General features: G+C 42.5%; 1 protein-coding gene across 3 annotated transcripts; it reads right to left on the bottom strand.

The window, feature by feature from the left end:
* Window positions 1-45447: 45447 nt before the first annotated feature.
* Window positions 45448-71883, bottom strand: stxbp6l (syntaxin binding protein 6 (amisyn), like). Of its 3 annotated transcripts, none has more exons than XM_079290939.1 (7): window positions 71730-71883; window positions 70778-70945; window positions 67264-67394; window positions 66877-67186; window positions 66697-66795; window positions 47234-47391; window positions 45448-47093 (listed from the first exon to the last, which is right to left on the bottom strand). In XM_079290939.1, the coding sequence occupies exons 2-7, from the start codon at window positions 70929-70931 to the stop codon at window positions 47070-47072; spliced, it is 876 nt and encodes a 291-aa protein (XP_079147065.1). In that variant the 5' UTR covers window positions 70932-70945; window positions 71730-71883; the 3' UTR covers window positions 45448-47069. The 3 variants fall into 3 exon arrangements, with proteins under 3 accessions (XP_079147065.1, XP_079147067.1, XP_079147066.1); XM_079290941.1 differs by having other exon boundaries at window positions 67006-67186; XM_079290940.1 differs by having other exon boundaries at window positions 66877-67099.
* Between the last annotated feature and the right edge of the window lie 206 nt (window positions 71884-72089).

Raw genomic sequence — 72089 nt, 5'->3', positions numbered from 1 at the left:
ACACAGACCCATACACTGCCACTTCTGAAATACTCGGACATCAGACCACGTATGGATCTTCGTTACAGTGTCCGCTTTTCACGAAGCTGGTCCCTTAAGGAAATGACGTTGTGCAGACTCCTCTCACACTCCTCTCACATCAGCGTATTTCAACAACAATTTCTATATACTTGATCCAAACATCTGCTTGCAACTTCGCATAAATCAACAGTGTGGCCCGGAATTCAGTCTTTCAGACCGTCATTGGTCAGCGAACCGAAGCTTTCGCCACGGCTGTGTAACCTCTGAGCAGTCAATCAAAACTTACGCGGTGAACACAATGTCAGCCTATACAATGTTCACAATCATCAATTTCTGTTAGATCCAAACATACACATGTACATTCTATTCGAAAATCCCACTGCTGACACAACAATCCTGTCACAATGCTAGGTAATTTATCTTTAGCAATTTAGTCAAGGCAATTCATACTCACAACTTCAGTACTCCTGGCCAATTCAATTTAGTATCTAATGACAATATGCAGATTTTAGTGAAATTGGCTCTGCCTACTGTTTGTTTAGTTCAGCGCTGTTGACCAGTTTCCCCAAGTTGGGCAGAATGGCTCCGGTCGGCCACCGGCCTTCCCAGCCTCTCGGGAAACGCCCTTTTTTCTTTCTGTCTACAGAAGAAAGTCTGTTACTCGATGAAAAATCCTCTTGGATCGTTAGAACCCAAACTCTGCTACCATGTTGTGAATGAAGATCGAGTGAACAGACTGAGATCGAGGCGTTTAGCTCAATTCAAGCAATAACATTTATTCGTGACAGAAGTATTATGTCCAGCAGTTAAATGTGCACGGACCCTAGCAAAAAGGAAAAGGTGCAAAAGTGAAACCTAAGGGCGCTTATACAGAGTGCGCAAATATGTAATAAACATGTAATACGTGTGGTTTATTAGTGAGGACTCGAGCAGCAGCGTTCTGAATCAGCTGCAGCTGTCTAATTGTTATTTTAGGGAGACCTGGGAAGACACTGTTACAGTAGTCGAGTCTGCATAAATGCATAGACAAGTTTTTCTAAGTCCTGCAGAGTCCTTTAATCCTTGATATATTGTTAAGGTAGTCTGACTTTATAATTGTCTTAATGTAGCTATTGAAATTCAGGTCTGAGTTCATGTCTACACCTAGATTTCTGGCTTGATCATGGTTTCGCCAACTGAAGTTGAGCGCTGATTTTTAAATGTTCCTCCTTGGCTCCAAAAACAAATACCTCAGTTTTGTTTAATTTAAGGAAATTCTGTCACATCCAATTATTTATTTGTTCAATGCATTTACTCAGCGATTGTATGGCACCATAGTCACTTGGGTTCTAAGTGTCCTTGCTGGTTCTCCTTGTGGAGCCATTGGTCAAATTCAAAGTAGGAGGCGGATTTGTTTCTAGCATTCAAATGGCCTGATGGAGCACTGGGCAACGTCACCCACAATGGCTCACGTCCGGAACCCGCCTTCTCTGGAACGTCAGTGTGTGTGAAATGTTGATGTACAGCATATTGTTAACACTTAAGGTGCTGAAAAAGGGTGCAGTTCTAAACTATTTCGAAGTCTCTGTGTGAATAGATAAAAAGAGCTCTTCTCCTACTCTAAGATGGCAGTTTCCGCCCTAATCTGGTGGTTTAAGCAAGTGTTTCTTTCAGGGCCACTGTATCTGTTTCTATCGTGCGAACGGGCGACGGAATGCCCCATTCGGAGTTTTTGACCTACTTACAGTGACCTCACAACTCCGCAATATAAGCTTTATAAGTATAGCGCATATTATTTAACAGTGAATGAATATATTTTATTTACATGTTCCCACACAGGGGAAATCCTCCTCTTCCTAGCTGGCTCCATCTTATCACCTATCCTTCTCTCCTAACTCTCCAAACTATCTCGCTCTCTCTAAACTCTCCAAACTATATAAACGCTATCCAAACTATCCAAACTCTCAACTGACCGCAACTCTCCACCAACAACCCACATTTTGAATGGAGCCTGAGGGGTTTATATTGCTGTCAAACCTCCCAGCAAAATCTGAACCACTTCCCGAAGCAGTCACGTGGTACAGCCGGGCAGCGAGGCTTCGGACGTCATCATTTTTGGCTCCTCCCCTAAATGAAGCAAGCCTTGATACGCGCTTCGAGGAAACACCCCCTCCATTACTCGACACACGCTTTGAAGCGTCGGCACATCTCGTAACATCACTACTTTTGATACTGTTTGCCACTATATATACCGAACTTTTCGGACTATAAGCCGCTACTTTTTACCTATACCTTTTTACGCTACTTTTTGCTTATAGTCCGGTGCGCTTTATATACGGATTTTTCCGTAGCTTTTCTCCGGCACAACAACAACCGCAACTTCCGGTTCCGGTCTACCACAACATTTACTAGCTCCCGACACAGAACAGTTGCTACCAGCAACCCCTCTGCTACCAGCTGTTACTGACAGGGTCGCTACAATATGGATGAAGTACCTTTGACCTACCTCTCACTAGGACTGTTAACAAAAAAGGTTGAACGGCAAGATGCTTTTAACAGTACATGTCCGACTCGCTAGCTTCTAAGCTAATTTTAACATTACGGCCAATGGGGAAATGCAAACCGCGATTAGCATTAGCGAATATATAATATATCTTTGTACATCTTTTCATGCAGACATACTTGCATTACAGACGAAGGTCTCTCACGGCTACCAAACGAAAAGCAATGAGGCAATAACTGTTGTTGCTCATAGCTCTGAATAGCTGTTGTGCTAGCAGCAACTGGCCAAGCCAGTTAGCCGTCAATGCTATTCAGAGCTATGAGCAGATAAGATCAGCTTTTTCTCAAGTCTGCCAGTGGATCCTAACAGCGCGGAACAGTGTAAAATAATCCACCTTCACCAACAGGTTCTGAAAGGCTGGGATACTATGAGATTAAGGGGACAGCGCAATGAGGAGGACAACGCAAGCTCAAGGGCGGATTTGCCCCGGTTCATGATGTGGTGTGTTCAAGGACCCAAATGCAGACTTGTTTTTTCCAGTTTTTTTTCCAGTTTTTTTTCTACAAAACTTGTTCTACAAAACTTGTTCAAGAGTTTTTTTGTGTGCGTGTTTTTGAGTGAGAGAAACATGTTTTGTAGAACAAGTTTTGTAGAACTGGAAAAAAAAACTTTTTTTTTGCAAACGTTAGCCATCGTACTTTAGCTTAGCAGTTAGCGATGGCTTCCCTCTCTCCCTTTCTTCACTTTTTCTCAGCCTCCTTTGGTTATGTAACAAGTGTAGGTAAAAATATGTAATAAACATGTAATACGTGTGGTTTATTAGTGAGGACTCGAGCAGCAGCGTTCTGAATCAGCTGCAGCTGTCTAATTGTTATTTTAGGGAGACCTGGGAAGACACTGTTACAGTAGTCGAGTCTGCATAAATGCATAGACAAGTTTTTCTAAGTCCTGCAGAGTCCTTTAATCCTTGATATATTGTTAAGGTAGTCTGACTTTATAATTGTCTTAATGTAGCTATTGAAATTCAGGTCTGAGTTCATGTCTACACCTAGATTTCTGGCTTGATCATGGTTTCGCCAACTGAAGTTGAGCGCTGATTTTTAAATGTTCCTCCTTGGCTCCAAAAACAAATACCTCAGTTTTGTTTAATTTAAGGAAATTCTGTCACATCCAATTATTTATTTGTTCAATGCATTTACTCAGCGATTGTATGGCACCATAGTCCCTTGGTGATATTGTTGCATAAATCTGTGTCATAATTATGGTAACTTCTTTTGTTGTTTTCCATAATCTGAGCCAGTGGAAGCATGTAGGTGTTAATGAGTTCTTGCTGGTGGACCAGCTTCATTAATGAGTTCTTGCTGGTGGACCAGCTTCATCATGCTGGTGGACCAGCATCATTAATGAGTTCTTGCTGGTGGACCAGCTTCATTAATGAGTTCTTGCTGGTGGACCAGCTTCATCATGCTGGTGGACCAGCATCATTAATGAGTTCTTGCTGGTGGACCAGCTTCATTAATGAGTTCTTGCTGGTGGACCAGCTTCATTAATGAGTTGTTGCTGGTGGACCAGCTTCATCATGCTGGTGGACCAGCATCATTAATGAATTCTTGCTGGTGGACCAGCTTCATCATACTGGTTGACCAGCTAAACCAGCACCGAACCAGCATAAACCAGCATAGAAAGTATGCTGTCTATGCTTTTTTTTTTTTTAGCAGGTAGCACAACCTGGTGATTACTTTCACTTTACTGAAGCCTGTTTCTGGTGAACTCAGTTTACATTATGAGGGACGGTAACATTAACCCCTTGCTGTTCATTAAGTGCATCTTCAACACCATTTACTAACGTGATTTCACAGTTCCCAGTGAGCACTAACCCGGATTTCAACGTTGATTTCTGGTTGAAAAAGCGTTGATATGGGGTCTGAACGTCTTAGATGTATTTTAACCGTCTTTTGAACCGGCTAAATTACGGTTACAATATCAACGTGTCACAAAATACCAAATTGTTTTAAAATATTGATGGTTTGTTCAGTTGTAGGTTGAAAGAGATGCGATTTTGGTTACTTTAAACGTATTTCTCCAAAATCATATTACGCTGGCCGTTCATATGTGGTCTATACGAAGATGTGATTTCAACGCATTCAATGTCTCATATAAAACGTCGTAAATATGGAACTATAGACTGTGTGCTGTCAACAAGAAGCTCCCAGGACATCATAATGAGAGCAGAGCACATTATTTCTGTACGTTTACTAAAATACAACTCAGTGTTTACTGCTGGAATATGCATGCGCACGGACTCTGTGCAATTTTCTGCTAAGGTAGAGACGGATGGCTGGAAACGGCACTATTTGAGCTAGCTAGCTAGAGCTTACTGAGTTCATGAGCGAAGTGAACGAGCTGACGGAATAAACGAGGCTTCACGCTAACGACACACTCTGTAAGTACTTTAACTACTTTATTCCAATATTGCAAACCGAAATATCATTAATATCATGTTATGCTCATGCGGGCGAGGCTGCTAGCTAGTGTTAGCATGTTAGCTTGGAGCGATAACATGTTATGAACGGTAAACATAGACATGTTAGTTAGTGGAGACACTTTCTTTGTGGACTCCCTGTAGCCCAACCTTATAAAATAGAGTATATACTGTGTCAGCATCGTTCCGTTCAAAACACGTTTAAAAGACGTCTATTGTCTCCGGTGAAGAGACGTTCAAAACTGGTCTAAAAGTCAATCTGTTTTTTAATACTTGTTTTATTTACAGATATCCAGCTTGAAAATATGGCAGATCTCCAGAAACCGGCTCCTGTGTGGCTTTGAAAACGACATTTAAAGAAGGAAAAGGAGATAATGTTTTCATATGAAGAACATTGTTATGTTTATATTGTGCTTTAATAAATACAAATTAACTGTTGCTGTGTCACTTGGTCTTTTGTCCTGGAAGTGGAAACTGTTGATGTGTTATATACCCAGAAGCACTAAGCATTTCGGCGTTGAATACACAGTTAACACAGTGAGGTTGAATACACGGTTAAATCACGTTGAAAAGTGAATTTTTTGCAGACTATTTGTAGACGTTGATTCAGCGCTCATGTTTAGACCAGATATCAACGTGATGTCCAATACTGGCTTTCAACTGATAAATGTAGTTTCTTAGTAAGCCTCTAAATCATGATACATTAGTATTAGCACAATGTAGAGGACGAAAAATTATAGTATTGCAAATCACATTTAAATCTGGTCTAAGCTTCAACGTTGAATCAACATCTACAAGTAGTGGGCGAAAAAACTTTCACTTTTCAACGTCGGGCGTAGACGTCTTTTAGACGTTATCACGGCCGCCGCCATCGGAGACGGCCGGAGGAACAGGCAACAGGAAGCCCTGGCACTTCCCCAGTGTTCAGTCATAGGGCTCCGGAGACGGCACGGGGGCTTCCTGGACCGACAGAGCGAGGACTGGAGGGATTAGTGCGGGTGCTGAAACTGGTGGAGACTTGACTGTCCGAGCTAGTTCCTGCACGAAACAGCCAATACGGGAAACTTCAGATGTGAAGCTTCTCATCTCCTCCAGCAGAGTGTTATGTCTGTACAGCGTAGCTGCTCCTGAGGTTGCTGGGTCCATTATGGTCAGGTCGTTCTGTCACGGGAGTTCACAGGTAGGACCCAATAGCAATACCAGAGTAGGCAGATCGACGGTGTGAGTCCCGTGGCTCGACACCGGAGGACTGGCGGCGTGTGTAGTCCGTTTAACACGAAGGAGGGCAGAGCGACGGTGTGTCGCCCGTAACCACCAAGGAGGGCAGAGCGGCAGTGTGTAATCCATTTAACACAAGGAGGGCAGACGCTGCCACGGGGTTGAAGCGGATGAAAGACGGTACGACCTGACAACCCCAGACTGCAGGACCAGAGTTTATATAGTGTCAGGGGAATCGTTAGTGGGACCTGAGTCTGGTGTGTCAGGCTGCAGGAGGTGATTAGCTGAAGTAGCTGCAGCTGTGTGGCCATGGGAGGCGTATGGTCTGACAGGGATCCTAACAGACGTCTATTCAACGGAAAAATGCTCACTGGGTTAGCTTTGTCTAATTCTACCATGCTGAAAATATTTGAAAACACTTGAACGAGGACAGAATTAAATTCTGTTTCAGTCAAACCCGATTCCTGTTTTTTCTGCTGCAATATACAGTTGGCACTCAGCATGGCCAGTCTACAACTCATTAAATAGTTCATTAACATTTGCATGTTTGTGAAGTCCACACGCTACTAAAACAGTCCAAAAGCTACTAAAATTGAATTCACCTAGCATTCCACTTGAGAGCAATATCATGTTAGCTTAATGTAAACATACATATCACCTTCACATTATGTTACTACACAACTAAGCTAGCTGTTGTGGCGTTGATTATTGCTGTGTACATCGATAAATGAATATTAAACAGCATGTAGTCAACTACTGATGCTAACGCACGCCCATCGGCCCAGATTAAGTAATTAATATATTAATTTCTTGCATACGGTCATTATATATTGCCTTCACTTTTATTTTGAAATATTCTTGTTCCGGGTTACCTGTTGTGCTCTGCGTCTCGTTTTAAAGGAAAAAACAAAAAAGGGATTTGCAAAAAACGAAATACGGCTCGTTATTTGTCAACATTGGACATTGGACATTCTGTGATTTTTCTGTTTTTAAATTCAGAACCAAAAACGGAAATACGACCGCCCATTTCCGTTTTTGAAACGAAAAACGAGAATACCATGGTATTTCCGTATTTTCGACTGAACGGTAAAATATATGACTAAAATGTACACGGACCTGGGTCGACTTTGGTTCTTGGTTTTTCCGTTTTTGAATTCAGAACAAAAAACAGAAATACGACCGCCCATTTCCGTTTTCCCGTTCTTGGTTTGAAACGAAAAACGAGAATACCATGGTATTTCCGTATTTTGTTTTTTTCGAATTAATGGGAAAACAGATGACTAAAACGCACACGGACCCTGCAGGCAGCATGACAGGGAGCGGAACAGTGAGTGCACTCTGATCGCTACTATTAGTATCGATACAAAAAATATGCAAAATAGTATCGTTTTGTACCGCGGTACCTTTTTAGTATCGATACACCGTGCAACATTAGTTGTTATACCAACAGTCGCTGGTGTAATGATGTGACAGTGGTTCTGCAGCACTGTTCTCCTGATCTGTATTCTTTCTATCATAAACTGTAAACCCTTTTACTCTCCCCGTGAGTTTGCTTCATTCATACTGGTCGGTGTTCACATTCCGCCGCAGGGCAACGTGCAGGAGCCCCAGCACGCGCTTGCCGACCAGATACGGTGTGTGGAGCATACCAACCTGGACTCTTTAGTGATTGTACTTGGTGACTTTAACAAAGGTAACCTCAGCCATGAACTCCCCAAATACAGACAGTCTATTAAATGCCCAACCAGAGAGGAGAACATTCTGGACCACTGTTACACCACAATCAGCGGGGCCTATCACGCCGTCCCTCGTGCTGCACTGGGTCACTCTGACCATCTGGTCCATCTGAATCCTGCATACAGGCAGAAATTAAAGCTCTGTAAACCTGTGGTGAGGAAATTCAAGCAGTGGACCAGTGAAGCTATGGAGGATCTTCGGGCGTGCTTGGACTGTACAGACTGGGATGTGTTCAGGACTGCTACCAACAGTCTCGATAAGTACACAGAGGCTGTCACTTCATACATCAGCTTGTTCCATCAAGCACCAGGGTGAGTTGACAAACCCTGGTTTACAGCGGAACTCAGACAACTAAGGCTGCACAAGGATCAGGCATTTAGGAGTGGAGACAAGGACTTGTATAAAGAGTCAAAGTACAGGTTTAGTAAGGTGGTGAAAGACGCTAAACGACTGTACTCTGATGCTACATCCACATTACTCCGTTTCTATTTGGAAGCAGATTTTTCAAATAGAAACAATCTCCGTCCACATGAGCATAATTTTCGAATTGATCTGCATCCACACGGTAACCTTAGAAGACGGACAGCACGTGACCATTAACGTACACTGGGCATGCGCGTGACGGTGTAAACAGCAAGTGGATTGGTTGCTTAGTTAAAAAAAATACAGTAATGAAGTAGTCGAATTAAAGGTTGTATTTGATACTTAAGATCTTCCTCTAAAATATTCCTCTATAAACTCAAACAGACACAGTTCGTGGAAACTTTTAGAAGTTTTATTTTTCAGACTTCGTTACAGCGCTGTGGGTCTTTCTCTATCTCTCTCACATCTTTACTTTAAAATCAACACTTACACCTAAACATTTACTAGATTATGGTCCATAAATGTGGTTAACACACGTCTCACTGCTTTGCTCCGTGTTCTTGTTGTCTGTTCTCACTCGTAGCTCTGAATAGCATTTACTGCCAACTGTGGCTTCAGACGGCCGCTCCATAATGCCGTGTTCACACCAAACGCGGCGCAAATTCATCTCGCTGCAAATTCATCGCGCTGCAAATTCCTGTCAATCGCGCCGCAGGTCTCGCCGGGGACGATTTGTGTACATTCGTGCGAATCGCGCCGGAGAAGGGGCGGCGCTTATCGGCCTGAAAGCCATTCAACTGTCCATTAACCATGGAAAAAATAACCTATATTTCTGCTTAGTACGTGTTGCTGTAAATAAAATATATTCATTCACTGTTAAATAATATGCGCTATACTTGTAAAGCTTATATTGCGGAGTTGTGAGGTCACTGTAAGTAGGTCAAAAACGCCGAATGGGGCATTCCATCACCCGTTCGTACGATAGGAACAGATACAGTGGCCCTGAAAGTAACGCTTGCTTAAACCATCAGATTAGGGCAGAAACTGCCATCTTAGAGTAGGAGAAGAGCTCTTTTTATCTATTCACACAGAGACATCGAAATAGTTTAGAACTGCACCCTTTTCTTTTCTGCACCTTAAGTGTTAACAATATGCTGTACATCAACATTTCACACACACTGACGTTCCAGAGAAGGCGGGTTCCGGACGTGAGCCATTGTGGGTGACGTTGCCCAGTGCTCCATCAGGCCATTTGAATGCTAAAAAACAAATCCGCCTCTGCTTTGATTTTGACCAATGGCTCCACAAGGGGAACCAGATGGACACGCCTGCTTACTCTGTATAAGTGCTTTTAGGTTTCACTTTTGCACTCTTTGCCTTTGCTAGGGTCCGTGCACGTTTAACTGCTGGACATAATACTTCTGTCACAAATAAATGTTATTGCTTGAATTGAGCTAAATGCCTCGATTTCAGTCTGTTCACTCAATCTTCATTCATAACATGGTAGCAGAGGATGGTTTATAACGATCCAAGTGTTTTTTTCATCGAGTAACAGACTTTCTTCTGTCGACAGAAAGAAAAAAGAGCGTTTTCCCGAGAGGCTGGGAAGGCCGGAGGCCTGCGGAGCCATTCTGCCCAACTTGGGGAAACTGGTCATCAGCGCTGAATTAAACATACGGTAGGCAGAGCCAATTTCACTAAAATCTGCATATTCGCAATAGATTCTAAATTGAATTGGCCAGGAGTACTGAAGTTGTGAGTATGAATTGCCTTGACTAAATTGTTAAAGATAACTTACCGAGCATTGTGACAGAGTTGTTATGACAGCAGTGGGGGTTTTTACTATATCATGTACATGTGTGTGAGTGGATCTAACAGAAATTAAGGATTGTAAGTTGTATAAGCTGGCATTGTGTTCACCGTGTAAGCTTTGATTGACTGTTCAGAGGTTACACAGCCGTGGCGAAAGCTTTGGTTCGCTGACCAATGACGGTCTGAAAGACTGAATTCCGGGCCACACTGTTGATTTATGCGAAGTTGCAAACTGAGGTTTGGATCAAGTATATAGAAATTGTTGTTGAAATACGCTGATGTGAAAGTAGTGTGTCTGGAGACTGCAAAATGCCATTTCCTAAAGGGACCACGTTCATGCATGTTGTACACTGTAAAACGAAGATCCATCCAGAGAATTTTAATTGAGAAAAATAAATTGATGAGGTTAAATTGATGAGGTTGAATTGATGGTTTGTGTACCAGTATTGCAGAAGTGGCAGCGTATGGTTTTTGAATGCAGCATAGATGTACTCTGGGAAGACATCGATTCAATTGTAGCACAAGATATCGCCATTTCCTTAGGGACCGTGCTCGCACAAGGCGTACACTGTAAACAATAAGATCAATAGATCTTCCCTGACGAGGTCTGTGTGCGATTATTTGTGGAATCACGGCAGTGTATGGTCGATTGAGTGTTGAGTAATGCCTATTAGGTATCCATTTCCTTCGGGACCGTGCTCGTGAAAACGCTATAAGAACAGATCCATATGTGATTTGTGCGTATTTCAGTGACGGCAGTGTATGGTTTCAATTTGGTATGGATGAGAGTGATTGCGTGAAGCGTACATGTGTGAGAGACAGCTGAGATTTGGAGTTGAAGTTTGCAGAGGCTCGTGTGTGTTTGCCAGTGATTGACGGTCAGTGGAGCAGAACACACGCATGAGACACAAGCTTTGCATTCACCACAGAAAACACAAAACACGAGGATAGAAGAGGAAAGCTGAGGGTTAATATACGTGTCAGTTTTACTGGTGTAGTTACAAAGATTACAGATTTATTGGAAATTGTGTTCCATAGGGACCGTCAACAAATTTAGGAGCGAAGACAGAGCAGGCATTCAGACAGGCAGAGAGACACTGAAAAAGGGAGTGAAAATTGCAGATAAGAAACACAGCTGCAGCTCTAGGGAGTGTAGTAACTAGGCCAAGGTCAGAGGGCTGAAGAAAATTTGGGAGAAGCTTTGGCTCCCTCTGGTAGCACTACAGCAGGGGTCTCAGACTCGCGGCCCGCGGGCCAATTGCGGCCCACGAGCCGATATTGTGCGGCCCCCTGCCTAACATAAAAGTGTAATGTGAATGCGGCCCCCGCGTTTTTCTCACGGGCACCTTTTTCTCACGCGCACCTTTTTGCCGAGTTGTTGCGCGAGTCGTTGTGGGCGTTTTATATTAGCGAAACTGTCACTTGGGTGAAACGTGATTCAGGAGTGACACCAAGTGGAAGGAAAATATAAAATATCTCACCCAGTCCCAGTCATGTCTTTCTCAAAACCTGCCGTGAAGAGAAAGTGGGAGACGGAATCTTTTTTTGTTGAGCACCGGGGCACTCCGACGTGTCTTCTATGCACAGAGAAAGTCGCGGTACATAAGGAGTACAACCTCAAACGGCATTACTCAAAGAGACATGCCGAGGAGTCTACAAAATACCGGGAGATGAGAGAGAGGCCCGGGTCGGCGATCTTAAAACATGTTTACTGAGGAGACACGATTTGTTTAAGAAAGCGAGCAAAGCGAGTGACGCGGCAGTCGAAGCGAGCTACGTGGTGAGTGAGATGATCGCCAAGGCGGGAAAGCCATTCAAAGAAGGCGAGTTCATAAAAATGTGCATGTTACAGGCTGCAAGTACTCCTTTGATGTGCAAGATGCCCCACCTGTGCTTCAAATGGAGCTCATTGACCTGCAGTGCAATTCTGAACTCAAAGCAAAGTTCAGGGAGGTGAGTGGAATAGCAGACAAGCTTGGACAATTTTTGAGAGAATTGCCCCCCACCTTCCCTGAGCTTTCCAGGATGTTCAAGCGGACCATGTGCCTTTTTGGGAGCACATATCTGTGTGAAAAGCTCTTCTCAACCATGAACTTTCATAAGTCAAAGTACAGGTCCAAACTTACTGATGAGCATCTTCAAGCCATACTGAGGGTCTCAACTGCTTCCTCCCTCAAGCCAAATGTGGCTGAGCTGTGTGAGAGGAAGCGCTGCCAGGTCTCTGGTAGCAAGGAGTAGGCAAGAGAAGCCTATGTTCTGAAGAACCATTCATGTTCTGAAGAACCCTTCATGTTCTGAAGAACCCGTTCATGCTCTGAAGAACACGTTCACGCTCTGAAGAACCGTTCATGTTCTGAAGAACCGTTCACGCTCTGAAGAACACGTTCACGCTCTGAAGAACCCGTTCACGCTCTGAAGAACCGTTCATGTTCTGAACTGTTGTTAATGAGGATTGGATCAGTTGTACTTCTTTTTGGAATACTTGATGCGGCCCAGCCTCACCCAGACTCTACCTCCAGCGGCCCCCAGGTAAGTTGAGTTTGAGACCCCTGCACTACAGGAACTGCAGAAGAAAATTTGGGAGAAGCTTTGGCTCCCTCTGGTGGCACTACAGGAACTGCACAAGAAAATTTGGGAGAAGCTTTGGCTCCCTCTGTTGGTACTTCAGGAACTGCAAGAAGAACATTTGACAGGAGTTTTGGCTCCCTCTGTGGGTACTTCAGGAACTGCAAGAAGAACATTCGACAGGAGCTTTGGCTCCATCTGGTGGACATTCGGGAGTACTGCATCCAAACATTTTATATTGAAAAATTGAAATTTGAAATTTGAAAAAAAAAAAAAAAAAAAAATTTGAAAAAAAAGAAGATTGGAATTGATTTTAAAAAAAAAAAAAGAAGAAGAAGAACAAAAGAAGACATGGCTGGAGCTGTGGCTCCATCTGGTGGCTACTCAGAAGTACTGCGTGCAAAACTGGAAAAAGCAGTAACAGAGACTGGAGGCAGGACTGCATGGAAAAGAGACAAGACACATTGGGATAAATGCATGAAACGATGGCAAGAGGAGGGATGGTGGAAGGCGGCCAGTCCACTACCTCCATCAGTCAACAACCTTCGGCTCTTCACCAACGATTTGACAAAACGAGTGGCTCAAGCACAGACTGCAGAGAGAAATCACGGTTCCAACAGGTCATCCGGTTCCAGATCATCATCTCTCTCTCAGCAATTTGAGCCCTGCACACACCCACTTCACAGTAGTTGATTTGGCCAACGCTTTCTTCAGTGTTCCACTGCACAAAGACTCTCAGCCCATCTTCGCCTTCACCTTTAATTATCAGCAGTATACGTATGCCTCCCTACCCCAGGGCTACAGGTGCTCCCCAGGTCTATTCAACCACCACTTACGCCTTCATCTTGCTGACCTCGCCCTCCCAGTAGGCGTAGTTCTGATTCAATAGGTCGATGATCTGCTTTTGGCAGCAACGTCAGCTGCTCTCTGTCTTGATACCTCTGTCCGACTCCTCACTCTATTGGCCGAAAAGGGCTACAAGGTCAAACGTTCAAAGGTACAGTTCACCAGACGCCAAGTGTTGTTTTTGGGTCGCAATGTTTCATCAGACGGTCAAGGCCTGTCGCACACGCACAGGGCCACCATCCTGCAACATCCCCAACCGCTCACTGTTGCCGCTCTCCTCTCATTTCTGGGTTTAACAGGCTACTCACGAGCCCATATCCCAGACTACACCAACAACACCACCATTCTCAGAGAGATGTTGAAGGAAGTGGGCACAAGAAATCTTACTGCCACCCTCACATGGACAAAAGAGGCTGAAGCAGCCTTCTCCCACTTGAAGCAAGCACTTGCACATGCCGCCACACTCATGTCCCCAGACTACTCCCTACCGTTCCACCTTGATGTTTCTGAAAGAGACAGCCTACTCAATGCTGTACTCTTCCAGAAAAAGGAGGGTGAAAGACAGGTACTGATGTATCATTCATCAAAACTGGACGCTGTGGAAAATGGTCAATCCACGTGCGCACAATATGTTGCAGCAGTGGCAAAAGCAATTGAAAAAACTTCTCATATTGTCATGGGCCATCCACTGGAAGTACACACGCACCATGGCGTGGCAGCGTTTCTGATGAGTAAAGAATTCACGTTCAGTGCTGCAAGAAAAACAAAGATTCAACACACTTGCACCATGCCACACATCACCTTTGTGCCAGCCACAAGAAATATGTCGGCTAACTTTACGGATGGACAACCACATGTGTGCGAGGAAGTTGCAGTACAAGAAAACAAATTGAGACCGGATCTCCAAAACACTCCCCACCTCACAGCTGAGGCCTGGCTCTACACGGATGGTTGCTGCTACAAAGGAGAAGAAGGGAACATTGCATCCTATGCAGTGGTCGAACAGAAGAGTGATGGCTATCACCAAACAGTGGAGTCAGGGATTCTGCCACAACCCGCTTCAGCACAACTAGCGGAAGTGGAAGCACTGATTCAGGCTCTGAAGTGGAGCACGGACAAAATTGTAAATATCTTCACAGATTCGGCTTACGCCCATGGAGCGGCCCACATCGATGGCCCTGTATGGCGAAGACGCAACTTCACCACTTCAAATGACCACCCCATAAAACACGAAGCAGCTATGAGAAGGCTGGTAGAAGCAATCCAACTACCAAAGGGGGTGGCCATCATGAAATGCAAAGGACATGACACAATCAGATCACGATCAGCGCCGGCAGACAGAGCAGGCAAGAAAACTGGAGGCTACACACCTCGCCAAATGGTTATGAAGCCAACATCCGGCCCACCTGAGCTTACCATCGAACACATCAAAGATCATCAAAAGAAAGCAGGACCTTATGAATGGTCCGAATGGACACGGAAAGGAGCCTCAAAAGACAAAGAAGGTCTGTGGAGAGCCCACGACGGCAGAGTGGTTGCCTCAGCAGAACTGTGTGCAGCACTCCTACCAGGGGCCCACGGACCTACACACGAGGGAAAGAAACGGACATTGGACAATTTAAAACAACTATGGTGGCATCCGCACATGGAAGCGATATCTTTCCTCTTCTGCGATGAATGTCAAATTTGTGGAAAATACAACCCAAGAAAACCATTCAAGACACCGATGGGATCTTATCCCGTGCCCTCTGCCTGTTTCCAAGACATCAGCATAGATTATACAGATATGGGACCAGAGAACAGAGTGCAGGGAAAGAGGTACATCTTGGTAATGGTAGACAGATTTTCAAGATGGGTGGAAGCAATTCCAACCAAGAGAGAAGACGCGCAGACAGTTGTAAAGTGGCTGCAGACAGAACTGATTCCCCGTTACGGAGTGCCGAGATGCATCCGCTCTGATAACGGATCACACTTTAGCAACACCATGCTCGCACAGGTAGAGCAATTTCTGGGAATCACACACCGATTCGGGTCAGTCTATCACCCGCAATCTCAGGGCCTGGTGGAACGAGCGAATCAGACCCTTAAGGCCAAAATTGCCAAAGTTTGCGCGGGCTCCAAATTAACATGGGTTGAGGCCCTGCCCCTGGCCCTTATGGCCATGAGGTCCGGAAAAGGGGGAGAAACACATCTCTCCCCACACGAGATCATGACTGGCCGGCCGATGCCAGGTCCACCCAGAGATGGAGGTCATATGCCACCTCTGGATGTACAGCAGATTGAAATGTCTGACTATATGAGTGCCCTAACTTCTCTTACTGAAGCTCTCTTCAAACAGATCGAGAGGACTCGAGCAGTACCTGAAGCAGCGGCAGCTGGAAAGCAGATACAAGTAGGTGATTGGGTCAGGGTCAAGGTTCACAAGCGCAAGTGGACTGGGCCGTACGAGGTGAAGGAGGTTACTTCACACTCGGTCCAGGTCAAGGGCAAATCAGGCGCCCCTTGGCACCACCTGACACATTGTGTCCCAGCACCGGTACCAACCAGAACACTGGGAGAAATTCGCACTAATTTGGAAAAATGCACCGAGAGTCTAGACCAGGGGTGTCAAACTCATTTTCACTCTGGGGCCACATCAGCATCACGGTCGCCCTCAAAGGGCCGGTTGTAAATGTAAGACGGTGTAAATGTAACTACGGTACTCCTAACATAGTTAGTTTAGTTTCCCGGGATATCTGTGACTTCCACAACACGTACTTCCAGTTGTGTGATTTCTCCTCCGCCATTGTTTCCTGTTGCTGGTGCAAAATGCATTCTGGGATATTTGGCTGTCCCAAGTACAGACAAGTCACCTCCGATGCATCCCGGGTAAAATGGGCAGAGCGAGCCACATCCGGGCATTAGGGCCGTGCTTGGCTCGATGTGAACTTTGAATTGGAACAGTACTTGGGCTGAGACTGATGACGTTTCAGTACAGAGAAGTACGCATGTTGAGAAACTTGTTGGAAATCCTCTTTATGGGCTGTTGCATCTCCTGTCCACCTGTTGTGATAGTTTTAATGTCGGCACACAGACAACATGCCATCTCATCACTTCGACTTTCTATCTCATAATTTCGACCATGGGGATATTTTTATTTTCACATCTAACTTTAAATTTTTGTAAAAAAAAACAAAAAAAAAATTATTATTTTTTTTTTTTTGCTGGCGGATTCGCGGGCCACATAAAATGACGTGGCGGGCCGGGTCCGGCCCGCGGGCCGTATGTTTGACACCCCTGGTCTAGACGCTCTCTAGGGGCCCCTCATGTAGACCCCGCCAAGGTGAAGAAAACTATGATGGGGGTAGGGGTGGGTATGGGGATACTTGCTGCCCTCATGTTGTGGGGACTACAAACCATGTATCAGACACACCAGCACCCATCTAATTCTACCGCCCCTTTCCCAAATCAGACTTCTAATTCACCTGCCCCTTTTTCCTGTCCATCCCCGATGACTCACAGCCGAACAAGACGTAACACCCCAACATTGGTCCATACAACAGCATGTAGATCCAAACTCGTTCTGAACTACACAGCCAGTTCCACCAGTGCATACACATTTGATCTGTGCGACGTTGTAACCTGTAAGGGCAATATAAGGGGTTGGCGGGGCTATAATGTTTATCTTTGTGGCACACCCCCAATAGTGAAAAGCTGCGAGACTAGCGGCACGCCCCGACCAACTACGGGCGGGTGGTGCAGTCATTGGGGTATTGTAACTAAGTACACCGGAAGATGGGTCCCCAATGGTTTGACAACCACCAGCCCAGCGTATAGGTGGTGGAGCAAAATTAGCCTACAGAGAGATTTTAGCGCCACAACTAACCCTCTTACCCTCTCGATAAACAACATCACAGCAAGTCTTTACGGTAACACCAGGGCATGGATCATCTTAGGCGTCGACATCGCACACAAAGATCCCTTGGTCGGTATCCAGATCAACATATTCCCCCAGGTAGAGAACGAACACACCCAGCCCAAGTCTGCCCTAGCATTGGCATCTCCAGCTGCCAACACTCCCGTAGTGTTTTCTCAAGATTATACTGGAATGACTCCCCTGCAGGTCTTGCGAAGGTTCCCAGGTTATGGCAATGATAATGTTTGGTTAAATTGGATCACTGATAATGCTAACAGACAAAATATGACAGGGTGCGTGGCCTGCGCCTCCGCCCGACCTGCCATGTTCACCGAACCAGCCCCTCTCTACCCGCAAACTGATCCTCAGGGCTATGCCTGTATGATAGGTCTCACACGACAAGCTACGCCCACAAATTGTACCACACTTGCCGCGATATTTCCACCTATTGTAAATGAAACAAAATTGGGCCAATTTTCCGCCATGAGAGGTCAGGCTAACAGGTACATGTGTTTTAATTTCACAGCAGTCAGACCACAGCTGAATGTGGGCAAAATTTCCCCTGATTGGTGTAATGAGACCCGCGATGGCTCAGACATTGGGCCCTGGGCCAGAGCAGGTTTATTCTACTACTGCGGAGACCTGCGCTTGGTACCTAGAATAGAAGCTAGCAAAACCGTCGGAACTTGTGCAATGGTCAGACTCGGAATGCCCCTTACCCTAATAGGTCATAGATTAGCACGAGCGGACGGTCTAGCCGTTTCTCTCACCAAACGCAGAAGGCGACACATCATCAAGCGAGAAGTTGCCTCAGGCTCCTTCGAGCTTACTGGAGGCGTTCCTGACGAATACAAACTAGCTGACCAAGTCGCCGCAGGTTTTGAAAACATTCCCATAATCGCAGCCTTCTTTCCGATCACTCCCAACAAAAACGTGGACCGCATAAACTATGTCCATTACAATGTCTTGCGTCTTGTTAACCTCACTAGGGACGCCGTTGAAGGCTTAGCCGCACAACTCGCGCCGACCTCTCTTATGGCTATGCAGAATAGAATGGCTTTGGACATGTTGTTAGCTGAAAAAGGGGGTGTCTGCTCAATGTTTGGAGAAATGTGTTGTACCATCATTCCGAACAACACTGCCCCAGACGGTTCGGTCACTCAGGCTTTAAATAGTCTGCGCACCCTCTCGGAAGAAATGCATGCGGCATCAGGCATAGACAATCCCTTCTCTGATTGGATGGAATCCATGTTTGGCAAATGGAAGGCCCTCATCATGTCCATAGCGGCTTCCATTGCGGTTTTCTTAGCTATTCTCATCACCTGTGGCTGTTGTTGCATCCCCTGCCTCCGAACTTTGTTAGGCCGTCTTATTACCACAGCTCTCTCCAAGGAAAGACAGCCGCCTCCACATGGTGCTTATCCACTGTTGAATGGAGACCTGCCGGCCCCTGACCCAGAGGGGTCATGGGACCAGGAAGAAGAACCAGAGTTGCGTTCATTGACTAACTCCCAGTTAGACGACAACACACCAGTCTAGCAGGTGTGAAAAGGGGGGATTTGTAAATAAAATATATTCATTCACTGTTAAATAATATGCGCTATACTTGTAAAGCTTATATTGCGGAGTTGTGAGGTCACTGTAAGTAGGTCAAAAACCACAAGGGGAACCAGATGGACACGCCTGCTTACTCTGTATAAGCGCTTTTAGGTTTCACTTTTGCACTCTTTGCCTTTGCTAGGGTCCGTGCACGTTTAACTGCTGGACATAATACTTCTGTCACAAATAAATGTTATTGCTTGAATTGAGCTAAACGCCTCGATCTCAGTCTGTTCACTCGATCTTCATTCATAACATTGCAGAACTAAATGCCGTCATGTGTTCAAAACATTGTTCAGAGAAGCTCCGTGGATTTTATCGAGCTGTATTCACTGTGTCTAGCAAGCCATGGGTCACTGTTTACTACAGCTGTATGAACACAAAATAAAGTGATTTAGCTGTGATTTAACGGCAATAAACCGACAAAAAGGGACTCCGAAACAACTACGTAATGATGCAGATTTGTAGGCGACTTGTGTTCTCAATGGAGCGGATGGAGCGGTGCTAGGCTATGCTAACATTGTAGAAGCTCCACCAACACTCAGACTAACGTAATCTAGACGTAAATACGGCAGCGTCTATTCATTGTTTGTACCATATGGTTTACACACATAGTTTGGTCCGGTCTCTATTGATATGAGGTATCGTAGAGCTCTGGGTGAAAACAGGCGGATACAGTATTGATTCAACAACGGCAGGAAGTCAGTGATGACGGGGGGGAGGAACTCAACGCTGATAGGCTATCACGCCAGGGCGTCACGCGAATATTTCGGCAAAGTTGAAAAATTTCAACTCACGCGTTGGGGCGATGGACACAAATTCGCGTTTCAAAAGATGAGGCCGTGTCATTTGAAACATTTTTGAAAAAGCCTGTTAGTAGAATATCAAGGCAGCAGGAGGAGGGTTTTAGATGATGCATAATGATTTTTATGGTTGATCGGATAAAATTGTGTCATGGTACTTGAAATTATTTTAGATGGGCACAGGGGAAATGTTGTGTCCGGACTTTCTCCCAAGAGAGTGAGTCCCCTCCGGCTCAAGGTCCGTCAACGAAATAAGGCCGAATAGCTGGTTCAAGTTAAAATCAAAAGGTATTTATTCTCCAACAAAAGCAAATGCAGTTACAAATTGAATCACACTATGAAATACAAAAAATATATTCTATGGAATAGAGGTCTAATGCGTTCTACCCGACAGACTGGCGTATTCCAGTTAGCTGCCTGACAGTCCACTAAAGATCTCTCGATTTCCGGAAAGTCCTAGTTCTTGTATTTTCAGAAAGGTCCACCTATTTTCCATACGTCACCACAATGCTCAGCCCAGGGATTGGTTGAGATCGCCGATACCTCGTATCAATAGAGACCGGACCAAACTATGTGTATACATGCGTGTGTGTGTAAACCATACGGTACAAACAATGAATAGACGCTGCCGTATTTACGTCTACGTGACGTTATTGAGTGCTGGTGGAGCTGCTACGATGTTAGCATAGCCTAGCACCGATCCATCAGAGCTCCATTGAGAAGACCAGTAGCCTACAAATCGGCATCATTACGTAGTTATTTCGGAGTACCTTTTTGTCGGAGAAGACAAGTACAAATCGGCATCATTATGTAGTTATTTCTGAGTCCCTTTTTGTCGGTTTATTGCCGTTGAATCACAGCCAAATCAGTTATATTATGAACCAGACATGACGGCGTTTGGCAGTCCGATGTTTGAGGGACTTCCACAACACGTACAAAGCAGCAATTGTCCTTATTCCTTTGATGGTTGATAGCGGAAAGAAATGACGACCAGGTGAACGGCTTCCAGGCTTCCAGGACGATAAACCACGCCCCCTCTCCGGCACGGAGCGATTTTGCAGCGTTTGGTGTGAACACGACCGGCGGTGCATTGGACGCGTTCTTGCTGTGCGTTGGACGCGATTTTGCAGTGCGTCAAAAAATCAACGCGACCGGTGTGAACGCAGCATAATGCGACCTCCTACACTGCATCATGGTCTAATGCAGGGGTGCCCACACTTTTTCGGCTTGCGAGCTACTTTTAAAATGACCAAGTCAAAAATGACCTACATTAAAAATGCTGAACATCTATTTATTTATATATACATATATATACTGAGTATTAGGGGTGTAACGGTTCACAAAATTCACGGTTCGGTTCGGTACGATACAGTGGAGCCATGGTTCGGTACGTACGGTACGTACAGTAGAAAACTATAAATGCCAGAGAAATGTACTTGATTTTAAAATATATTTATTCATTACAACTAACATCTTAAAGTTATTCTTTGACTTTGAACAATGATGGAACTATACCTGAGTGACCCATCTTCCGGGGTGTCTTCTTAGCAACACATAAGCATAAAAAACAAAAACTGCTCCTTAATGTTATGGAGTATTGTTACTTACATCTTGCTTACATCTTGTATTGTTACTTACATCTTGCAAAATAGATTTTTAATCTCAATGGGACTACCTGGTTAAATAAAGGTTTAAAAAAAAACAATTTATTTTTATTTTTTATTCAAACGTATTTGGTTCATCATGCGTATCGAACCGTGGGCCTCGTACCGAACGGTTCAATACGAATACGCGTATCCAGAGTTTGGCGATTGGCCAGAGTTGCATAGTCCGGACAGTAGCTGCTGGTAGCCCGCCTCAAGCAGACTTAAAATGATCATCAGTCATGGTGGAACGGTGTATGGACTTCATGTTCTTCATGTGGGAAAAGGCTGACTCACATAAATATGTAGAGCCGAATAATGCAGTCAAGAAGGTATCACATTTCCTCATGTTTGGGTACTTTTCCTCTGTGAGAAAACTGTCCATGAGCCCTGGACTTCAGCTGAACGTCAGCTTGCATTGTCAAAATCTCATCCTCCACTCCAGACGAGTTCAGTTGAAACAGCGTTGCAATTTTTGATGCGAGTGAATCAACCTCAATATCTTCCCGAAATGTGCAGCACATAAGTGGAGCAACTGGCTCGAGTAAAGCAAAGTCTCGAAAGCGTTTGTCAAACTCTGACAGACACTTGTCACTGTGTGTCAAGTTACGCACACGCCTTCCGTTGACTCTCCAGTTCTGACGCAGGTTTTGGAAGTTCCCCAAATCATGGCGCTACAGCTTTAGCTTCTTTAGTAGAAATAAATTGGAAGGCTAACTAATTAGCTCGCCGGAGTTTTGCAGTAGATCGCGCGGTTGACCGCGCATACGTGGTGACCCGTGTGTTACAAAATCAAGTGGCAAATGCCATGAGGAAATCTCATTTCTTTTGAATGGCATGCAATATACTCGCACTACCTCCGCGATCGACGTATTGGGCACCCCTGGTCTAATGTGTCCTCAGACTGTTATATGCTGGATGCTGCTATTTAACGCTGCCTTGGCTAGATCCCACTGTAAAAGAGGGCTAATCTCAGTGTGTGTCATTGTAACGACACTGCGGACAGTATTTGAAATGTGATGTGACAAAGGAAAATGCCCACACACATTGTTATTGGATAGATTTAATGTAGCCATGTGCACAGCTGGGACAAAGATGTTCCTTTTTGTTCTCCCTGCCAACAAACAAATAGGCAACGGCATTTAATGACTGATTGAACAGACTTGATTGTCTAATTTGTTATGTGGCACAATAATATTGTGTATAGATTGCCAAGATAAAGGTGACGTTAAATAGTGCAACAACTCACCTCTGCCTGTTTCCTCTTCCCAGGGTGTTCGGGCAAAACACTTCCCCGGGGGCGCAAGCACCCATTTATAGTTCCGGGACATACCAACCACGAGAAGCGGGTAGGCGGGAAGTCACGATATGTGTTGCTCTGTTTATTTAGATTAATTATTTGTTTATAATTTACTCTATTTATAGGGATGGTAAATATTGATAAATTATTGTTGATATCTTGGGGATGGTGAAATCATGTGACTATTTATTGTACATATATTGCTATTGATCTACTTACCTGCAGATGGTCTGTCTGGTCTAATTAGAGTCCCCAGGTGTATAAAAAGACTCAAAAGTTAGACATTTTTGGGAGGTTGCACACAGACATAAACAGCAACATGCCCAGGTATTTTGTAAGCGCCTGTGGGGTGTCAGTCCAAGCTAACTTTTTCCCCTTCCCCAAATTTTTCTTTGCATTTTTGTTTATGTTTGCACACAAGAGCTTGAGTACCTTGGCGTCAAAAAAAAAGAGCAAACATATCATCTGGTCTTTGGGTGCCATAGGTGAGAGGAGGTTGGGCACCAGGGCTACGCTTGGGGATGAATCTGGGTGGGTGAGGGTTGGCGATATCAGGGCCTGCCACCATTTCCCAGGCCTCTTGACAAATTGGTGACCGGCTACCAGGGGCATCAGCAGTAGCATCAGCAGTGGCATCAGCACTGCTTCGGCCTCGGCCACGGATCCGACTCAGTCTCCACACTATACCACTGCTGGTACTGGATGGCCCTTCATCAGAAGAATCTCTAAAAGTATATATATTGTGTTTTTTATTTTTGTAATCCTGCCCCTGTTAAGCACTTTGTGACTTATGTCTGTAAAAAGCGCTTTATGAATAAATCTTACTTACTTACTTACTTACTTACTTAGTTGCTAGTTCTCCCTTTCACAGTTGTAGGGGTTTAAGAGGCACTCTGCCTAAATGATAATGCAGGCCAGCCGGTCACATCACTAATTTCAGGGCATTGGGCTGTGCTCGTTACTCATCCTCCCAAATGACTTACTCTCAGGCTTTGCACCAAGAGAGTTCCGGGGAGGACTACCACTTACCCAGTGTAGCCCTCCTTTTTCTTGGTAGTCTTATTCTTTCTAATTAACTGTGTTTTAGCATGCTCTCATCCACTGTTTTGACTCAATGATAAAGTCATATCGTTCCCACATAGTCCATTCTCCATGTTCACTTCTAACCAGTGGATTTTTGTTTCTGGCATTGCAACCTTCTATAGAAGTTTGCGGTAGTCATCTGTGGAGAACGGGGGCATCTTGCTGCTAATTAGCTTGAGCTATACATTTCCAGCCACTTCAACAAAGGCTTGTGCTGTTGGGAGGCCACACTCACGGTGAGGAGGTCATAAAAATATAGCATACAAAAATGTACTGTCCTAGATTTATGAGCAGATTCAGGAGCCGCTGTTCAAAGTTTCTCAAGGAAGAAAAACAAGAATATTAGCAGAAAAGGGTGAAGATGATGGAAGTCCCGGATGAGGGTACGGTCCATGATGTTACTGGAAGAAGTCCATGATCGTTACTCTGGACCATACCCCTCCCAGTCCACCAGGTACTGTAGACTGTGGTGGAAATTCCCTGTGAGAAATAAACGTGATGAGAAAGCTCTCAAATGTCTAAGTATTTCATTGAACAGACACTTCTTCCTTCCTCACGTATGGTTTGGAGGCCTAACAACAAATCAAAGGTTTAACAGAGTATACATGTTAAGCGATACAAGTTACTAAAAACAACAGGATAAATTGCCACAATTCCCCTTTAGCCATTCAAATATTTACAATCTATCGAAACATCAACACATACTATGTCCACATTACTAGCAGTCGTAATGTTTCCATCATTATTATACTTACTACTCTCATTCATGAATCATTTCTGTCCTATGCATAGAATGTGTTGTGACTCTGTTATGTTGTTCATTCTTTACACATGACATCTGTCACACTTCTGTCCATCCTGATAGAGGATCCTCCTCTGTAGCTCTCCATCAGGTCTCTTCCTTTGTTTCCTCCCTGTTAAAGGTTTTTTTGGAGAAGTTTTTCCTGTTCTGATGTGAGTGTCCTGGGACAGAGGATGTCGCATGTGTACAGATTGTAAAGCCCTCTGAGGCTAATTTGTGATTTTGGGCAATAGAAAATAAATTTAATTGAATTGAATGCCGAATCAACGGTCAAAGGTTTAGTGATTCCTTCACTAAGTGAAAATAAGAAAGCATTTGCTGTTTTGTAAGATCAGATTTCTCAGATAGCAAACTACAACATGTAGTCCTCATCTAAGGGAGGAAAACAGTCGGGCATTGGGAACAAGTCCGATGTTGCAGGATTGGTCTTTTTCGGCTAACAACATGTCGAGGGCCATCCCGTTCTGCCATGTCATCTGGGTCGTAGCATGTTAGATCCTGGGGTACTTCTGGCCCGATACGGGGCTACTTACTGACTCAGCTCTCTATTATTAAAAGATTGTCGAGCTGGTGTTCTTGCGAGGGAACTCGCCTGGCTCTTCTAACTGCCGTTACTCCCGACATCTACCCTGCTTCCTCCGGTCTGAGTGCACTCGGTCGAGGGGCCACCCTGACCCCGGGCGCTCCTACCAGTTGTATGGCAGCTTCCCTCTTCTGGATCCGTGCTCTTGGTAAATGCCAGGTTTAGGTTTTAATGGCTAGGATTACTTCTAAAACCGTAAGGGATTGTTAAGTAGATTCGGTCTTCTAGGATAACCTTACAGAACTCAGTTGTTAGACATACAATGGATTTAACTTTTTATTGCCACGAGGAACTTTTACTACCTGAGCAAATAAATGCTTGAGAAATTTACTTTAAATGCAGATTAGATATGTATTGCAGGTTATATTTAGTTAGTTTGCAAGGGTTAAGCTACAGCTCACATAAAATGTCACTACACTTGATTCGTTACTTTAATTATTTTCTCGGGTTATACTCATTGGTTTTTAGATGCCGAGACGGCTCGGTTGGAGCTGGATTTCCAAAGGTGCGATGAAAAGGTTCTTTTGGAGTTGTTAGGAGCGATGGTCCGGCCGGACCCTCGGACACCTCCTGCTCTTTGCAGCGGAGTTCGGCCAACAGTCCACAAGGCTCTGTACAAAGTCTTTCTAGGGCGGCGACGTTCCTCCGTTGTTCAGTTGTTAAAGTCGAGCAGTGGGGAGGGGAAAATCTCAGTCTTTCAATTCTTTGTCCACGAACAGCGGTCTTCTTTCCGTGAACCGAGACGAAGTCCTCGAATACTTCAGTTGCAATCGTCCGTATCTTCTTCTCGTGATACGGCTCATGTAGAAATCCCAGTTTGGGGCTTGCAAGCCTCTCCTTTTATCCTTGATTTGGGCTATCTGTTCCCCCTCCACTTCTTCTGAACACATGATCTTCACCCCATCCGTATGTGTGTGCGTTTGTTTCTGGAAAGTACCAGACTGTTCGTTTTGCTTCTATGAGTCATCTCTTGCAACAGAATTCCATGTCCCATGACTGTTTTCCTAACTTACGGCCAAAAACATCTGTTCCTGACTCACTCGGTCTGCTGACACCCTATGACACACTTTTTCCACATCTCAGCTCCGGTACACAGAACATTATTATAATCAGTTTTTACATTTGTTAAATCACTCTATGCATTAAACATTTGTTATATAATGATCATAAACCTTATCTTTCGATTATACTTTAACTATTGATTTCTGAGTATATGCTTCGTGCTTTTATATCCTGTCTTTCCCCTGAACGTGTATGCATGTATCCAAGGAGGCTTTCTCTGTGAGCTCAACTCTTCTTGACAAGCGCGATGTAGTTAATAAATCGCTGTTGATTAAAATAGCTATAATTCATCCAATCTACCTTCTTGTTGATCATTACCACGTAGAAAAAACAAAACGCAGAATGGGTGCCATGGTGCTGGAGATCTGCCTTCCATTGCTGTTGCCATTGTGCATCTTTGCACGTAGGATTTTAACTCCTACCACACTGATTTCTGAATGTCAGTTAACAACTAATTTGAATACAGTGGTATTCATGTTATTTAATGTAAAGGGACAGCTCATCACGTCATCATGTTTTAATGAGAATTTGATATAGTATAAAAGAGGTGTAATGGACTGTAAATGGACTGTACTTGTATCGCGTTTTTCTAGTCTTTCCGACCACTCAAAGCGCTTTCACACTACTTATCATCATTCGCCCATTCACAATCAGAATCAGCTTTATTGGCCATGTATGTACATGTTCATAAGTGATGCGAGCTGAAAAGAGTAACCTGAAACAGCTGCTTGCTTAGCCGCAGCATCCGCTCCAGTATTCCCTGTTAAAATGGGATCAGAAGCGTTTGTGTGAGCATCACATTTCCTAACACAGACAGTTTTAGGGAGCAGTATGGCTTCTAACAAGTCGGACACGAGACGGTGGTGAGAAATGGACTTGCCGGATGATGTCAGAAAGCCTCTCTGTTTCCATAGGGCACCAAAGGCGTAGCGAATGTCTGCGTGAAGGTTAACTGTTTTGTTGGCAGCAAGCTTACAGGTTCCATAAGAGCCACACGTTCTGCAGCTTTGAGCCGAGAAGTGCAGTTACCGCTGCACAGTGTCATATGATGAGACTACAGCAAATCCAACCAACCCTTCTCCCGTGTACGGCGAGCAGGATGCCGAACCGTCCACAAACAGTTCTAAATCAGCATTTGGCAAGGGGGTGTCTGTGAGGTCAGGTCTTGGTGTGCAGACCTGTTGAAGAGAAACAACATAGGTATGTGGCTCTTCATCTGCTGCAGTAGAAAAAAGAGTAGCAGGATTAAGGGTAGCAGCACCAGCAGAGGTCATTTGCCAGCCTCCGCTTGGATGTCAAGAAGCAGAAGTGGTGATTGGTTACCATTCCCCTTTGGTATAGAATGATCTACACTACTGGAGATGCCCAGAACACAAGTCACCTCCTACGTCATGGTGCTCACAGATGCTTCTCTGACAGGGTAGAGCTGTTGGTGGTGGGTGGCCTGTGGCTGAGGACTGACACGTCAACCTCTTCAAGCTACTTGCAGTGTTACTCGTCCCCCAGCACTTCAGAACCCTGATACAGGGGGAGCACATGATGGTGTGGACAGACTACTGCACAACGGTGGCATATATCAACAGGCAGGGTGTAGTTTGGTCCCCTGCCCTGTTGAATGAATGGCAGGGAGCCTGTGGTTGTGGGCATGACACATGTGCCATGGCCAAGAGAGCTGCTTGCCTTTTTGCCTCGTCCCTCTCCTGTCATCCTCTCTAGGATTGACTTCTAAGAGGGACAGACTGAGGCGGGTTGGACTGCCTGTACAGGTTGTGCAGACCATCCAGGCGGCAAGACCAGGATCCACCACTTCCTGTTACAAGGCAAAGTGGCCAGGCAAGGCAACTTTGTTCCAAAGAATTTAAGAAGTTCTAACAGGTCAAAAGTTACAAAGCTGGATGCTTTTTGTCATCCACCCCATGCAGGGAACAGGGAGGTAAATACATCTGCTTTGCCAGTTTATGTGCTGGCCATGTTGAGTTGAATGTATGACCCTCATCAGACGCACTTCGTGCTTCAAGGATGGTGTAGCTAGTATTGACATCATATCCCCTGGCGATGAAGAGGGAGCTCTCTGCTCCAACTCAGCATCTTGTCCCAGACTCCAGTGGAGACGGTGTCATCCCCCCTCTTTCTGGGCCCTGCAGTGCACATGGCAGTGCCAAATCATCAGTATGGGAGGATGTTGGTTGACGATCAAGAGATAGATCCATTTACCACAAAGGGCCCCCCAATCTCTAACATTCCTCTATTCCTCTAGCACTTCCCCAGCGCTCATGCCCTAATTGGAGTTTGAACAGCTGCAGGTGAGGGTTACGAGCAGATTGGATTTAGCAGGAGATGTGCTGCTCCACACATCCAGAGCAGGGGTCTTCTCTTTTTCTTTTGAAGGATTTATAATGAAGTAGTTAAATGTGTTACTGGGAAGAAGAGAAATAAATAAGGGTCAGAGTAACAGAAAAGTATCATCCTCAGATTAACCCTGTATCTTGACCACACTTTGTGTATGTGTGTGTTTGTGTGTGTGTGCGTGTGTATGAGCTGTGAAACGATTTAGCACACTAACATCAAGTGCCTCACTAGCATCTACTGAAGACGTCTGAGATCCGACCAAACCTCTGAACGCACGCCAACATTTTACAGAGACTCATGTGACGACCCTCTCTGCCTGTTTGTTTGGCTGCCTTCCTTGCAGGTGTGGAGGTGGGTGTGGCAGAGGGTCGTCAGGCAGAGTGGAAGCACCTGAGGCCATTTGCAACACTGGCCCTGTGTGCCAGAGCACTCAGTACAAAAACCCTCTGGATTCTCAGTTGGTCTCTCGCTCCTTCCTGAGACACCTATTTTGGTTTCTGTTGTGGTTATGGTTCGGTTCTACACTGTACAACACTGCATATACACTTTACACGCACCCACTCACTTACACTGCTGAAATGACTGACTTCACATGTCACTGTTAGTTTGTTTGTCTTTTACATTACTTTAAACTTAATAAATAATTAATCAACCGTTCCTTTGAATGCGTCTCCCTTTTTTGTCATGGCCGTTCGGCCCGGTTTGTGACAAGTGGGGCTCGTCCGTCCAAATTGATTGGCTCGAGGCTGATATTTGTTTCTGAATAGTAATAGTTTGGTCCAGCACACAGTGTGTTTGGGGGATGCATTTCTTTTGGCAGCTGAGGTTGGTCCTGCAGCCAGCGTGTGTTTACACTAATTGGCTGGTGTGAACTAGCAGCAGTGAGTACATGGTCTTCTAGTGTGTTTGTTGACTTTTGTGGAGTATCCCTGGATAGGTGAAGCAACGTGGTCCGTGTGGCGTTGGTTTGTTTTTTTTGTTTGTTATTTTTGTGTGGTGTGCGGTCAGAGCAGTTGTCTCTGGGACACATCCATAGCTGTCAGGTGAGTAACCAGCTTGCTGGGGGCCTAACCGGGCTATTGGTTTAAGTGTTTAAAAAGCCCACTGCTAATCTGCATGAAGACCAGGGTTCAGTCTAGGTAGAGGGAATTCCACATTAGTTTGGGCGACATATTGTCTCTTTTAGTGCACTAGTTGACCTAGAACACACTGTCTGGTTTTGTGGTGGCCTTTGACCTGGTCTATTATGACAAGAAGTATTTGATTTCAAGTCGCGGTCGCAGGAAACCTAGTAAATTGTTCCATGTTAACTTGCTTAAACCCTATTATGCTCACTCTTCTAGTGCACCTGGTGATGTCCAGCGGGAACCGATGGCATGGAGTTCTGTGGGGGCTGATAATGTGGATGCAGATTCAGTTGAGTATGGGCGATGCTGTTCTGGATTCTGATGAGGGTTGTTGTCTGGTCAGCTGAAAAATGAAGGGACCCTCATGAGGTTGAAAGGGTTGTTTGTTTGCTGTTTTGGTGGTCCTGTGGGACCCCCGTCTTATGGGGGGGGGGATGTGACGACCCTCTCTGCCTGTTTGTTTGGCTGCCTTCTTTGCAGGTGTGGAGGTGGGTGTGGCAGGTCGTCAATAAGTAATTAATGAGGGAGTGGCGCACTGGGTTAAGAGGTCGTCTGGGAACCGGCAGGTCAACGTTTCGATCCCCGACTGGGACGTGTCACGTGTCGAAGTGTACCTGAGCAATATACTGAACCCCTGGCTCCCCGGGTGCCGATCAATGGCAGCCCACTGCTCCCTATATACAGGGATTGGTCAAATGCAGTGGTCAAATTTAATTTGTGTAAATGTATATGACAATAAAATGGTTTCTTTCTTTCTTTTCTTCTTTAATCAACTGTTCCTTTGAATGCGTCTCCCTTTTTTGTCATGGCCGTTCAGCCCGGTTTGTGACACTCACAATTGAGACACAGGCGTTACACACGTGAGGTAGTTGTAGCGCTGGCGAGGGTCGTTTATGAGGTGTGATACGTTTCAGCACACAAACCTGCCTGTACGTGTAATCTCATATGCACACTTCAAATCAACAAACTACACTTTGCACTTTAACTGATAACGACACGTATGTAGCTAGGAGTGCTGTGTTGTGCATGTTTTCATTTGGTGCCGAAACAATAATTGAAAGAAAAGAAAGCTCTGTGTTTTCACCACTATACCTCCAATGGGCATTTGACTTTTTTGAAATGATTTCTGCTGTCTAGCTTTCAGATATTTCTGCTTACTTGTAATAATAAATTGAAATGAAAGTCCTCTTTATGAACAAAACGACATACAACACTCCATGGTTTTATAGAAATGGTTCACTGCAGCTTGTCTTTTAGTTGCTGTTGATATCGATTACATTTCATGATCATACATATATTATTATTCTGCCTCCCCTTGGTCTGCCACAGCAGGGTTTTGCTAGGCTGTTATATGATCAATATCAATTTGATTGTTAATATACCAGAAATCCAGCCATATAGAACAACTTCTGCATATATGCTTTATATAATCATATATAACACAAACACTATGATCTAAGTTCCAACAAATGTATTTTATTAAAAGAAGTCAGCAGAATGAACTGTTCACCAACTTCGTGAACTGAGTATATAGGCTACTGTACAACAACAAAAACCGAATAGCCTTGCTATTGTTAATTAAATTAAGTCATTAACTTACATTAAATGAAGCCTACATTTAATGTTGTTTCATGTATTTGTTTAACTAACAATAGCTGCTGTTGTGTGTGTGCTTGCTATTAGATTATCGTCTGCATTGCGAGTAAATAACAGTGTTGGTGGTCGCTGTTTTATCATCAACATTTTTGTGTAAATCTGGCTTTACTATGAGCCAACGCCCAGCTGCTGTTTCATATGTGTAGTAGTGAGCGGCGCTCTCCAAGGTGCTGATGCTGCTGCTGGGAGTGGCTACAGTTCGGGAGCTCTCCTGCACATTACTAGTGTGTAGCTTAAGTGTATGGACTTACATGATTACGATTCCTGTGGACATATGTATGTTCATCAAAGTATACAACTTGTTTTTTAATGGCAACAAAATTATGTAAGAAAAACATGCACAGTCATCATATATTATCTATAGCCTACACATATGTTTCATATGTTGTCTCACATGCACCCCCCACTTGAAACATGTTCTCAGGGATATGAATGTAGCCTCTATCTCTTTGCGTTCCAAGCTCATTAAATATAATAATAATAATAATAATAATACATTTTATTTATATAGCGCTTTTCATGACACTCAAAGACACTTTACATTAAAATCATCATATATAAAAACAATACACTAAAAACAAAGTACATAATAATAGTCACACATTAAAAGCAGTTTTGAACAGGTGAGTTTTGATTTGTGATTTGAATGTGGAAAGGTCAGTGCAATCTCGGATGTTTTTGGGGAGAGAGTTCCAGAGGGAGGGGGCAGATATGGAGAAGGCTCTGTCGCCCCATGTCCGGTGCTTCATGAAATAATAGGCTGATTGGTCCGAATTCAGGGTTTGTCTTGTTCCAAATAGTGGTGTGTGGTTCGAAGGGCTGCACTGTATGTTTCGAAGCTTCATTCATAACGTTGATATTAGAATTACTATTATTAATAACTTCATAAACATTAGGCTCAGCAGTCCACCTTCTCCTCTCCCCTCTCTCAAACACACAGCGAGCGATGCAGCGCTAAGTCCTCTCAAAAGTCAACATTTATTGAAAAAAGTTAGATGTATAATAATTTCCAAAATTCACAACATATTTTTAGTTCATGAAATATTCTGCTTCAGTCCATATTTGTTGGCATTTACCTTTTTTTAAATGCTCGCCCGCACGCACCTGTATTAAAGGGGCTGTCTAGCAGCAATCTAACAGCACCACAAATTCCATCTTTATAACAGCAATAACATAGGTTGATAACGTCATAAAATATGACGAGACATTCAAAGATTAATTTGAAAACCTCAATAGAAGCTCCAAATGTAAAAAATAAAAATACATTTGATACAGCCCTGACATAACGTTAATTCAACCTACTCTTATGGAGGTGCAGGGTCATGTTTGTTTTGTAATTCGTTTTTTTCAGGATGGATGGTTACCATCCTTACCTGCTAGAAATCGGCTATTTATTCCAACAATAGGTTGTGAAGTTTTATGAATGTGAACCTGTAAGCTTATGTGACCTCATGCGATAGCCTACCACCATGATTTGTTCTACATTAAATGTGGTGAGGAGTGGTAGCATATCCAACCTTTGTACTTGTTTTTGTTCAAATTGTTGTTCGAAGAATAATTTAGAAGAAGATAGACAGCTAAAAACAAAGACAACAGAGCTGAACAAAGATGTGTAAATAAACATTGAAAGGTGCTAAATTTGATATTAAAAGGATTCATGTAGCAGCAAACAACTATTTATACATTATAGTGGAGAATTGTCTACCTGCTCAGAGATGGAAGTCTCTCACCTTCTGTATGTGTTGTAATCAGAGCTTTTCTATGCTTTGTTAACATAGCCAGTCTTGCTGCACCTGAGGTACTAAGGTAATAAATCAAGAGAGAACTAGAGTCATTTTCTCAAAGACTTCGTTTTGCAACCAGAGGAGCCACCCCCTGGTGGCCAGAAGACAGAATGCAAGTTAAAGGCACATGAGTATTAGCTTCACTTTTTAGAACCAGAGGTTGACTCTTGTTCCCTCTCAGGTAAACACTATTAGTTCTGTCAGCACTGTGGACATTAATGGCACTGTTTGCGCCAATAGCTGCGAGCTGCTGCTGCGAGCAACATGGCAGCCATGTAAAGGCAACAGATATGCTCTGAATTTTGCATTGAGCACCTTTAACTATAATGTACAGGTAGGTGACAAAAAATTGTGAAGTAGACAATATAATATAAAAAGCAGCTCCGAACAACACCATATACCTATTCAAGTCAAACTCTTCTAAATTGTGAACATGGATGCAAATAATAAACACAGATAACAGACAGATGCAGGGACAAACCAGAGCAGAATGTGTGTTGTCTAGGAATTTTCAGATTGCTGATCAAACAGAAGATCACAACTGTATGAAAGTGTGGATCATATATAAGTGGAGGTGTCAGGGAATGATGGATGACCAGGGGAATGTGATGCATCCCTGAAGTCTTATACAACTGGCCCAATCCCCCATCCATCTAAGCATGCCCCGCCTGCCACAGCTGTCAGGGAAAAGCCATCTTCTGTGCAGCGGTGCATGGTGCTTAATGTTATTCCATTTCTTTATTACAAACCTGGATGTGATCCCCCCAGCATACTATAGAGTAGTCCAAATACTCACCAGGTGCTTGATAAAACACCTTTAAAATCATCATATATAAAAACAATACACTAAAAACAAAGTACATAATAATAGTCACACATTAAAAGCAGTTTTGAACAGGTGAGTTTTGATTTGTGATTTGAATGTGGAAAGGTCAGTGCAATCTCGGATGTTTTTGGGGAGAGAGTTCCAGAGGGAGGGGGCAGATATGGAGAAGGCTCTGTCGCCCCATGTCCGGTGCTTCATGAAATAATAGGCTGATTGGTCCGAATTCAGGGTTTGTCTTGTTCCAAATAGTGGTGTGTGGTTCGAAGGGCTGCACTGTATGTTTCGAAGCTTCATTCATAACGTTGATATTAGAATTACTATTATTAATAACTTCATAAACATTAGGCTCAGCAGTCCACCTTCTCCTCTCCCCTCTCTCAAACACACAGCGAGCGATGCAGCGCTAAGTCCTCTCAAAAGTCAACATTTATTGAAAAAAGTTAGATGTATAATAATTTCCAAAATTCACAACATATTTTTAGTTCATGAAATATTCTGCTTCAGTCCATATTTGTTGGCATTTACCTTTTTTTAAATGCTCGCCCGCACGCACCTGTATTAAAGGGGCTGTCTAGCAGCAATCTAACAGCACCACAAATTCCATCTTTATAACAGCAATAACATAGGTTGATAACGTCATAAAATATGACGAGACATTCAAAGATTAATTTGAAAACCTCAATAGAAGCTCCAAATGTAAAAAATAAAAATACATTTGATACAGCCCTGACATAACGTTAATTCAACCTACTCTTATGGAGGTGCAGGGTCATGTTTGTTTTGTAATTCGTTTTTTTCAGGATGGATGGTTACCATCCTTACCTGCTAGAAATCGGCTATTTATTCCAACAATAGGTTGTGAAGTTTTATGAATGTGAACCTGTAAGCTTATGTGACCTCATGCGATAGCCTACCACCATGATTTGTTCTACATTAAATGTGGTGAGGAGTGGTAGCATATCCAACCTTTGTACTTGTTTTTGTTCAAATTGTTGTTCGAAGAATAATTTAGAAGAAGATAGACAGCTAAAAACAAAGACAACAGAGCTGAACAAAGATGTGTAAATAAACATTGAAAGGTGCTAAATTTGATATTAAAAGGATTCATGTAGCAGCAAACAACTATTTATACATTATAGTGGAGAATTGTCTACCTGCTCAGAGATGGAAGTCTCTCACCTTCTGTATGTGTTGTAATCAGAGCTTTTCTATGCTTTGTTAACATAGCCAGTCTTGCTGCACCTGAGGTACTAAGGTAATAAATCAAGAGAGAACTAGAGTCATTTTCTCAAAGACTTCGTTTTGCAACCAGAGGAGCCACCCCCTGGTGGCCAGAAGACAGAATGCAAGTTAAAGGCACATGAGTATTAGCTTCACTTTTTAGAACCAGAGGTTGACTCTTGTTCCCTCTCAGGTAAACACTATTAGTTCTGTCAGCACTGTGGACATTAATGGCACTGTTTGCGCCAATAGCTGCGAGCTGCTGCTGCGAGCAACATGGCAGCCATGTAAAGGCAACAGATATGCTCTGAATTTTGCATTGAGCACCTTTAACTATAATGTACAGGTAGGTGACAAAAAATTGTGAAGTAGACAATATAATATAAAAAGCAGCTCCGAACAACACCATATACCTATTCAAGTCAAACTCTTCTAAATTGTGAACATGGATGCAAATAATAAACACAGATAACAGACAGATGCAGGGACAAACCAGAGCAGAATGTGTGTTGTCTAGGAATTTTCAGATTGCTGATCAAACAGAAGATCACAACTGTATGAAAGTGTGGATCATATATAAGTGGAGGTGTCAGGGAATGATGGATGACCAGGGGAATGTGATGCATCCCTGAAGTCTTATACAACTGGCCCAATCCCCCATCCATCTAAGCATGCCCCGCCTGCCACAGCTGTCAGGGAAAATGGCATGACCAGGGCAGTGACAAATGCCACTATTGGACTGGGGCGTCGCATCTCCCCGGCTTCATTTCCCGTTAATGTCACATCCATCATGACTTGCCCTGTCAGAGGGGATGAGACTGGTGTAAAAATGAATTGAATGGACAACAGTGAGTTGGTAGGTGGACCCAGCGTCTGGGCACAGGAAGAGTTCCAAAGAGGAGGGCAAGTGAAGTGCAGTTTTTTTGTGTTTGCTGGTAGAAATCCACTCAGAAATTATTTGAATTAGAGTTGGAAATGACAGAAATCTGTTTGATAGTACAATCAATTCCAAATGTTGATCTTAAGACTTAGAGGCTGTGAAGAAATGAAAAATGTTTTTCCTTCACCACTCTAAATGACATATCTTTGTGTGTAATTCATGATGGATGGATTTGGTTCAGGCAGCACTTTGTGACGTAATACTGCCCTCTGGTGATAAATTGTGCCCTGACAAATATGTCAAACCTAACAGATACATCACTGTGTGTCTATTCCTGCACTGAAAACAAGAGAATAATTATGTTACTATTAAGTTAACGGATGATAACTCCAATGAAAATACAAAGTGCCATTACTCATTTCATCTATTTGTACAGTATGGTATAAGAATGAGATTCAGATTATGACTCACTGATACAAACAATCCTGATAATATAAGAACACTGAACTTTTTCATTAAAATTACCTCAGATTGTTTGAAAATAAATGTAATGTTGAACAGGAGATTATGATCAATGAGGACACTTTTTATTGTCCAGTTTATTAACAATATCTGCATATGGCCACAGTATGGTTAAGGTTAAAGGAAGATTGCAGTTATGGCAAATAGACTAGGGTTAAAGCCAAAGTATGGTCCATAAGAACACATTTTGATTAATGACTGAATAATATATTAGTTTTTTGCTTAACGTAAATGTCTTATCACTTAATTTTCTTCTCAGAATACACCAGAATGCTACATTTTAAACCTCATATTTAAGATAAATTTTGATATTTGAGTCATTTTGTGGATGATCAGATGGAGTTATGATGGTAGCAGTCGCCCAATTGCAGATTCAGCTTGAGCAAAACCTTTGCCTATTGTGTTCAAATCAGGCCCATAGGAGTTTACAAGTCAGGCGTCCTTTCTCAAAACACTGACCTGATGCATCAAGTGGATATTTTCTGCTGAACATAATATTATGCATTTGCCCTCTACATCCTCTCGTCGGAATGAGCATACTTATAAACGCACTGTTACAACTCCTTCATAGTGTCATATTGCTTTTCGGAGAATTATGATAAGTTCATAGTAGATGCAAAAGTATACTTATGTACAATATATTATGTTGAACATTGTTGCTCCTAGATGGATCTGTAAGAAATTTGAGCATGGAACTGTGTGTTCAGTAGATATAATAAAAGTGATTAATAATGCATAATTAATAATTCATAATTAGTCATAATCATAAGCGTTTTGGAAATGCATAATTAAGATAAGCATAAAGTGTTTTAGGATTAGTAGCTAACAGTAGAATTTGAGACATGTAGCTTTTGCCAAAAGTTGCAAAGTCTTATCTATTATATGGAATGTTTATCATAGAGGGATTAAACAATAACTGACAGTCATTGAATGTGTTAGTAAACTCAGGGACAGAAAGGCAGACAGGCGAATACGCTCCTGGAAGTTAGCCAATAGGAATTGGGATAGACGGAAGGGGAGGAGTTTCGAACGGATATGAGGGCGGGCATAGAAAGCGTTTTTCTGCCTCTTTTAGCGTGTGGTTCCCTGGGACGGCTGTGTCCTGGGACCAGAGGTAGTTTTTTCCAAAGTGGGTTAATATTGTAATATTTCATAGGAGTAATGTACTCCATTGTATAACTGTAATCGTACTTGCATCAGTGGGATTAAATTCCTTTTAATTGTAAACCAGTTTTGGTAGATTTATTATCGCAGCGTGTCCACTGTGAACAGCAGCCGGACACATGCTCTGGCCTCCTCGCTGTGGAACAGACTCAAACTTCCACAGATCACAGCCAACCCAATTATTTTCAACACAGCTCCATGTCCTTGGTCATGGTGCCACAGCACTTAAAAGAATAAACTTCATAATTCTCATAATTCTGACCCTTTGCTTTTTTATTAACAGCATTTACTTTTTACATTTACTTTCAATACTTAAGTACATTTAATATCAGAAAATTACTTTTGATACTTAAGTACAATAAATATCAGATACTTTAAGACTTTTACTCAAGTAGTATTCTAATAGGTGACTTTTTACTTTTACTGGAGTCATTTTCCAGGAAGGTATCTTTACTTTTACTCAAGTATGGCTTTTGGGTACTTTATACACCACTGGCAGATTGTGCATAAACTGATCTGTGACTGGACTAAATATGGGAGGGAATAGTGATGGAGAGGGTTGGAGTGAGGATATGGATTACAATAACTGGACTGAAGTCGGGAAAAATAAACGAGCTCGAAATCGTAACAGTGTATCTGGTAGTAGTTTGGAAGGGAGAGAGGAAGGCAGGGTGATGACGAGGAAGATTGTTGAGAATGAGGGGTTCAAAGTAATTGTGCTATATAAGGACGAGGAGCAGAGAGAGAAAGCAATGAAGCTGAAAAAAGTGTGCAACATGGTGGTTGAGAACGCTAAGAAGACAAGTGATGGGCCCTGTGTGAGAGGCGTTATATACGGTCCCAGTGGAGGAAAAGGTGGAGGATTTGAGATCAAGTATAAGAGGTGGAAAAATTATAGGGATTAAATGTCTGCAAGCAAGAAGAGGGGGAGAAAGGGTTGTCAGTGTTGCTGGATTTCCAAGAGAGGGTGCTGCCTGCTAAAGTCACTGTGGGATATATGAGTTACAATGTAAGAGCTTATGTCCCACCACCTTTGAGGTGTTTCAAATGCTAAAAATATGGACATATTGCGGCAGCGTGCAAACAAAAGTGTGGAGGTATGAGTATGGTAAATGTGAGGACGGGACAGAGCTTAAATGTGCAAATTGCGGAGGGGCACATAGTTTTTTAAAAATTATTATAGTATATTGATGCCGGAAGGGGAAATTTGTCTCTGCATTTGACCCATCCCTGTATATAGGGAGCAGTGGGCTGGCAATGACGGGGAGCCGTTAGGTTCAGTGTCTTGCTCAGGGACACTTCGACACGTGACACGTCCCAGTCAAGGATCGAACCATTGACCCTGCGGTTACCAGACAGCCCTCTTAACCCAGTGAGCCACGGTCGTAGTGTGGTTTATCGTGGGTGTGAAGTGAGAAAGAAGGCAGTGGAAGTGCAAAACTAAAAGTGAAAATGAATATCAAATGCAGAAGCAACAAAGATGGTTCAGCGGGAGAGTAGAGTGGAGAGGGGGGGGGGGGGGGGGTAGATATATCAAGGAAGGAACCATCAAATTAACAACTTGTGACAAAGAGTCAAAGGGGAGATGGGAATGTACTGACAGTAAATAAGGAGAGCGTGTATTTCATGGCGGAAGTAGTTAACTGCACATTCCAAGCAAGAGGGAGATCTGAGAAGATTGAAATAATAGTAAAGAGTGCAGCAAGATATTTAAATATTCATGGGATAACTGGGATGGCTGTTCAGGAAGAGCTTAAAAAACAGGAACAGTTAAACAAAGAAACATGTTCACAGGACTAGTCATAATGTTAATTCTAGAGTGGAATGCAAGGAGTCTGTTGGCAAATGGCCAATAATTTAAAGGTTTTCTTAATGGGTTAGAATATAAAGCAGATATAATATGTGTTGAAGAGACATGGCTTAAACCAAACTTAGATTTTGTGATTCAGGGATATGTGTGCATAAGAAGGGATAGAGAAGGGGGTAATGGGGGAGGATGTGCTACCTTTGTTAGGCAAGGAATTTCTTATCGAGAAATAGAAAAAGGAAAAGACCGAGAATATGTATGTTGAAGTGTGGTTAGGGAATGAAAGTTTGGTTGTGGTGAATTTTTACAATCCATGTCAACGATTGGAATTAGAAGCATTAGAGGCAATAAAGGGACGAGACAGAAGAAGGGTCATTTGGTGTGGTGATTTTAATGCGCATAGCACTCTCTTGGGAGGGGAAAAGACTGCTATGAATGGGTTGATAGGAGAGGAGGTGATGGACTCCTTGGGACTTGTATGTTTAAATGATGGGAGTTTCACAAGAGTGAATTACAAGTCAGGTAATGAGTCAAGTTTAGACCTGACCATAGCATCACGGTCATTGGCAGGTATTTGTGTGTGGGAGCATTCTACTGTTGGAAGTGATCATTACCCCATTTTCTGTAGAGTAAGTGTCACGAAAACCCCTTCATATTAGTTTATTTTCATCCTGTCTGCTTATTTGACTAACTCTCCTGTCATTTCACATCCTACCATGCACACCCAGTCCTCCACACCCATCTCACCTACAGCCCATTCCCTCATTAGCCCTCGCTATTTAGGTCCCTTCACTTGCTCTTGTTCTCTGCCAGATTGTCTTGTGTGTCTCTGCCAAGCTCTCCAGTGTTATATATATATATATATCGTACTGATCTGCCTGTTCCGACCCTGTCTGCCTGTTTTCTCGGCCTTGGATTTTTGCCTGCCCCTTGTTGGATTTGTTTGCCTGTTTGGACTGACCTCCCGGTGTTGACCCTGCCTTTACCAAGTAAAGAAACCTATACCTGAATCTTGTCTCTGAGTTGTGCTTTTGGGTTCTAGTATCTGTAACCCTTACAGTAGGAAGAGGAAGCAGGGTGGCTTCAGAAGATACAGCAGACAGGTGGGTATTTGGAAAGGCTCAGTGGGATCAATTTAGAGAAATTTGTGAATCAAGGTTTAAAGATATAGATAGAGAACAGGATATAGAAATATTTTATGAAAATGTAACATTCTATTTAGTGTACCACAGTCATTCCAGTCAGCCAACCTGAATACCAGGGCCCTGGCCCATCTAAATAAAATAGGGGAATATAATTATCTAGTTATCAATTAGGGTTCTAGTGAGTTTGTGTCGGTTTTTTAATCATGTTAATATTCGTCGACGACAGATGTCGTTGGAGCCAAGGTCCTTCACACACACACTAACTAGCAGTGGAGCAAACAAAGGACTTGGGCTTAGCTCCCAGCTGGATCCAGTGGTCTGCAGCCTGGCCAGCAGTGGTACATGCCATGGAACAGTCGAGTCCAGTTTTCCGGCAGTGGTGGTGACAGTGGATCCCATGGTGATCAGAAAGTCCAGTATCCATTCTTCATCTTTGATTTAGAACAAGATGGATATGCTTTGGGGTAGTCCAGTTAAAAGATATTTTTAATTGCTCATAATCTGGTACTTTTTTTTTATTTTGATGGATTGTACCTTTCCTTTTTTTTAATAATTTCATCATTACTTGAGGCTTTGGCAATGTTGTCCCCATTACATTCATGCCGATAAAGGCTATTGAATTGAATTTAGAGAGAGAGAGATATGTACAGCAAAGATTGAGCAAGTGAAAATTTTTAGGTTTCTTGGTGTGTGGCTTGACGATAAATTAACATGGAATGAGCATATTCAGAGGATAGTTATGAAATGTAAAACGATTTTAAATGTAATGAGGTGTCTGAGAGGGTCAGAATGGGGAGCCAGCAGGTCTGCAATAAAAAATATTTATACCGCTTTGATGAGATCAGTCCTTTATTATAGTTGTGTAGTATTTGGATCAGCTGCAAAAACGTCACTAAAGCTGGAAGTATTACAATCCCAAGCTCTGAGACTGTGTTGTGGTGCTTTTAAAACAAGTCCCGTGGCTGCTCTTCAGGTGGAGGTGGGTGAAATGCCGCTGCATTTGAGACGCAAGCTTTTAGCTATGAACTACTGGGCCAATCTGCAAGGACATTCTGGAGATAAGCATCCAACCACGAAGGTGCTTCTGCCATGTTGGGAAAGAGAAAGGGCCAAACAGGAATGTTTTGCATGGAGCAGTGGAAAATTAGCAAGAGATGCGTCATTGGATCAGATAACATTCACTCCTACAGTACCGTTATCAACTACACCACCGTGGCTATTTCCCTCAGTGTCAGTTGATAATTATTTTTTGGACAAAACCCAGGCAAAACCCAGCCCAGATTTTGATAACATGGCTGGAGTGGTGGAGGATAGACTACAGACAACATATCAATCATTTACTCCAGCATACACAGATGGGTCTAAAGATCCTGATACAGGTAGGACTGGTTTTGCGGTCACCATACCAACCTTGCAATATGAAGTCAAAAGGAGAACATCAGATCATCTGTCTGTTTATGGTTGTCTGGGAACCGGAAGGTCAACGGTTCGATCCCCGACTGGGATGTGTCACATGTCGAAGTGTACCTGAGCAATACACTGAACCCACTGAACCCATTGGCAGCCCACTGCTCCCTATATACAGGGATGGGTCAAATGCAGAGAAAATTTTCCCCCTTAAAGGGATCAATATAGTATAAATTCTATTCTATTCTATTCTTTATACAGTTGAGGCGTCAGCCATTATAACAGCACTACAGTGGGTAGAGGAGGTTCGGATTGAAAAGGTCGTTGTCTGTTCAGATTCCAGTTCAGTATTATCCTCATTACAATCATTCACATCTCATAGCAGGCATGATTTAATTAATGGAATATACGAAACACTGTTCCGGCTCAAGAATATGCATTTTTGTGTCATTTATGTGGGTACCAGCACACAGAGGAAAGAGAATGAAAGAGCAGATGCACTAGCAAAACAAGCATTATGAAGTCAGCACAAGACAGACATTTTACTCAGCAAAGCAGAAGCTAAATCAATAATCAAAATAAATATTATTAAGGAATGGCAGCATAGTTGGGATGTAGGATACACAGGAAGACATCTTTATGCTGTTCAGAAAGATCTTTGCAAAGGGAGGCCAGCCAGAAGAAGCACCATAGAGGAAAACATGTTAACCAGACTGAGGATTGGACACACAAGGCTGAACAAAACAATGCAACTAATAAATAAACACCCAACTGTGTAGACTACGTGAGCACTGCCAAAACTGTAGACCATATCATATGTCATTGTCAGAAATTCTCACTTGAGCGAGACAGGTTGAAGAGGAGGCTGAGAGTGGAGGAACTAAATCTAAAAGATGCATTAACCTTGGGGGCAGGAAACTTACTACAATGCTTGAAAGAAACAGGATTGAACAGAATTATTTAAGTCTCTGAAAGGGAGAACTCCTTTTTGTTTTGTTTGTTTTTTTTTGTTTTATTTTATTTTGTTTAGTTTGTTTTTATTTTTTGGTTTATTTTTTGTAAGGGGATATGTTATCGGTAGGGGTGTCACGGATCACAAACCTCACGGTTCGGTTCGGATCACGGTTCAGGAGTCACGGTTCGGATAATTTTTCGGATCAACAAAGAAAGGGGGAGGAGACAAATATAACTTTGCTTTCCATTTATTAAAGAACTTCAAGAACACTTAAAGCAAAGAACTTTGGGCAATAGTCTTACATGAAAACAAAAATATTGAAGATGTCCAATTTGAAACAAAATGAAATAAATAAATAAAAATAATACATTCAAGAATTCTGTTAAGTTTAAGTGCAACATGAGTTATGTTGATATCCTCGTCCTTTGATCAATACTGAAAGAAAGAAACAGCCAGTGAGCTAGCTTCCACAGTTTACATTGAACTGAACTGCTCAGCAACAACTTGGGTCTGTTTACTTCCTGTCAGGTCATTCAAATACACAATAATGTTACATTACTGTGACATTATTTTCAAAAAGATGAGAATATCTCCATTGTCTGGGGAGAGGGTAGACCTTTCTGTGGTGACTGGAATATTATTGGGCCTGTCTAGCTTCACTCTGACACTTCTGTCAGCACCTGAACCAGGTGTGTGTCTGTGTGACGCTCACAGAGGGGGCGTGTCTACAGCACCGGACTAAGAATCACTCCGCGGTGGTGAAAGCAGTCTCTACAGTCTTTTCCTTCTCATAGAGGTCTGGAACAGCTTCACACTGAAGTGGGTGCGTGAGTGGATTTCGTAGCGTGGCTCAAGCATTTTAACCAGATTTAGAAATCCTTTGTTTTCTACACCGGAGTGTCCCCGTCGCTGACAGACGGGATGGTGGCTCTTCATATGTGTGGACATGCCGATGTTTTGCCGTTGTCGTGTGTCTTTCTCTTTAAATAACGCCTACATACCGTAACGCTTTGTCCACCACCCTCAGCCGTCATTATACGTTACAGGGAAGACAAAATGCTCCCAAACTTGCGATTTAAATGACGCCGCGGCTTCTGACGTTCCTCCGCTCGCCATGACTTCACCGTTAAATGCTTCGAAGCTGCTCCGTTCACGTGAACACACTACTGCTTTATATCTGTTCACTGACCCTCTGCATTGATATTCGGGGACTTGTTACTTGAAAAGGAACAGCAGCAGTAGAACTTTATTACACACTATGATGATTACACTGTAAAAATAAAAAAATACTCGATTGATCCGCGGTTCACGAGTGAACCGAACCGTGAGGGGTGATCCGTGACACCACTAGTTATCGGGTCCACACTCCAATTTAGTAGGTGGCGGTAATGCACCTTTCACTGGATGCCATCCGCCATAATAGGGTTGCACGGTGTATCGATACTAAAAAGGTACCGCGGTACCTGTACGTTAAAAACGATAAGATTTTGCATATTTTTAGTATCGATACTTTATTAAAATAGTGAGCGATCAGAGCACACTCGCTGTTCCACTCCCTGTCATGCTGCCTGCAGGCATTAACTGCAAGGGGGCTGTAGTTTGGGGGCAATATGCTGTAGTTCGAATTTCGGACATGTAGTTTATCGTAGTCTGTGCATTTTACCGTGTTGACTATGAGCCTCCAAATGCGCTTTTACGTGGACGTACTCTTAGTAAACCATGTGTAAAATATTCATTTTCTGTCGTATTGTTATTGAATTTGAACATGTACTATGCTATGGTACCATTGTGTTTTCCAGCTAAAAAGTCCCAGCCATAGTTAACTGCAGGCATCTGTTGGCCAAAAAACATCCAGGCGGAAATAAAAACATTCTGTTTCAGTGTGTTGTAGCTTCATTAGCTCAATTCTAGTAGCACTTACAGTGATTCTGACTGGTTGTGAAGAAACTTCAGAGTGTTACCTTTCAATAGAGACTAAAACCATACATGTACTCCCAATGGTTCAATAAGAGCTGTCAGTTTACTTTGGGTACGCCTTGGATAGGCGTTTTAGGCTAATTTTACAGGAGTCATAAGAGGTTAAGGAAAATGAGACCAATAAATATTTGATGTCCATTACAATGGGTCTGACGGACTAACAAATCTGTTTGAAATTTCATCAGTAACATTAAAACTGTGTTACCGTCAACTGCTATAGTGCTGAAGTTATTCTTCTTTGCTCTGTGAGCGCCTAGTGATCAAAGCTGAACAGCTGATATCCTTGAAGAGTTTAAAAAAACAAAGCACAGCCCAACTTTCAGGTCCAGGCTTATTTATTTTGTTCAAAGTGAGGAGTGGGAACATTGTCACTCAGTTAATACATCAGAGACATTTACAGTACATCACACACATTAAACTGTAGCCAAAAGCCAAGCTTGATTATAATTACTTCCCTCGATTCCCTGAATATATCAAAGTACTCCAAGTGGAAATTAGATCACGCTTAAAAAAACAAATACTACATCCACTGTTTCAATCAGCATTACAGCTATGTATGGAAAGGAGTGATGCAAACCTGAAGGGTTTCAACTGTCACCCTGACTTTTTTTTACACAGACCAGCTTCCTTTGCCTTGCTCACAATACAATTCCTCTCAATGAAAAGATCTCAATGTACCTGAACCACCTTCACTCAACTCTCAAAGACAGGACCTCTAAGACAAACTTAAAAAATGGACCAAAAAGACACGGACGAGAAGACACGGACCAAAAAGACACGCAATCCAAAAGACACGGACCAAAAAGACACAGACCAGAAGTGACAGGTTGAGTGTTCAGGATTGTTATAATCCTAGATATAACACAATTTTGACAACATGACACTGCACTACAAAAACACACACTACAAAAACACATTAGGAACACAGAATTATGAGAAGTGGTGAGTAACTAAATAATAATTAAATTCAATGAAGTCCAAACCACAAGGAGATACTGTAATGGGAAAATATGTTATAGTATCATGTTATGTTTTAAAACATGTACCACTGAAAGTGATGAACACAGACAGACACAAAACAGCAGTTAATCAATTTATGAACCAGATGTCCTGTTTTCTCTTACTTTTGGTTTATCACACGCTTCCACACAAGAAGGGGAAGTGAAGACTGTAAGGGGAAAAATATATTGAACTCTGTGTGAACCCGAAACTTACGTGTGTTCAAGACTATGCAGTAATGAGGAGCTTGTTGTAAATCTCATTTCATCTTGACAACAGTGACTGGTTCCCAGCGAACACACCTGACAGGAACTAAATAATGAGCAGAAGCCTTTAACCTGTGTCAGAGAGCCTCTCATCCCCTGCCTATGATTTATCTGCAAAAGAGGACCTCTCCGTGTATAAAACGGTGATGAATCCTGCAGTTAGTCGAAGTCTTTACAACATGCTGCTGAATACGTATCGTGTTGTGGACTCTTCCGTGGCAAGCAAATAAACGGAGGAAAAGACAACTTTGAATCTTCTGATGACTTCATTATCGATTTGTGAACAAAAACTCTCTTTTCCCGATTAACCTAGAAATATTCCATCACAATACATTACCGGAAAAAAATACCACTCACCCTGAGCAGTACTTCCTGTCACACAGCCCCTATCTATTGAAACAATATAATAAGTGACAGGTCAAAACAATTCGATGACTAATTATACAAAAAACAATGTTAAATAACTCCAGCTAAAATGTACAAGTCCAGCTTTTTTCTCATAATGGACAGGTGAACTGAACTTTGAAAGATTAAGATCACAAGGACAGAGTATTTAGTCCTCTGCTGCACTCAGTTATATACGTTCATGACGAGTTAGCTGTATCTGCTGGGCCCAGACTGTGTTAGTGTCCATGTTACAGGATTCATCTTCAACATCTGAAGAACTCCATTCATCCACCAACAGACTCTACTTTGAATGCTTCAGGGCCATCTGCATTGGAAATAAAACAACGTAGAATAAACAAATACAGTCAACATACAAATCTGGACTTTGTAATTTATATTACATATGTTAAATGTATGTGTATGTATGTGTGTATATATATATATGTAGCTGTATGTTTATGTCACCTTGTGAACAGTGTCTGCAAACTGGTGGGTTTTGTGCATCAATTCTGCAGTCTTGTCCTCAGCACGAGTCAGTCTCTCTCCACGCTGCCCCAGAACCACATTCAACCTGTGGACTACATTACCCATAGGGCTCCATGTGACACCCTGCCCTGGCTGACCTGTTCATACACATAAAAGAAGAAAACATATATCAAAAAGACATTTATTAACATGAGCAGTCAGAGTAATATGTTGTCTTTTCATCTTTGTTACTGAAGGGTGTATGGCATGTAACAGAGAAACACTCATCAACATCAACATCCAGCCACACCAGCCATACCAAACGCCACCAAAAGCATAGGCGACCACCCCAGGAGGAGAGGGAGGAGAGCCGAGATGGAAGCTAAGCTAACCCAGCTTGGACTGTTGAAGAAAACCATCATATAACTTGTGAATCCAACTGTTGTTACAATCTTAACTTCCATGATTGCAGTAAACACGAGTGTTCCTCTTGTGTCAAAATATCCAGAATCATTTGAGACGTAAAACCTCATATCACAAGTAAACAGTTAATATAACGTGGTATGTAACACATATTCTGGGACCAAACAACATTCTTGAGAAGAGATTAGAAGCAGACACAGGGGCACCAACCAAACGACATTCTTAAGAAGAGATTAGGAGCAGACAGAGGGGCACCAACCAAACAACATTCTTAAGAAGTGAGCACAGCAAAAGAGGCGTGCATTTAGACTATAAAAGTGATCTGAGGACAGTACGATTTGGAATCTGTTTCGATATGCCAAGTTCGTGTGATATTGACGAATATGCATTAAAACAATTCCCGCTGGTTGCAACTTCAGTTCGCCGTCTCGTCTCTTCATTTTGCCACAACATAATTGGCGCCCACGTGTGTTCGAGTCGAGGCCGAGACATCTCCCACTTCTTCAGCCAACCGACAGCCACGCTACAGGCGCTGTATCAGGTAGGAGACTTTTATATCTCACCATAGATTTATTTCTGTATAGCGTGGTTCTCGCTTGTGTGATAAGAGGGAGTGTCTGGGGTCCCCTCAACGGAACCCACGCTCTTTGGCGGAGGAGGAGAGAGGCTGGTGTTTGTTGGTTAAAATACTAAAAGTTGATGTGTTGAAATGATTAAATTTGATCTCCAGCTGTAAAAAGAGGGCTCTCTGTATCAAAGACGGTCGCAGCACTTGGGGCTGGGCATCTGGATTGGCCAGTCAGTGAAAATGCGGAGCGCTCCGTGAATCTCTCAAGCTCAAGAGACCTTTAGTACGCTAATGACAAAGTGACTTGTGTGCTCAGGATGAAGCAATTTCTGCAAATAATTGTAAGGAACTCCATTGTGAGTTAGATACGCAGGTCCTGAAACAACCCTCTACTCGAGAGAGAAGTAACGAAAGGACTGGCTTAGATTTATGTGGGTCTGTTAGGAGTGGTTTCTGTTTAAGACAGAACACTACGCTGACAAGACTCCGAAATTTTGTGCAGAAATCTAGTGAGCAGGAAAATGAATATCTAACTAGACCATAAAATGAATAATACAGTTTGAAAAGGTGTGCACACGACTGTAACTTTTTGACATTACTGATAAAGTAATACTATAAAGGAGAGATCCATAGACGAATAAAGGGAAGAGACAATACTCCCTATTAAACCCCTAAGTAAAAACTTTATGAGCCTCTGATGGAAAAGTGGTCCGGTGATATAAAGAGGACTTGTAAACTGTGAAACAGCCCAACAATAAGAATCTCTCCTTAACAAAGACTTGAGTACAAGCAATACCGTTAAAAACTCCCACATAGTCAAAGTCTGACATTAGAAAGAGACATATAAAACCTGAACAAAAACTGACTGACAGACTGAGACTGCTGACTTTTGATGTGATATACACCCGGGTGGCTTTGCATGATTATGAAATATTGGCTTGTTTTTGGCATGCTCTCCCAGTGATAACGCTTTTGCAAATGTTCAATCGAGCCTCTGTGAAATCCCGCATAAGAAATATACATCATTGTACAAGTGCGTATAGCAAATAAGCAAATAAGCAAATAACATAATTTGTTCTAGTACAAAGAGAATCTTTGGCAGTACACAAACGTCCAAACATTGCAGTTAAAATTGTCACTTAAAGCGTATAAAGTTTGTAGCATTAGTGTCACAGTGTTGTGTAGTTGTATAGCTTAAGGCAATTCTTCCTTTTTCTCTGTGTCGAAGAGAGGGGGATTGAGTGGTGAACTGCAGTTCTTCTGTCATCTAACTTTACTCGTGTATCTCAGAGAGAGATATTCAGTATAGGTATTTGGATAAGCTAATTATTGTGTTCTAGTGTAAATAAAATATATACATTCAATGTTAAACACAGCTTATACGCGGATATGCAAGCTCTAGTACACAAAGGTCAAATACTCCGGGCGGGGCACTCTAGCGCTCGCCTGAACACAGTGGAAAAGTACTAGACTCCGAGAGATAGCTTATGCAACAGTTAAATGCCACATAGTCTACAGAAAACTAGATTCAACTGCCTGCGCCGTCTTAGAGATAAAGAGAAGGCGCCCAGCTTATCTAGTCGGTCGGACATAACAATATGCAGCTGCATTAAGCCGAGTTTTCTCCTCAACACTAGGTTAAAAATGTAATTGTGTTGGTTGTCGTGATCTTTGTTTATCCTATTTGTATACATTTGAAGGTATATTGTATCGGTAATATTCAATAACCCTCCCTTTCTTGCTCCGTCTGCTGTGTCTTGGCAGGACTGCCAAACTGTTTGGCTCCGCAGGGATAGCCTTGGCCGAACAACCAGACTGACACAGACTGCAACAGGAGCAAAAAGAGAGATGATACAGACAGTGATCATTGTATGTTCCTAAATAACCATGAAGTAAAGAATTGCAATATTCTACAGTATCGTGAAATAATATTTCAAGTTAATAGACTTCTTGATTTGAAATTTTGCGAGGTTGTAAGTTTAAATAAAATAAACTAAACATGAGTGTGACACCAGTAGCTATCGTGGCGATCAAAAACTCAGAGCATGCAAAGGATGTCCAGAGACTTTCAAAGAAATGAACTAAACGCACGAAAGGACTAGATCCATCTTGGCCTAAAGAGGGCACATTTGATGTGGGTTTGTGTGAGGATATGGAATTGAGAATCAAGGATTACAAACCAAAAGACAAAAGTAAGAAACGTCTGCAGAAAAGAGAACTAGAACGAGAAACAATTAAATTGTTTAAGGTTGAAGGTCAACGCTACAGGAAAAATGTAAGAGACGGGTTAGTTGAACTGAAAGAAAGAAAAGCAAAAACAGGTCAAAAGGAACAGCTGCAGGACTTTTCGAAAACTGCAGGAATTTATCCATCAATTGCAGGAACTGTTAACATTAAAGGAGACTTAGAAGTTGAAGACAGCAACAGATCTTTAATGACGCACTAAACTCCCCCACAGGTTGACCCGACCAGGTCAACCAGCCCCAGACTTAATACGACCCCAGCATCACAAATAGTAGATCTACCCCCAATATACTGCAGCACTGGCAAAAAAGAAAGACCAGCGAAAATATCAGACATACTAGATTGCTATGCACAACGAAATGAGACCGTAGGGAGAGACAGAGGAGAGTCTTACTGGCTGGATATGGACCAACATGTAAGGGGCAGAGAGAGAGAGTCGAGGGACGATGGAATTCGGTGCGTAATTCAAGAAATGGAGGAGGAAGTGGAGCAATGTCGCAAACATGCAAGCGACACGATTGGAGAACTAGAGAGAGAGATAGACAAGAGCCACAGGCTGATATGTAGGGAAAAGGGGGCATAAGGAGGAGTAGAAGGAGCGTCAGGAGGACTAGCAGGTTCAAACAAAAAGGGAAGGGAAACAAGGGACAGACGTTATGACCTGAGATACAGACCCGGCATACACCCACCAGACAGGTATGGGCAATATCCCATTTTGATAAGAGGATCTCAGGGGCATTATACACCTTGGCAAACACTCAACCTTGCAGGACTGATTTCCAGGCTGCCTGACATTCATGAGGGGGCTGGTAAGTGGATCAAGGCTTTTGAGGAGGAAACAGTCGGTAGAATGTTAGCCTTGGGAGACATTAAGGCCGTGTGGGCACAGAGTCTTGGAGTATCCACTATGGAAAATATTTTACGCAATAGCGGAAACACTTGGATGGCCAATCCTATGGCAGACGGAACTGAGCTCAATGCATACAGAGCTGAGTTATGAATGGCCCTGAGGGGGGAGTACCCTTCCAAAATAGATCCTAAATCATTAAAGGGGGAGCCTCTGGCAGAGACTGAGAATGCAGCTGCATATATTAACAAACAGCTGAAAAGATGGAAACAAGAGACAGAGGAGGAGGCCGAGAGCAGCCCTGTCCTAATGACTTTGTTCAGGAATGCAGTTATTGAAGCCCTGCCAACTCCGGTGCAGAGCAGACTGGAGGATGTGGTGAGGTAATCATGCTGGATTTGCCGTGATTGAGCAAATAGGCAGTGACTTTGTGACAGTGAAAGCTGAAGGTTGTGATCAGCTATGTTCAGCACAGGTAGCCGAATTAAAAGCATTGACTGAGGCATGCAGACTCGCTAAAGGCAGAGTCTCAAACATTTACACTAACAGCCAGTATGCACTAGGCATCACACAACTCTTTGGAGCATTGTGGAAACAGAGAGGTTTCAGAAAAACAGACGGAAGTCCAATACAGCATGAAAAACAGATAATGGATCTGATATCAGCAATGATGGGCCCGACGAGGCTTGCGATCATTAAATGTCAGGCACACTGGAAAGGGAATGATGACATTATAAGGGGAAATAATACTGCAGATGAGGCTGCAAAAGCAGCTTCCAAGTGTAAAGTAGCTATTCTATCACCAGTGGTGTCACTAGAGCCTGTAGTCACGCCCGAAGACATTATTCAGATACAACAAAAGGCAGACCAAAGCGAACATAACATGTGGATGCAAAGGGGGGCAACAATTGATGATAAGGGGTTGTGGAGAACACATCAAGGATTGTTGGTAGCACCTGTTGCATTATTGACCATTCTCATTTCAGAATCGCACAGTGATGATCACTGTTCGAGGGGGGAAGTCCTGAAAAGATTGAGGAGACAAGGGTATTGGTCACCATTTATGCAAGCAATGGTGGATGAAGTGTTGAACCAATGTGAAATCTGTGCTCAAAACAATGTGCGCAAAAGCATAAAAACACCGGTGGGACACATCCCAGTCCCAGAAGGGCCATTTAAACACTTAGTCATAGACCATGTGGACATGATAAAATCAGCATATGGAAAGAGATATATGCTAGTGGTAATTGATCGATTCAGTCGCTGGGTGGAAGCAACTCCATCAAAGAACCTAGGAGCTGACACAGTTATTCAATTTCTGACTAGGGAAGTCGTACCACGATTTGGCATACCATCAGAAATAAGTTCAGATAATGGTTCAGCATTTGTGCAGAAAGTAGCCACGGGGATTTTACAACAGTTGAGAATCAAACAGAGATTGGGCGCCGTGTATCATCCACAAAGCCAAGGTTTAGTGGAACAGATTAACGGAATGCTAAAAGCAAAGTTGAATAAGATCTGTGCTAGCACTAAGCTAAACTGGGTAGATGCATTGCCACTTGCGCTAATGAGCTATCACATGCAAACTCACAGAAGCACGCACCTAACGCCGCATGAAATGCTAACAGGCAGACCTATGCCAGCACCTCAACTGAGGGGGCCCTACAAGGGACCCCCACTTGAGCAACTGCAAATAGAGTTAAAGGACTATATGAAGCAACTAACTGCCATACATAGATCCATCTATTTACAGGAGAAAGGAAAGGAGCCGGGGTCCGACCAGAAGCCAGAGAAACCAGTGGTTCCAGGGGACCAGGTGTACATTAAAGTCTTCAGACGAAAGTGGCACGAGCCAAGACGAGAAGGTCCCTACAGAATGGTGCGAGCGACGCCAACCAGCTGTCCAGGTCGAGGGAAGTACAACGTGGTATCACTTGAGTCATTGCACGAAAGTCCAAGACAAAAACAAGGACGGTGTAAAGTCAGAAGAAAATGACAAACAAGGTGAGCCTGGAACAAATGTTGAAACTAATCAGCTTTCTGATATGGATGCTGTCGGGAAGCATGGGACAGGAGACGCTGACGATGGTGAAATCTGCGACGACATCAAAGAGCATGCAGGACGGCAGCCAAATGATGACTCAGCCATCCTGGAAGAGAGCCAGATACCATGAATCAGTTGAGTGCGATGCAACCACATATATTCAAACCCATGTTAGACCAAGACCTATGCCAGCATTGTCATTGAAGCTCAAACCAGCATATCAGGTGTTTAGACAGTTGCATGCTAATATACGTAGAAAGAGAAAACTTCACACCATGTGGGAATGGGAAGAGGTGGTAGAAAACCATAACGTAACTGCCAAATTGACAAATAAGGAAACGAACGGTACAACTCCGTCTGCTAAAATAACCAAAACCAGTCCAACAGTTATTCCATTGATGAACCCTATCGACAATAGTGGTAACCGTACAGTTACCCCCAAGCCAGTTAAGTCTGAGAGTGAGATAAATGTTACAACTGTTAATACTCCTACCATAAGAGCACAGGTACGGCAAGGCAAGTTTATTTGTATAGCACATTTCAACAACAAGGTAATTCAAAGTGCTTCACATAAAACCATTAAAAGCATCAAAACATAAGGCAAAAGAAAAGGAGATTTAAAAACAATTAAGAACATTCATTAAAACATTAAAAAACAGTGCAAGAAATAAAATGCAGTAGTAAAATGCAGAAATGCAGGAAATTGATTAATGTATGAATTTAATGTGGTTCAATTATAGGCAGCAGCAAACAGAAAAGTCTTCAATCTTGATTTAAATGAGCTGAACTTCTGCCATTGTCTATGTTTAAGTGGATGTCGTTGAAAACCTTAACAAGAGCAGTTTCAGTGCTGTGGTGCTGTCGAAAGCCTGACTGGAAAACATCAAAGCAGTTATTTATGGTCAAGAAGTTGGTCAGCTGTTGGAAAACCGCTTTTTCAATTATTTTACTCAAAAATGGGAGGTTTGATATTGGCCTATAATTTTTCATCGTTGCGGAGTCTAAACTAACCTTCTTTAGGAGTGGTTTAATAACTGCAGTTTTTATGGCTTGTGGGAAGACACCTGAGAGAAGGGATGTGTTTACAATTTGTAAAAGATCAGTGGTCATGCAGTTTGAAATATTTTTGAAAAAGTGTGTTGGTAGAATATCCAAGCAGCAGGAGGATGACTTCAGATGTTGTATAATGTCTTCTAGGCTTCTACGGTCGAGTGAATGAAATTGTGTCATGATATTTGAATGGATGTTATTCAGAGATCGGGACAACACATATCCTGTGGTTGATGTGGAGGCACTGGCTGCTTGCCTAATTTTCTGAATTTTGTCAGTAAAAAAGGAGGCAAATTGATTGCATGCCCAGGTGGATTGGAGTTCAGCAGCTACCGACACTGGAGGGTTTGTTAGCCTGTCGACAGTAGCAAATAAGGCGCGTGTGTTGTTCTTGTTTTTGGTTATGATGTCAGAGAAGAATGACTGCCTTGCATTTCTAAGTTCCAAATTATATTTGCGAAGTCTCTCTTTATAGATGTCACAGTGAACCTGGAGATTCGTTTTTCGCCACCTGCGCTCAGCTTTCCGACACTCTCGTTTCTCCATTTTGACCAACGTAGCATTTCTCCAAGGAGATATTTGCTTACACTAGACAACCTTCACTTTAGTGGGTGCAATGGCATCAATAATATTTTTAACTTTAAAATTGAAGCCATCTACAAGCTCATTGACTGAGAGGCAAGAGAGGGCTGGTGTGGAGGAGAACTTCTGAATAAATAGTTCACTGGTGTTTTCAGAGATGTAACGCTTTGTCACAACCTTGGTTTGGACATTTGTGTGCAAGGAGATTGCACTGTCAAAGAAAACACAGAAATGGTCAGAGAGTGCAACATCAGTCACAGCAACCTTGGAAATGTTTACACCTTTGGTGATGATTAGGTCCAGAGTGTACCCCCTGTTGTGGGTGGGTCCTGTCACATGCGGAGTCAGATCATAGTTATCAAGGACACAACATAGTTCTATAGAATCTCTGTCCTGGGGATTATCAACATGGATATTAAAATCACCAACAATAACAACACAGTCAAAATCAATACAGATTACAGACAGCAGTTCAGTAAACTCATCAAAGAAGGTTCCACAGTATTTAGGCGGTCTGTAAATGTTTAGGAATAAAGCTTGAGAGGAATTAAGAGCCACATATTCAAAAGAACTAAAATGACCAAAGGGCATCTGCTTGCATTGAAGAGAATCATTAAATAAAACAGCAACTCCACCTCCTTTCTTATGTGCTCTTGTTTCGCTCATGAAACTGAAGTTGGGATGTGTTGATTCAATAAGACCAGCTGCACTGTTATCTTGATTTAACCAAGTTTCAGTTAAAAACAAAATGTCCAGTTTGTGCCTAACAATAAAATCATTGATTAAAAATGTTTTTCCTGACAGAGACCTGACATTCAATAAAGCTAGGTTTAATGTGGTTAAAGCTTTCTTTGCCCAATTTATTTGGACAGGCTGACGAGGAAGGTATGCTAAGTTTGATAAGTTAGCATGTTTACTATTATTTCTTCGCAGCCTCACCTTTCTTTTTCTATGAACTTGCAGGACAGGAATTGAAACGGCTAGCTGCATACAGGGCCCCGACTTTTCCTGGAGAGAGTCATTGGTGTCATTAGCCTTGTAGCCTGGACCCAGAAGATATCAATTATTTCCGTTATCATGTAGGGGAGACAGAGGATGGTTGTGGAACCGTCGAGGAGTGGGGAGAGGAGTGTGTTTGGTTCCAGCAATGACCAGCTTTTCCATGTGGTCAGTGAACTCCAGGTGGGAGGAGGATGGAGAGAGTGTGAGAGAGGATTGCGATCCAAAGTATGGACCCGAAATAGAAGTAGGTGCTGGGGAGGGAGGTAAAGACTCCTCGTCTAGGAAGTCCATACTTTGCAGTCCAAAGTATGGACTTTTAGTAGGTGCTGGGGAGGGAGGTAAAGACTCCGCGTCTGGGAAGGGTGTGGAAAGTGGGAGATTGGAGGCGGTCTCTGATGATGAGGTTGGAGACTCCTCCTTTTGGCTGTCGTTAGGCGGGGGTATCCTTCCCGTAAGGTCTCCATGGCGATGCTGTGTGGTTATCTTGTGTTTAGACTCCTCTTGTATCTTGTCCTTGACAGTAGGGACAGACGGGTGACGCAGGGAGAAAAACAGGTTTGAGGTAAACAGTTTTACCCCTGACTTGTTCAGGCAAATTCCATGCGCTGCAAAAAGATGTCTGCGCTCCCAGAAAAGGTAGAAATTGTTGATAAAATGTACTGAATGGTCAGCACATGCAGTTGACAGCCATTTGTTCAGTGCAAATAGCCTGCTGAATCCTTCATCTCCTCTGACTGGTGGGAGAGGGCCACTGATAAACACCTCAGCCTTGACAGAGCTGACTGTGTTTAACAGATCAATAAAGTCGCGCTTTAGAACTTCAGACTGTTGTTTCACAATATAACAGCTTCCTGTATGCACGATGATGTTTTTCGCTGTGGGATAGTCAGCCACGATGTCCACGAATTTGTCTCTCATGTCAGAGACCATATCTTTCGGAAAGCAGAGTATTTTGGTGTTCTTGCTGCACAGTTTTCTGACATCTTTTACAGCATAGTCACCAACAATCAGAGTCTCAGGCCCAGTCACTAGCTTTGCCTGCGGCCTTTTCTCACATTTACTCTCAGTTCTTACCCTGCTTTGAGGAGATAACGTAACGATGGCCTGCCTCGGTCGGCGCTAGCTGCTATTGGCCTGTCTCGAACGATTCCGTCGTGACGCCCTTTCCGGTCATTACGCTGTCATTTTCTTCGGCGATCGCCAACCAAACGTAAATAATATTAATTCATACATATCAAATAATCTATGTGTCAAATTTCATGAATATATATGGACGTTTATATGTCTAAATACTATAGGAAAGTGACTTTGATGAGAGAAAGCAGAAAGAAAGCTTGGGCGACGCTAAAACAGCTCAAACGGAAATTAAGGAGCTTTTATTGCATCATTTGGAGTTGTTGAAGCATGATATCTTATTGTGAAGGACAGAACTACGGTCCCGGATGTGTTGACAGCATTGATGGTCATTTTTGCGACCGTGAAACAAGCGAATATCCCCGAAAAACCAGCAGCAGCCAGTGTTTACAACGAGGATAGAAGTCCGTACGGATTAGGCCAAGAGCAGTGCACGGCTAATTCACCCGTGTTAGCATCGTTTTAACGACTCTGGTAAAGGCAAAGCTAACTGTAATAATTACAACAATATTTAGTTTGAAAGGTACGAAGTTTAACACCATTAAATCAACTGAAAACATTACACGATCATTTTTATCAACATTGTAAGTGAATTGTATTGAAACATCAGCTAAAAACTGTCCGGTTTGGGGTACAACTCTGTTAGCTGCTTATCCAGGTCATCAGATGGAGATTTATGATCCTGCGACAATGGAGCAAATCTGTTTTGAAGTTGTAGGCTTGGTTGTTGTGGAGGTATTTTGCAGGTTTTACTTTCCTTAGCTGTCCTTGGCTTTGTCCGTCTGGGTGCAGGGGTTGAGGAGGAGTTCTGCCCGTGTGCTAGTGCAGGCCAGTCAGTCGCATAAGATTCATTATCTGCTCTCTCCTCCTGTTTCTTGGTAGGCCTGGTTGTGCTAGTTAGCTGTGTCTTAGCTTGCATTTGTCCAGTGTTTTGAGTCCATGGTAGAGTGGTATCATTCCCACACAGTCCATTTACTTCCGCGTTTACTTCTAGTCGGTAGATTTTTGTTTCCAAGACTGCAATCTTCTGTAGGAGTTTGTAGTAGTCATCCGTGGAGAAGGGAGGCATCTTGCTGCTACTTAGCTTTAACTTAGCTGCTAGTTAGCATTAGCCAACAATCCAAATAGCTCGACGACTTTCTGGATTTGTCTTCACTCAAACGTTGAAGAGTGATATATGTGATATATCTGGCAAATTGAAGCAAGAAAATGCAAGCAGAGGCAAGCAGGAAAGCGACTGCACTCTCTCATCAAGGTCGAGGTAGATAAGGTAACAACCGTTATCACTCCAACCTTAAGAGTTCATTTGAGCAGCGGTACAACCGTTGTTACAACTACTCCAAAACCATGGCCAATCAAAGTCCCAAGCACTCCTGTGCAAGTGACAGTGCCAAGTGAGGTTAGCACAAAACCAAGCCATCCGTTAGTAACAACAACTGGAAAACAAGTAGACACGACGACCAAGGCAGTAATTCCTAATGTAGTGGTAACTAACTCAACTATCGTTCCAACAGTAAAGAAAGCCGAAGCCGAAGGAGCTATAAAAACAGGTAACAACATAAGTTATGATTATGATAATGACAGTTATGACCCAGAGGGGGGGATGGAACGGAACGGTAGATGATGTAGAAGACTCAGGGAGACAATTCAGGCCAATGCAGAGAAGTGTTAGAATAACAGAAGATGAAGACTGGGAGCATGCTAATCAGAATGGGTGGTATAGGTGGGCATGGTACTCAGTAAAAGAGATGACCTCGATTGAATGCATAATGTGTTCAGAAGCTCCAACAACATTGCCTATAGTGGTCGCAGAAAAACATACTTTCAAAGAGTGCGCAAAGACACAACAGCATGACTGCAGAGAGGGAAGATTCATCCCCAGACGAGGGTTGGCTTCAATCTTCAGACTTCCTATGTGTGGTGTTCAATGTAGACTCTTGTATGGATCCCAAAAGAAACACAACTACTTTGACCTGTATCCTGCATATCAACTACGAAATGCATGTGCAGAATTTATGATTTCCACAACACAGAATGAGCCTCCCACTAATTATAAAGTAGATCAATTACAAGAATATGAATGTTTTGCCAGTGGTGGATTTGCGTCAGACAAAAGAAGGGTTGACGTAGGCAATACTACCGTGTACTGTAAAGTAACTTGGGTGGTGTCCTGGTTCCCACAGGCTAATATGACTTCTTTGTTCACCAGGAGACCAGTATGGTATGAAAACCCAATACCACTTGACCAAAATTGTGATAACATAACTATGACCATTCCCACTCTTCATTTGTTGAGTGAACAAACAACAGGAATAGCCGACAGCTATTGGATGTGTGGTGAAAATGTTTTACGGAATATTCTGCTGCCCAGATGGGTAGGGCTGTGCACATTGGTTCGAATGAGATTACCGGTAGTGGTAATATATAACGGGGCAGGGGAAACAATCAAAATGATGGAAGTGCCCGACGAGAAGCGTAGGTATAAGAGACAATCCACGCTGGACCAAAGTATCCAGTTAGACGCTATAGGACAGCCTAAAGGGATTCCAAAGGAGTTCAAAGCACAAAATGAGATTAAGGCAGGACTTGAATCTATATTACCCTGGATTACTATCAACAAAAACGTTAACTGGATCAATTATGTCTACTACAATCAGCAGAAGTACATGAATTACACTGATGAGGCCTTTAAGGGTTTGGGTGAGCAGCTACACCAGACCAGTACAATGGCATGGCAAAACAGACAAGCATTAGATTGGATTCTAGCTGAAAAAGGTGGGGTATGTCAAATGTTTGGGAAACATTGTTGTACATTCATTCCCAATGACACTGCACCTGATGGGACATTTGCTGTTGCAATGGGGAAAATTCGGGGTTTGAGACAGGAAGTTAAGGACAACGCTGGCAAGGTGGTCATGGGATTCGTTAGACCAAATTTTGGGACAATGGGGGTCTGTGTTGGTAAAAGCAGGAATTGGCGCATTAATAGTTTTAATTGTGGCTTTTCTATTGGCATGTTGCATCGTACCCATCCTGAGGAGACAGTGCCAGAGGAGCATGGACAAACAGATAGGTGTCATGGCAAATCTCCAACTGGCTCAGATGATGAACATGATGACGATTGAGCAAGGGGCAAAGGCCCAGTTCGCTCAAATGGTGGTTGGACAACCGGACCTGTTTCCGGACCTGTTTCCCATTCCGGATTATCTGGAGGACTCAGATGAGATGGAGGAAACAGGACTAGGAGGCATCTCACCATAAACGAGAGCCTGAACTTTGTTGAAAATACACTCGTCCAAAATACACCACGTCACATGTTTTATCATCTGTCCAAACTGTTTCACTATAAATTGAATGTATTATAATCAGATAGTTCTACATTCACATATATGCATAGTCATGATCCATATAATCAGTGCAGAAGTATTATAGCGTATAGCTTTATCACAGACGTTGCATCTAATGAACACTGATATATTGTTCAATAGTTTGCAGAAATTTTTATGTGTAATGTATCAGTTAATACATGTTTGCAAGCAAGAACAGATTCACTTCATGCCAAAAAGGTGGTCGCTTGGCGGGAAAGGACCATAAGGGAGTTTTTCCTGTAATGCAATCTGCGGGTTTTTTCGCCCTTATATGAAAGTGAATCTTAGCAGTGAGTGATGTTATTTGAATTATTTTACTAACTCAAATGTTCTGTATTGTATTGTTACTGTATTGGTATATAATCAAGCACATATTTACATAGATCACTTGTGTTGTTGCAATGCAGTAAGGGACCAAAACTTTAGGTTACAGTTCCACCTAATTGACAAAAGTTATATGAAGTGAGGTTGAGGGTCAAGAAACCCTCATACGGGGGATGTGTTGAAGAAAACCATCATATAACTTGTGAATCCAACTGTTGTTACAATCTTAACTTCCATGATTGCAGTAAACACGAGTGTTCCTCTTGTGTCAAAATATCCAGAATCATTTGAGACATAAAACCTCATATCACAAGTAAACAGTTAATATAACGTGGTATGTAACACATATTCTGGGACCAAACAACATTCTTGAGAAGAGATTAGAAGCAGACACAGGGGCACCAACCAAACAACATTCTTAAGAAGAGATTAGGAGCAGACAGAGGGGCACCAACCAAACAACATTCCTAAGAAGTGAGCACAGCAAAAGAGGCGTGTATTTAGACTATAAAAGTGATCTGAGGACAGTACGATTTGGAATCTGTTTCGATATGCCAAGTTCGTGTGATGTTGACGAATATGCATTAAAACAATTCCCACTGGTTGCAACTTCAGTTCGCCGTGTCGTCTCTTCATTTTGCCACAACAGGACCTGAGGCTACTCCACTACCCAGCCTACTCCTGGCTGTCTGATGTCCGGTCGCAGAAAGATAAGACGGATGAAATAAGACTCCAGTAGCGGGAGGTCGGTGACTGTTGTGACCACATCTTCACAGAGACCTGGCTCCATCGTTTATCCCGGAACAAGCTGCACTTGATGGGTGGACCGAAGAACAGAGAGCAGGAGGGTGGACCAGAGGAGGAGAATTCTGTGTTTACATCATGATGCTTGGTGCTCAAACAGTCAAAGTTGATGGTAAAATGTTTCCCTGATATCCAATTTTGAAGGTTAAGATGTCGGCCATATTATCTAGCCAGATAATTATTGTGTTGCTGCTGTTTAAATTCCTCCTGATGCAAATTCAAAAAATGCACCACAGGAATGTACTACTGTTTTTGTGTGGTTTTGCTTGTAATGTTTTTCTTGTGTAGCAAATCGGCCTCAACTGCATTTTGATGTGCAACTCTGTGACCCAGAAATCGATCTCAGCACTCCATCTTGAAGGACATTCCAATTCTCCTGTCAAATTTTGAGGATCAAGGATCGAGGAGGCTTGCTGGAGGAGCTGAAAGCTGCATATTTATTTTCAAAGACTGAATATATATAAAAGAATATAAAAGAGGTGTGAAACGCAGCTGGAACAGCCACAAAATATGGCAAGACTCTGGTGTAACAGTTCCTTGTGTTTTCATAAGTTGTAGTTATTTAAAATGATCAAAGTTCTGCTCTTCAGTTTGCTCTTCAGCATCACAATGAGCACAGGGGCCCCTCAAGGCTGTGTGCTCAGTCCACTGCCCTTCACCTTGCTGACACACGACTGCACTACAACCTACAGCACCAATCAGATGGTCAAGTTTGCAGACGACACAACTCTGGTTGGTCTCATCACCAACAACGATGAGACCCACTATAGGAAGGAGGTCAGCCTTCTGACCACGTGGTGCAGAGACAACAACCTCCTTCTGAATAACAGCAAGACCAAGGAGATTATTGTTGACTTCCGGAGAGGCCACACTCAACACCCACCACTGACCATCAATGGTGCTGATATAGAGAGAGTGAGCAGCACCAAATTCCTGGGGGTGGACATCAGTGAGGACCTCTCGTGGACAGCCAACACAACATCACTGGCAAAGAAAGCCCAGAGGCGCCTCTACTTTCTCCGCAAACTGAAGAAGGCAAGAACACCACCACCCATCATGTGCACCTTTTACCGAGGCACCATTGAGAGCATCCTGACAAACTGCATCACTGTGTGGGGCAGAAGCTGCACTGACTACAACAGGAAAGCCCTGCAGCGCATAGTGAACACAGCTGGAAGGATCATTGGTGCCACACTCCCCTCCCTGCAGGACATATATGACACTCGCCTCATCCGCAAAGTGACCATGATTGTGCGCGACTCCAGCCACCCCTCACACAGTCTCTTCAGCCTCCTGCCCTCTGGGAGAAGATACCGGAGCCTCCGTGCTCGCACCACCAGACTCTCAAACAGCTTCGTCCACCAGGCTGTTAGGAAGCTGAACTCTCTGAAATCTCTCCCTCCTCTCTTTTAAGACTCCCCATGTCCAACTGCTGCTAAATACAGATTGATAGCTTTTTTTTTGTTTTTTTTCTCTTATTATATATATTTATTGTCTAAATGTTTTTTAATGTTTTTTAATGTATTGCACTGTATTCACTTTATATGTTTATGTTGGACTAGAGAGAAACGTCTTTTCAACTCCCCTGTATGTTCAGTACATTGTGGAATTGACAATAAAGCAAACTTTTGAACTTTGTGTAGCTCCATGTAAGGTGGATAGTTGCTACACTTCCACGACGAGGCTGTTGCCGGCATATGACAACACAATTAACAAATTCCTGATTTTGAGTTATCTTTCTTTAACTGCAAAGACTGATTGCAAACTGCTGAAAAGGTTTCGCATGATGTGCTGTTGAACTGTAACTCTGTGCCTTGCTGCAGCCTGGCACATCTCCCATCCATTACACTGCCCTGTCAGCGGGTTCAATGGTGCGCCGCGCTGCCTATCAGTCTCAAAGCACTGGGCTTCTTAAAGGCCGTCTATTGTGTCGACCTCCCAGAAATAAACAAAGTGTCCTCTCATCTCACCGCCACATCACAGAGAGGCCTTTCTGCTGCAGCAAAGAGGTGCCACACATAGGACAATAGACAAAAAGACAGAAGGAAAAATTACCCAGAAGGACACAAGCCCAGGATGATATGACCTGACGAATCATGGTGGTATAGAGGGAAGAGAGGGAGGAAACCTGTAACAGGAAGTGTGTCGTTTTGAATCCCAGAAAACACACAAAAAGGAAACGGACGCCAAAGTTGTCCTGTTTAGTGAAGGAAAGTGCTTGTAGTTTCTGACCCTTGACTCCACTGACCATCTTCTTTGCAGAGTTTTAATGGATTTGAGATGCTTACGCACTCTGAAATCTCTCTCTATGCTAAAAAACATTTTGAGGTGTAGGAATTCTGAGCATCCTTAAAATATGTTGCTCTCCGTCCTCTTTGTACACTTCTCGCACATCTGGTGGAACAGGTTCGAATTAGCTTCTCTGCACTTACTTCCTTTAAAATCAAGGATTTAATTTAAAATCCTTCTCCTCAGGTACAAAGCACTAATTGGTCGGCACCATCATATCTTAAGGAGCTTATAGTACTAGAGAGCTGTGCTCCCTAAATTCAGGGTTACTTGTGGTCTTAAAAAGTAGGATGGGAGCCAGAGCCTTCAGTTATCAAGCTCCTCTTCTGTGGAACCAGCTTCCTGTTTCAGTCAGAAGAACTCACCACATGTAAGAGTAGGCTTAAGGCTTTCCTTTATGATAACGCTTATAGTTAGGGCTGGTTCAGACTCGCCTTGGACCAGCCTGACACCAACTGCTACAACTATTGTTATTATTCGTAAATTGTAAATGGACTTCTACTTGCGCTTTTCTAGTCTTCTGACCACTCAAATCACTTTAACACTACATGTCATCAATATAGAAATCCAGGTCAATAGTTTTTATCATTTGAAAAAAGTTAAAATTTTGGTCTTGAACTTTGAAAAATACAACAATGTATTCAAAATAAAACTGAGTAAAGGAAAAGTTGTTTGGGTTAAATATAACTTTGATTAAGTTCTGGAATTGTTTTGAATAAAATATCTATTTCATATCACTTTCATATATATTTTGATTTTGATACATTACCAAAAACATAATCAGACCCTGGAAGTTATATTGGAAAATGGTCAACCTATCTCTTCATGCACATCAGTTCGCTTCTCACACTCACCCTTGATCTAGTGACTTGGAAAGAAAAACACAGAGCCCCCCTTCGCTACGCAGTGACCACATGGTTCCCGCTTCACTTTCATTCATTTCATTCACTTTCAACCGTGATAACAAATATAACATTCATGGTTGGTGCTGCCAGGTGGAACAATGACGTTGGCCCCTACTACCTTACCAATCACACGGATCATCGGTCAGGGTTCAATAACTTAATCTGACTAAGCTAACAAAGTGACCGTAAGTAAAAATATTGCCTAGTCTGATACTGGCACTAGCTCTAATGCAGCAATCTCGTTTTTGCATTTTTTTAAAGACAAGTGAACTAAATTAATAAACTAATATTGGATCACAATACTGGAAGAGTTTGTGTTCCCACAGCTCCAAACAGGTTGTTGATGTCAGTTGAAATCTGCTGACCAAAGTATTCATCCTTTATAGAACACAATTAAGTAGTTAAGAGAATACATTCTGGTAAAGAACTATTGTGTCAGCCATAGTCTTAGTTTTTCCAACTCTTTACTCGAGCAATTTCATTTTTCACTGAAATATCCTGACTTTTAGTCCCTATAGTATGGGACAAGCTCCAAAAAAACTAAATCCTACAACAAACAAACAGCATATTTCCACATATCCCTCCCTGCCTGGTAAAGACCCACATCTTCAAATCTCCAAGCAGTCTTGAAAATTACGTCATCAGGTTCAGGTTGTACAGTACACAATTTACTTGACTGATATATAGACTTTTCATTTTATTGTTGAACATTGATGCTTTATATATATATATATATTCCGATTGTTTCACTACTTGTTACAATGTTTTTATTTCTCATTGTACAACAGGGTTGCACAAGAACATTTAGATTGTAGTCCCAATTTGCTACAAAGGAAAGAAAACAAAAAACTAAATTAGGGTGGGGGGTGAGTGAAAGAGTCTCACAGCCAGAGGGAAGAAGCTATTTTGAAGTCTGGTGGAACGGCAGCTGATACTTACTGTATCTTTTTCCAGACGGCAGCAGAGTGAACATGTTGTGGCTGGGTGTTTTTTTCTTTTAATATCCCTTTAGTTCTTCGCAGGCAATATCACTGATGCTCAGAAGATGGATGCAAATGATTTCCTGGGTGTTTTTTTATCACAATCTGTAGAGCCCTCTTGTCCTGAATCCTGAACATCTCATGCCAGTTTGTAATGTTTCCAGTGCTTTCTATTGCTCCTCTGTAAAAATTGACAAGAGCTTGGCATGAGAATTTTGCCTTTTAAGAAATACAGCCGTTTGAGCTTTCTTCAGCAGGATAATGTGTGATGACCATGTCAGGTTGTTTGTGATGCTGATTCCAAGGAACTTACAGCTGCTTAACTTGCTCCACCTCAGCTCCATTGATGTAGACAGGGATGTGCGTCTTCATCTCCTTTTTTCTAAAATCAACAATCAGCTCCTGAGCACCACTCTGTAAGGTTGTTTATTTCCTCTTTATAGGATGTATCATTGTTTGTAATCTGGCCAATGGCCAGTGTCATCCGCAAACTGTTGTGAAGTTTGCAGATGACATTTCAGTCATGTTTGGGGTAGCAGTCGTGGGTGTACAGTGTGAACAGGAGGGGGCTGAGCACACAGCCCTGGGGTGGCTCTGGTATTCAACAATAGAGTCCAGTATTCTTTCCCTTTATCTGATCAGCTTTGTTGTCCTTATCCCTAGCTGTTTTTGATATTTCTGTGGAAGTACATCAAGAGAGATGCAAGAGTCTAATTCCTTGAATGGGCACATGTACTCGGCCAATAAAGGTGTTTTTGATTCTGATTTTCTCAGACTTGACATAGCTCCTCCAGAACCCAAGAAGGAATTATAGGGCTCTTTTCATGGTATTGACCATAACTAATTAACCTGTATGACCTGTAAATGCACGTTAGCCCCCCATTTCATCACTGCCTTACCTTGAGCGGGTGATCGACTTTGGTTTGCAACCATCATATTCTTCATACGATTCAAGAAGGCTTTGCAGCGGTAGATGACCAGATTCATGGTGCAGGCATCTGAAAGAACACATTAAAACGGGCTCATTCACATATCAACTAAATGATTCCCAACATATCATAAACCTCAATAATCACTACCTCCTGTTAGTTTGGATTGGCAGTTGATGAATTCTGTCTGTCTTGGAGGAATGAAGCTCTGCCGTCGGGCCTGCGGGGTTCTGATTGCAGAGTCTGGTGAGGAGTCACTGGGACCACCTCCGAACTTACTGTGAGCGCACTGACTTGCTCCCTTTTGGTGGCCCGTCTTGCCCAGACTTCCTGCTTTCCCCTCCCAGTAGGTCTGGCAGGCATGGTACAGGACCTGGACAAAGATACACTTCTCTGCTGATGAGCTGGCTACCCACTGGTCCACAGCATTGTCAAACACCAGGTCGAACTCTGGGCTGTCCTGGAAGAGCAGAATATAGGCAGAACAAAGTCGATATGTTGATAGATCACTACTAGTAAGAACAGAATGCTGCTAACCTTGTTGGGGTTGATGCCGTTGACCTGTCGGAGCTGCTCCACCCTCCACTGGGACCTTCTGGTGAAGGAGGAGGAGCCACCAAACTGCTTCACCTTTATAATGAGGAGCTGATGTGGTCTTGTGTTGGTCACTAGGTAAATCATGTACAAAATATGATATCCTTATTGAAAGCCTTCAATAATAGTTTTTAAAAATGAACGTGTTTACATAATAGCTGCACAAAAGACCCTAGGAATGCCGTACTGAAAAAATCTTTTTTTACCTTGATAATTTATAATTTAGTCCGAGCAGTGAAGCTCCCCACGATGTTACTTAACCCTTAAACCTGATATTATGTCTCGGGTCTTGACTCTAAATATGAGTATTTTAACCTTCATCAAACATGCACAAAGTTTGAGGGGTTATCACAGCCGTACTTTCCTACATATTGGTGTAACTAGGTGGTATATAATAAAAAACTCATGCAAAAAAAATCCAGAATAAATGTTCCCTCGACCTTGTCCTCTTAATCAACCAGAAAACTGCAATCACTGCAAAACTAATGCAGCTTGAAGTACAGATTAAAGACAATGGAAATTAACATTTTCAATACGCTGTCCAACAAGATCACTAGATCCTTAAAAGGAATGTAGACTTATAAACTCAAGAAATACGAAAGAAACACAAAGGAATACTGTATGCTGAAGGCAGAGTATGGGAGACATCGTCAACCATGCCCTACTGCACACTTCAAAAAGGCAAGTAACACTAGATTCTCTATGGCCAGCGAAAAGGATAAATCAGAAGGAAGTGAGGCTGAAAACAGAGAATCCCACATCCTTTAATTCAAACTTGGACTTCCTGACTCTTTCCCAACCATGTCTCAACTCCAATATTGTAATAGAGCTGGTAGAAATGCCTTGCTACAGAAAAGAAAGGTGGATATGTAATAATGTATTTAAAGATAACATTAAAAGCTGTGAGATGGAAATAACATCTCATCTGGAATATTTGGCTGTACGTATTACCCTCTCCCCCCAAATGTCCTTTGATGTGCTGGTCATGTATCGCCATGCAATTTCCTTCTATAATGATTTTTGAAGCACAGCATAAAGAAATGTTTGTACTTTCAATATAAACTTGTTAGACAACAAGGGAAAACTGAAAGAGATAACCTCAAACTTCAATCTGAAAAAAAGTTACTCCAACAAGACTCCCCAGAGACATTGAATGACTTGATATTCTCAAACAATCCATGTTGTGTAATTAAAAAATGCAATGAAGTCACAGATTTATCTCATCCATAATCTGATGAAAAACAGCTTCTTAGCCCAAGCCGTTAATTCATTGACAATAAAGACATTCTAAAACACTGACATCATCACTTTTAAATCTATGAGAAAAAAAGTGGTCAAAGAAATGCATGTTTCAAACATCAAGGGGAATGGGTCTAATAACAGACGGTTTAGGCAAGGTGACATACTGGCTAACACTCAATGCTAAAACAACAGTCTATGTATTTCTCAAACACAGACACTTTCAAATTGGAGATAAAAGACACTTTTACTGGAGAACTAGAGAGGGTACAGGATTGAAAGTATCTTGAAATTGTTTTGTACTCTCAACTAAGGTTTGCCACATTATAGAGAACTGTTAGGGCTGATCAAACCTTCAGGCAAATCAAATGCTGCTTACCCTTTAATACAGCACAAACTCATACCACATAACCTCTCCTCCATTAAACCACTGTCCTGTTATCACCAATATAACAATGTTCTGGACAAGACATCACTAATATTTCATCATTGCAACATCCTAAAGAAGTATAATCTTCTCAGTTTTGACAACTTCAGAATTGGACTTCACTATACTGCCACTAATACCCAAAGTATATCAAAAGGAAATTATAGAACCAGACACTGTAAGACTTCCTTTGCACAAACTGCATTCTCAATTAAAGGCACAGCCCTCTGGAATTCCCTAACTGACAGCTCAAAGCAGATTCAGGATTTTAAAACATTTTTCCAGTACTGGTTAAACTTTGCCAGAACTGTAACCATGACACCAAGTCATTACCTATGCACTAAAATAATGTTTGTTTTGCATTCTGTTTTGTTTGTTTCATGTATTTGTTTGGGTATGTTTGTGTGTTTGATTATATGCACTGATTTTAAGATTTTAAAGTGTAACATGAAATTATAATGATCACTAAAACTATCAATGCCCATCAAGGGACTGGTGTTGGAACTTAGCTTCGGCCATATAAATATGTACAATACATTGGACTCTGCCTCTGCAATGGTCAATGTTTCTCTGTACTTGTCCCTTACAAATAAACAAATACCTAGAAATAAAAATATAAAGTGTTGGCGCTCTGAGGAGGTTGGATTACTGAGAAAGAGAAAGTATCCCATTTGTTCTGTATTTCATGGCTTACCTAAAATACTCTCAAAAATCCCATTCTTTGCCCTATTGTTTTTATTGCCCTATTGCCTAACTGAACCTTTGTCTCAATTTGTGTATTTCTTTTATGAAAAATGGATGATCGAACTTCCCTCCCATCTAGGAGACACAGCATATGTCCTCAAATGTATTTATACTTTTGATTGTGAACCGAAAAGGATTTTAGCCATTTTAGATGTGCAAAGCCGCTATACCTGCACCCCTTATGAGATGGACTGAAAGTCACACTCTTTGAGTACTCGTTATGAAGGCATTCTGTCCCCTATTGAATTTGTATTGATACTATCTGAATTTATTTTATTCATGAACATCTTTTTTCAGAGCGAGGGCGTGGGTATGGACAGTTCTTTTGGGAAAAGAAATGCATCCATAATAACTGTCTAACCCATTTAAAACATTTAAAGGTTTCCCTGTGGTTCTGAGGTTCATCCATGACATATTTAAGGTATGCAATGGTACATTCAATGAGCAAAATTCTTCTTCATTTTTTTTACTGCTGAAATTGATTTTGACAATATAAATGTCCTGGGTATGTTTATTTGATATGTCCACACTAACCTACCCCCCAACAGGTTTTGTGGTTCTGTATAGTAACAGGATCATCATGCCACAAGTTGTCTTTGAAAGTTAAACATAAACATAGGTCAGGCAACAAACAACCGGATGCCTATTTTTGCTCATAATTAATGAAACTACTCTAGACTTAAATTGTTGTACATATGATACTATTAAAACATAACATTTCAGTTCAGAAATGACCATTAGCCGTGACAACAAATAAAGCTTTGCTTTTCACTGTTTCTATTTTGTCTACACTTTAAATGTTAGGGTCCAATGAATGACATCAGCCAATGAATCGGGGAGTAATTGAACCTCAAGCTGGTCTGCTGACAAGAGAGTCTCTTTCTTTCAAGATGAAATGAATGACTGGCCAATCACAGTTTCTCTTACTAATCTGAGGGACCTACTTTCATTGTGCTGCCTGTCTGTAAATAACAAACACAATTTACAGACTGTCAATACTTAGCTAATTTGCACTAAATTAAGAAAGTCTTAAAAGACAGATTTAACCTGAAACACAGATGAATGTGGCGTAGTCTCCTTGGGCTCCAGTAGGCAGGAAAGACATTCTCTTCCTTTTCCTCCTATGCACCTCCACAGCCACCAACAGCCGCTCATCGCGAGGGATGAAGACCTCTTTGTTGATAGCAGACTGAATGTTCATTGTAGTCCTGAGACCTGCACAAGTGATGGATGGACATGACTGCTTGGCAGGTCACAGTCAGACTAAAATAACCACAGGCTCCAAAATCCGATCAGCTGTTTTCTGCCAACAAGTCTCTATGATGAACATGCTTTGTACATTTTGTACACTTTATTTAGTTTCACGCTCGACTTTATTTATCCCTTCATATGCAAAGACATGGCCACATGACAAATATGAGATAAATAAAAATACATTTAAAATGCATAAAGTCTAGTGCTGAAAGGATTTGTCAATACATTATTTGTTTGATTGAAAGAAAAATGTATCAACAACAACTTTGATAAATTATTGTTAAAATAATTTCTCAAGCACAAACACCAATTAATCTCTGGCTGCAGTTGTCACAGTATCACAGTAAGCTGAATGTCTGTGCCTTTTGATCAGTGAAAACATGACAGAGCTACAAGTCACTTTCGTCATTTTACTACGTTCTGTTATTTCAAAGACTTAAGATTTAATCAATCAATTTGAAAACAAATCAACAGAACAATCGTTAGTTCAGCACCAATCAAATCTAAATGAAGAATTAGAGTTGTTCTACAACACTTTCAGCTGCTGCTGTTAGGCAGAGCTTTATTATATGGATAGTTGTATATGAAAAACCAAGTGATTCGCCCACAGTTAAACAGTCATCACAGCAAATAGTAAAGAGGCTAAAGCAGAAAATGACGTATTCATCTTTTCATTTCCTACAGTACATTTCTGATTCATGCTTCTACTGTATGTCAAAAAGGTTTGACCAACAGGTTAGCCTACCTGTTCTTGTCCGTTTCTTCTAAGTCTTGTAGTGGCCTCTAGTCTACAGCCAGATGTCCTTGTTAGTAGCTTGTTATATTGTTAAATGTTTTCCAGGATTCCGTCATGAATGTATACGCGCACACACCAATTGGCGTGCCTTGCTGTGAAGGCACAATAAAACACAGTCCATCCCATTTCAAGAGGTTGACATGCACGTGGTTTAAGGCTGGAAGTCAGAGAACAGTCACTGGCTGTCACTGACTCTCATAGACAGAGCCAGGGCTGACTAGCACTTTAACATGGGGGGGGGGGGTGGGGGTGGCTGCTCTTCTATGAAGATCCAAATTGTTCATTGTTAAAGACCAGTGGTGTATAAAG

Source organism: Melanostigma gelatinosum (assembly GCF_949748355.1).
Source record: "Melanostigma gelatinosum genome assembly, chromosome: 19".
Classification (NCBI taxonomy): Eukaryota; Metazoa; Chordata; class Actinopteri; order Perciformes; family Zoarcidae; genus Melanostigma; species Melanostigma gelatinosum.
This window is presented reverse-complemented; position numbering and strand designations above follow the sequence as displayed.

What these genes read in the sequence shown, in the direction of transcription:
- stxbp6l (XM_079290939.1), bottom strand. Translation starts at nt 70,931, where the DNA reads ATGAACATTCAGTCTGCTATCAACAAAGAGGTCTTCATCCCTCGCGAT. An exon ending in CACATTCATCTGTGTTTCAG is followed by an intron (nt 67,395 to 70,777) that starts GTTAAATCTGTC and finishes TGATTTACCTAG; the next exon opens with TGACCAACACAAGACCACAT. An exon ending in TTGCAGACACTGTTCACAAG is followed by an intron (nt 47,094 to 47,233) that starts GTGACATAAACA and finishes TTTCCAATGCAG; the next exon opens with ATGGCCCTGAAGCATTCAAA.